Here is a 72,089-nt window from a genome sequence, read left to right as displayed (position 1 = left end):
TTAGATTTTGTCATTTCATTTCACCACAGTGGTAAAGGCACACGTATACTAATGTATCCCAGATTTTTTTTTAAGCCATTTAACTATATTTTAATATAACTAGTTTTAGAGTGGTCCACAGATGTCATGACAATGCCAAAGAGACGGGCAAAAAAATACCCCTGTCCTCAGGGGTAAAGGTCCAGTCACATTAAGAAAGACCAGGATTGAGAAGGGATACTATTTTAGAACTATTTAGGAAGTGAAAACAGTGGAGATTTTTTTTTTAAAAAGATCAAATAACAGATACGAGGAAAGGGAGCAATCTATTCTAGCCATAAAGTTTGGGTGACGTGATAGATGAAGGTGTCATTAACTAAGACTCAGGTAATTCAGGAATTCAGGAAGAGGAGCTGGACTCAGGCAGGAAGATTACAGAAATTGGTTCTAGAAATACTGAACACACACACACACACACACACACACGCTTTATTAAAATGTAATTCATATCCCACACTAATGTATACAACTTAGTAGTTTTTGGCATATTAAAAGAATTGCACAACCATCACCACAATCAGTTTTAGAACAGTTTCATCGTTCCCAAAACTAAACCCTGTAACCATCAGCACTAGCACTCACTTTCCATCTTCCCTGTGATAGGCAGAGTAATGTCCCCTCAAACATGTCTGGAACTTGTATGTTAGGTTACATAACAAAGAAACATTAAGTTTGCAGATAGAATTAAATTGCTTATCAGCTGATCTGAAAGTAAGATTATCCTGGATTATCTAGATGGGCCCAGTATACTCATAAAGAGTCCTTAAAAGTGGAGAGATCACTGGAAGAGGTCACTGGAACCACAGAGGTAACAGATTGAGAGAAACTTGTCCCAACATTGCTGGCTTTGAAGCTAGAGGAAAAGAGCCACAAACCAAGAAAAGTGGCCTCTAGAAACTAGAAAAGGCAAGAAAATAGTCCTTCATTAGCCAACACTTGGAATTTAGCCCAGTGAAACCCATTTTGGACTTCTGACTTCTAGAACTATAAGATAAATTAATAAACACATAGAGTGTGTGTTAAGTCACTGTTCATGGTAATTTGTTACAACAGCAAACAGAAAATTAATACAACCCCCATGTGAAGCTTTCCTCCATTCCCAAACAACTACTGATCTACTTTCAGATCTACAGACTTGCCTATTCTGGGCATTTACTCATATAATGTCCATTAAATCTGGACACGAAACAAAGTCTTTATTGTTGGTAATTTTATTAGTCTTTAGAATAATGGAAACCTATGTGTTTACTGAGGTTTCCATTATTGGAATGGAAGAGCTTGATTTTTTTGCTTGGGGAAGAGGGTTGCTATACTTTTAATCTGCACAAACTCAACAACAACAACAAAAGACTACCCCAATGAGGAGAAATGTCTCAATTATCTCTGGTAAATGACCACTCCAAGCAGAGAGACTGTGATTTGAGTTGTACTCTGAAGTGCTTTGGACAAACTACATATTGCGCCATCTTTCAACCCTGGCCATGAACATTAGCAGATGTGTCCTACCAAGGCTTGAACTTAGGTGCCCTGTTTCTCCATGACATTGTATTGATTTTTATGCAAGTTTTTTCCTTCAAATTATTTAGTAAATTTAACAAGATTACTGTCACAGGTGAATGGCAGGTGAACAATTACTGTCACAGGTGACTTATGGGGGAGAATTAGAACTTAAGCAGTGTTACTTATTTCCTGCATAGTCACATTTTATGAACCAGAGTGCATACTACTCTTGATATTTAGAGAGAAATTCAGTAGGATTTTGCAGTCTGGGTTTCCCTGTCCAAGACTCTAATCCAATGTCCTCAGGATCATTAGAATGGGGAAAAGCTAGCCACCTGAAACCCTTTTTGCTTAAATGATGAGTAATTTCCACTCCCAGCTGCCCACACGGTATTCCAGTTGAGTCTTCAGGATTAATAAATAGCTAACTGGTACTGTTCTATTGTACCACCCACAAGAAAATGTATACTCATACCCAGGTCTATTGTGGTATCTACCATCAAACATAATTATCTTAAAGCCTTGGCCACTCCTCAGATTCCAATAGAGGCCACTTCCTGTCTTGGTCACTTCATGGCCTGAATACCCGGCTCTCCCTCTAACTCCTATGTTATCTAACTTAAATTTAGACTAAGAGCACTGTAAGTCGGGGGACCCAGAATATAGCATATGATCATAGCACATTTGCTGTTATTCCTGACTTTAAAGTGGTGGGGGAAATATCAATTTCTCTCCCAGCTCTCTGAAAAGCCTGGCCACAAATGGACTGAAGTTATAGTGGAACTTAAGTTTCACACACAAAACTTGGCTGCCCAAAAAGGCACTGTTAAAACTCAATGTTTTATTGCAGTGGCTACAAAGACATAGGATTTGGTATGGATTGTTTCCTTGCAGCTGAAAATATACTGAATGGTGATAGAAAGAATGCCTTCCTTCCAAGATTGGGTACAAGGCAGGTATGTCTGCTCTTACCACTACTATTCAACACTGTACTGGGAGTCCTAACAAGTACAAGGAAGGCCAGAAAAGAAAGGGCATACAGATTGGAAAGGAAGAAATAAAACTGTTACTATTTGCAAGAGGACATAACTGTCTACCCAGAAAATCCCAGGGCACCTGGGTGGCTCAGTTGGTTAAGAGTCTGCCTTCAAGGGTTTTAGAGGGGAAAGGGGTGGGTGTGTGGGTCAGACTGGTGGTGGGTATTGAGGGCACCTACTGCATGGAGTCCTGGGTGTGGTACATAAACAATGAATCTTGGAACACTGAAAAAATAAAAAAAAAATAAAAATAAATTTAAAAAAGAATCTGCCTTCGGCTTAGGTCATGATCCCAGGGTCCTGGGATCGAGTCCTATGTGGGGATCACTGCCAGTGCGGAGTCTGTTTCTCCCTCTCCCTCCACCTGCAGTTCCCCCTGCTTGTGTTCTCTCTCTCTCTCTCTGCCAAAGAAAGAAAGAAAGAAAGAAAGAAAGAAAGAAAGAAAAGAAAAGAAAATCCCAAAGAATCTACAAAATTTCCTAGAGCTAACAAATGAGTTTAGCAAGGTCACAGAATTAAAGTCAAGGTACAAAAAAGAAAAAAAATTAATTGTTGGAAACTGAAATTTCTAATAGTAATCTTTTCTATGATACAAATACAATTTTAATAAATTTTCAAAAACAGTACCATTTACAAATAGCACAAAAGAATCACGAAATATTTAGGTATAAATCTAAAAATATACCCAAGATATGCATGCTGAAAGCTATAAAATAATGACAAATGAAAGAATACCTAATACACAGAGATGTAGTATTCACTGACTGAAAAATATTGTTAAGATGTCAATTCTCCCCAATTCATCTATACATTAAAAGCAATCCAATCAAAATCCCAGCAAAACCTTTTGCAGAAGTGAATAAGATGACTTAATTGTATGTCAATCATACAATAAAGCTAAAAAAAGAAACAACAAGCAGTGGAGACAGGAGGGCAATACTGGGTAATGATTAGCACAAGGGCTCTTAAGTCAGACTGCCTGGGTTTGAGTCTCCGCTCTTACACTTATTTGCTGTATCTCTGGGCAACCAATACTTAACCTCTTTGTTCTTCAATTTCCTAACTGAAACAAGGTAACAGTATCTACTTCAAAGGCTGCTGGGAGGATCCAGTTAATGGGAATTACCTAGCATAGGAAAGCACAATGTACTGGTTATTAGTGTTTATTAAAGAACAGCTATAACAATAAAAGGCTAATATTCTGTTGGGAAGGCAACAATTGAAACAAACAAACCTTAACTCAAGTGACTTCAACCATTTCCTTGCTTGAATCACCTTTGGTATCTCTGCACAATTTTAAGTCCATTACTAAAAGATGACCTCCCAATGTCCTCTCCACTGGGGAAATTGCTGTCAAATAAGAAGTTGAGAAAGTTGTCTTCTCAAGGCAAGATTGCAGACAGCAAGGTAATATGGAATTGAGAACTGTCCCGACAACCAGATGATAGTATGGGGAGGTATGGGACAAAACAAGGCACAGATTGACATGCATGCAAAGAACAGGATTTGCTCCTAATTTTACAAAAATATACCTTTATGCTCTCTCTAGATTAGGGGACAAAAATTCGATTTTCATGACCGGGGTCAGGCAGAGTGTTACAAATAGTATCTAGTGGGGAGAGGTCAGTTAAACATCCTGCAATGTACAGGATAGCATCAACAAAAAATCATCAGGTCCCAAATGTTGACAGTGTCAAGTTTGAGGAACCCTGCTGTAGATGGATAACCAAGGCCATTTCCTCGGTTATTAGAGTCCCCTAGCCAAATCAAAGGTCATGGCAGCCATGTTATTCCAGGCATTATAAGGATGAATGTCAAGCTTTTGCATGCAAATGTATGAGTAATAAAAACTCTTCATACAGATTTTGTTGACCAACAGATTTAGGAATGCTAAGGAACATATATTGAAAATATTTTAAAAAATAGGATAGTCTGGGTAAAAGGCAGGGCTAATGATTTGTATATGTCAGTAAGAAATTATAAATTACCAACATTGGTTCAAGAAGAAATAGTGTAATTGGATCAATGCTATAGAAGGAACTGATAAAGTAATCAAAGATCTCTTGTCCTCTACGCTACCCCCAACTAAAGCGACTGGCCCAGCCAGCATTATTAGGTGGACTTTTCTCCAAATTTCCAGGGAACAGATAATTGCTAGGCTTTTGAAACTGTTCTAATGTACAGAAAAAGAAGAGCCTCCTAGCTATTTCTAGCACTCTCATATAACTCAGTTCCCAATCTTGACAAAGATGGAAAAAAATTACAGGGCAATCACACATATGAATATAGATGACAAGATCCTAAATATACTAACAAACACCATCCAGCAAGATATAAAGAAATGTGTACTACCATATCCAACTAGGATTATGAGAATACAAATATGACTAAACATTAGGAAAACACTAGTATAATTAACTATAGATAGGTCAAAAAGGAAACATCCGGTAAGATCTAAAATAAGATTAAAAATTCAGCATCCGCTTCTGTCAGAAACTGAGTAGGAAGTAAACAAGGCTTTCCATTTAATACATACATCTTCCCTACAGAATATTCCTTGATAGAGATTTAGTTTTTTGTTTGGTTTGTTTTGTTTTGTTTTTTAAAGATTTTATTTATTTAACAGAGGGAGGGAGCAAGTGAGGGGGAGCAGCAGAGGGAGAGAGAAGCAGGCTTCCACTGAGCAGGGAGCCTGATGTGGGGCTCGATCCGAGGACCCTGAGATCATAAGCCAAAGGCAGATGTTAAACAGACTGAGCCACCCAGGTGCCCCAAGATTTAGTTTTTGAGTAACTTGAAGGAACACCTGGCTGGCTCATTCAGTAGAACATGTGACTTCTTAGCTCATGAGTTCGAGTCCTATGTTGGGCATGGACCCTACTTAAAACAAAGAAAAGCACTTACAGTAACTTGAAACTTTCATTTCAGTGCTTAAATTGCGGTAACTTTCATTCATTTGGGATACCTGAATGTTAACACGCCTTAACTGAGAGTTAATGGGTCTGCACAAACCATCAGAATCACAGCTACAAGTGTTTCCAACATACCATAGGTATGAAAGGTTTCTGCATACCCTGGACTTAGTGATGCCAAATTAAGTTTATGTTAACTCTGAAGGCTTTGAAACATGGGAGACATTGAAATGGCTCAGTATCACCAAGGAAAGAAAACCCAACTCAAAACTACTTAAGCAAAAACCTGAAATTTATTGATTCATGTCACTGAAACACCCAGAGGTAGATCCAATTCTCTGCATTTCTCTCTTATATGCAGGGCTAGCCTCTTCTCACCCTTTATGATGGATCAAGACTAACACCCGAGTCCAGCAGAATGAAATGTTGCTTCCTGGTAGGTTCAGCACCTGATTAGATGGGCCTCGTCACCTAAACCCAACACTGTGGCAGGGGAAGGAACAGTATAGATGGGTTAGACTAGGCCACACGTTGCACCCCTGCACGAAGTAGTGAGCTTCATCTACATACCACATCAACTGCTGAGTGAGAGCTGAGTGGCTTTCCAAAAATAAATAAATAAATAAAGCAGGCGGGTAATCACCACGAAAAGGGGGTAAAAAATGCTGGCAGACCAAAGGAACCGACGTCCAGGACAGGTCTCTCTCTAGGGTGAACATACGCATGATGATGTAGCTGGGAGGAAGTTCCAAAGGTTTTCCCACATTTGAGACACTCTTATGGTTTCTCTCCACTGTGGATCCTCTGATGCCTACTTAGTGTTGACTTAACAGTGAAAGCTTTTCCACACTCATTAAACTCATAAAGTTTCTCCCCAGTGTGGATACTCTGGTGTATAACCAACTCAGAACTACTGCGGAAGCCATTTCCACACTCCTGGCAGACAATGGGCCTGTCTCCACTGTGGATTCTCTGATGCCTGATCAGATCTGCACTATTATTAAAGGCTCGCCCACATTCCTCACACTGATAGGATTTTTCTCCAGTATGGATTCTCTGGTGCCGAATTAATGAAGAATTGCCATTAAAGGATTTCCCACACTCATTACACTCAAAGGGTTTCTCCCCAGTGTGGATTCTCTGGTGTCTAACATAGTAAGAAAAAAAGGTGAAGCATCTCCCACACTCCTCACATCTGAAGCGATTCCTTGAACAGAGGATACTCTCATCCTTTCTTTTAATATTTTTCACCATGGGGATTTCCTGGTGTTTCTCTGGTTCACATGCCTCTGGAAAGTCACTTTCCGGAGAAACACTCTGTGGCAGCCCATGTGATATCATCACATCTCTTTCTTCAGAAATTCCCTGAGTTGATGTGGACTCACTGTCAATGCTGGTCTCGGCAACATTCCAGACATGAGAAATGGAAGACATATGCCACCTGAGAATTATTCTGGAAATAATAGAGCACTAAAATTATAGAGCCTTTGGAGATTACTATCCCAACCTCCATGTAGCCTGCCAGAGACAGAAACCTATTAAACTGGAAGAGCCAAATATCACAGAGGCAGAAAATGGTAGCTGTGGAAGAGGAAATGAGATTTTGAGTTTGTCCCTTGTTTGTCCCCAATAACTTGTGACTTCATAGTACTTAAATGCTTGAAAATGCTCACAGAGGAAGAAACACAGAATCTAAGAGCAAGAAGCAACACCTGGTGAGCTACAAGAGTTGCGCATATGACATCTAACTGTTAGAAATGGCTGCGTATGTGCTGTTGTGGGACTTGTTGGACTGCTCAACCACTTAGAAAGGGGAGAACACAGTTTGCTTTGAGGCCCAGGAGACCACACAGTGCCTTCCTTTGTATACTGAACAAAAATGTCTCCAGACATTACCAAATGTCCCCTGGGGGAACAAAAGTGGCTGGCCCTAGTGAGAACCACGGATTTGGAGGACTCTCACATATACAGGGTGATCATAAAGTCTGGAAGCAGATGTATTTTTCAATAGATTGAAAATGTCTTTGACACTGTTATGTATGCCTGCCTAGGTTTCCAGACTTTGACACCCTGTATAATCCCAGCCTTGACCTTGTCCCAACATCACAGTTGCATTCTCAAGAGCCTGCTATACCCAGGGAGCTGTATGTTCCAGAGAAACTCAAATTTCATGGGATAATTCTACTGTGCTTGTCACCATATCAAGACTCATTTATGTTTACTGCTAAGCTTTATCAGTGCTACCCTGACACCTCTACAATCCTTTCTCTCCCTGCATCACCCCTGTCCCTACCCTTATGCAGGCCTCTGAAATTACTAACTGCAATATAGTAACAATGTAACAGGATTTTATACCTTAATTTCCCCCATAGTCCAATCAAATTATATATGATGTCCAGCTAATATTTTTAAAACATAGCAATCATGGGCTTATGTCATATGCCGCTAGTGGCAAGGTCACTGTGGCAGGGGTCCCCCCTCCTGCTCCACGTTGTTTTGCCAGCTCTCTCATTTCCTATTTCCATGCAATAAGTTCCCTAGGACAGAAGTCTTCAGGTCTTCAGATCTGCCACAACCTCTATGTTCTAGGCTTTTCTAGACACACCAACGACGTCTATGCATGGCTGGCTAAATAAGAGGGCTTAAGGATATGCTCTGTAGTAGAGCAGGGCTGTTTAAAAGAAATATAATGTGAGCCATAAACAAAAGTTACATATGTAATTTTGTTTTTATGGGAGCCACATTAAAAAAGTAAAAAGAAAATGGTAGAACTAATTTTAATAATGTATTTTATTTAACCCAATAAATCTAAAACATTATTTCAACATGAAGTCAACATAAAAATTATCAATGAGATCATTTACACTTTTTTTTTTTTTTTACTAAGTCTTCAAAATCTGGTATTTTATACTTAGAGGACATTTCAATTTGAATCAGCCCCCCCTTCAAGTGCTTAAGAGTTTAATAAGTACACAAGACCAGTGGCCACCATGTCAACTGCACAGAAGTAGACAAAAGGAAGTCCTGCTCAGGCTTTCAGTCCTAAGCCTATGTTCCTGAACACTTACTTAAAAAGACAGAACAATGAGTGCTCACAGGTTGGCCCCAGAAATGTCCATTTTAAACAGATTTTTATTTATTTATTTGACAGAGAGATCACAAGTAGGCAAAGAGGCAGGCAAAGAGAGAGAGAGAGAGAGAGAGAGAGAGAGAGAGAGGAGGAAGCAGGCTCCCAGCGGAGCAGAGAGCCCGATGCGGGACTCGATCCCAGGACCCTGATATCATGACCCGAGCCGAAGGCAGAGGCTTAACCCACTGAGCCACCCAGGCGCCCGAAATGTCCATTTAAAAATACACTCCCCAGGTAATTCTCCTGCACATCAAACTATGAAGCTCTCCACAATTATATGGTGACATACATGATCAAGGTGTAGTGATATCTCACTGTGGTTTTAAACTGCATTTCCCTGATGGCTAATGATGTCAAGCATGCTTTCATTTGTGTTCCCTTTGGTGAAATGTCTGTTCATACCTTTCGTGCATTTCCTAACTGGGTTGTTTATTGGTTTTTGTTGCTGAGTTTTCAGAGTTGTTTATATATTCCAGACACTAATCCTTTTCCAGATATTATATTGTGCCAGGAATGATACTGGATCTTATATTATTCCTTTCCTCCAGCCAGATTATCTTCTCCCAACCCATCTGCAATGTGTTCTTACCTGCTGCATGCAGGACATGTGGGCTGCCATTGAAGAAGTGTCACCTGATATTCGAGGTGGGAATTCGTCTAACCCTTCCTGCTTGTCCCATAGCCTGCTGCGTATATACCAACAATATACCAACAGTACTTAAAAGTCCTTAACTCTTTTTTAGCTCTCTAACTCTGTCTCCGTAACTGGTATCCTCCAGAGCTTCTCAAACAAGGAAGTGCTATTTTAGCACACAGCAAGTGCTCAAAAACTGGCAAAACACGCCTCTAACAAAGGACTATGGTTGATGGTTCTAAACCTGCCTCACCTACCTTTAGAGACATCACTGGTACCCTCTGCAGGGGGATCGTCCTATGGCTCCAGACCCCAAGGCAAATCCCCTCCTTCCAGAAGTGAGATCAGGGCAAGTCTGCAAACTGGGTATCCTGAAAAGGAATCAGAAAATGGCACTGGAAGGGAGTTTCATGTTAGTGTTCTTGAGATACCACATAAGGCTGTGTATGCAGTCAGAGGAGGAAACCCCAAAGCAGCTCAGTAAGGATAAGGCCCACAGAAGTGGGCTGGAAAATGGGGAACCCATTTTGATTTTTGATCAAAAGGAAACTGAGTATTTGTGACCTCTTTATGAAAAATCAGTTAAAGTTTGTCAGTGAAATCCTGTGAGACACATGCAAGCAAAGAAAAGCAATGAGGGAAGTCTTCTTTAGACCACTGGGAGATAATGTTTTATACTGAAGAAAATACAGAAAACCAGTATTTGCTGGTAGAAATGTAAATTGTTCCATTTTTTCCTCAAAACAAGTATCTACTTAAAAATATTCCTATCTATACTGTTAAGTATAAAATGCCAATTCAGTTGTGTGTGATTTGCTCAAATTTAGAAAATTGTTAGTAGTGGTTACCTCCAGAGAATGGCCCTGTGGGTCCAAATAGAGAGGGAGATTTCTTTTTTACTATACAATCTTAAGTAATCCTTTTTCTTACCACACACATGTAGTACTGTTTAAATTTGCTTAGGTAGTTAATTTTTTAAAATTCCAACTTGAGGAACTTATCTGAGATGTGTTCAAAGACATGTCTACTCATAAGCATTCATCACAGTTACTTCTAATATGAAAAAGATGCAAACTTAAATATCCAAATATCTGGTACAAATCAGAAAGAGAGTAGCCATTAAAAACCATGCTGTAGGACATTTCACAACATAGGAAAATATTCAAATGCTGTGAGAAAATTTCATTATTTCGACCTTCAATTGCGTAAAAATCATGTGTGTGCTGACAAATATCCACAAAACCACTTGATGGATATAAACTTGAAAACTATCTCTGAATGGTAGTCTTACTGATGATTTTTTCCTTTGTGCCACTTTAATTATTTCCCCGGTCTGCTTATTAGAAATATATTACTACTTTTCAAATTAAAAGAAATGTCATAGTGCAACTATTAAATGGCTTATTGGGTCCCAAATCCGTCCTAGCACCTATTTCCCCCTGCCTCTAACAGCCTTTCCCAACTTGCCCACCTGTTAACCGGGTAACGCCTCTTCAGAGCTTCAGAACTCAATCTGAAAGTCATATCCTGGAAGATCCAAATTAAGCTCACTTAATTGGTGGTGGGCATATATCCTTTTCTTATATCAAGTATCTACCTATCTATCTATTTAGGTATATATAACCTTACACTGCAATTACAAATACATCTGCCCTTTCAGTCAATATTTATCGAGGTATACTGTGTGCAGGCAATATGGTTGGCACTAGGGATTCAAACTTCTTCTCGTGTAACTTACACTAAAACTTAAGTGTGAGGTTACAACACTTGTTATGTGCTGGGTATATGGTGGTTTGAAAACCCATGATGAGGTCAACAGTGCCAGTGCAAGCAGGGGATTGCCCCAGTCAAGGGAAGACTTGAGAAGTGTAATTAACCAGGCCAAAAGGTGCATGTTTTACGAGTACCAGGCCAAGAAGCCCGTAGCTGGGGCAAAGGGAGTGTGGGGCAAGACCGAGGAGAAAGAACCTGCGAGACACCAGGCCAAGCAGGGCCCGTGAACATTCAGAGCGTTTTTGTTCAAAATCAATGGGGATATTACGAGCAGGGGCAGAGGCATGATCAGAATTAACAGCCACTTCCCCGTTAGCCTCAAAGTCCCAGCGGCTGTCTCACTTAGTGCTGCATCCCCGAAACCAGAACTACACTGCACTTAACATGCGCTCAGTGGGGGTAGCAGCCTAAACTGCGGCAACGTCGGTCACCCAAGTGGGCCACACCTTCCACCGGCGGCCCACAGCCTCGGCCCCCATTTCCTGAAGTGGCCACCGCGGCGAGTGGAGGAGCGCGGGGGGAAGGGGCGGACAGCCCGCAAACCGCCCCGCTCTCCTCGATAGCGAAGCCGTCGCCCGACCCCTCCTGGGTCGGCCTCCCCGGACGACCTTCCAGAGGCCTCGGGAATCACGGGAACTGCCAGCCTCAGGCTCCACAATGAAGCCTCTCATTCCGCCCTCACCTCAAACGGTGAGCGGCCGGCGGTGGTCTGCCGGCGGACCGCAGGAGGCGCGCCGGAAGTGCGTCACCGCCGGCGCGTCTCCCGGACTCGCCCTTCCTCGACTTTGGGATGGTGGGGCTTCTTCGGATTCCTCCGGGGTCCCCTACGCGGGCCTACCCCAGCGAGGAGGAGGCGACCTGCTCTTTGAAGGGCTTGCGGTGGCACAGACTTTAAACCTTCGCAAGAGACGGAGGAAGCCAAAGGCCATCCCGGATGAGCGCTAGTATTGGGGGATTCTCTTATTTGCTGTACTCGAGCTGGTTCTGCTCTTTGGACCAGGTCTGATTTCGTTGTAGATCTATGAGTTGTAATTGCAGCGTGAAAAATGCATTTAAGATAGGCAAGAGAGCAGTCAGAAGGCTAATAGAACGTCCCCGTCAGCAACGATGAAGAGCTGGATGGTCGCAGTACTATTTGGAACTCTACCATTAGCATCTCTCGCAGGCTGTGCTATAACGGGAAGCAGCTGTAACTGTAGATACACACAAGCATATTTATCTGCACACATTTATTCAGCCTTCTGGATGGTACCTCTCTAGAAATTAATCTTTAAGTGTTCTTACTTTCCCTTTACACATGATCAGCACCCAAACTGCTCCAAAATCGCCAATGTTTATTCTGTCTCAATGCCCTTGGCTTGACAAAAAAACGAAATGTTGGACATGTGCCTTCTTCACCTCAAGATCTATTATTCCACTGAGGGAACTGATCTTAGAAAGATAAGACATCAGAGATCTCACGGGGATGTAGGAAGCTTCTTGGCCATTTAAGCATTATGACCCAGGCTTTTATCTCTGTTCTCATTGCCTCAGCTCAGTCACTGAAGGCCTCAACCTCACTTGGGAATCTGCAAACGCTTCCAGTCCCGTATTTCCATACATTTCCATATCATAAAATTGAAAAACCATAGGCACTATGACCCTGTTCCTATAACCTAAAAAAAACTCTTGCACACATGCACAGGGAGTCATTCTACATAAATAAAAAATTATAAGCCCCAAAAGTTTGATTCAGTCATGGTTAAAACTTTGTTGATACTCTAAGTAACAAGTAACAATGGTATTTAATGAGAAACCTTTAAAGGGATGAATATTCTTATACATGCTTTTGAGAAGTCAATGCCTACATTTCTTTAAAGAAGTATTTTAAAACATTACATACCAGTTACCTAAAGGGATTAAAAAGAGGAGTCTAAGCCAAATGGGACACCAGTGTAGTATGAGTCCAATCAGTGCACACTCTATGTGGTAGTTACCATGGAGTGTTTCATTCAGCATCTTTACCAGCCTTCTGGTGTGCCTTTCTGTACCGCAAGATGGAAAGCTAAATACCAAATGTCCCATATCTGGGCTTCTGAATGGGCTCCACTGGTAGATGTATTCATGCAGGACTAACGTAGAATTTGAGTCTCTGTCTAAGGCCTCCATTAATAAAGAGAAAACATTATCACTGACTACCATAGTTTTATATTTGCCTCCTAGGTAACCTACTCTAAATGGCAAGATTATGATTACTTCAAACTTTTTTATATTTTTTTTGTGGGAAATTGTTCTGGCGTGCTCTACTTGCTATAAAAAAAAACCCCACACTTGTTAGTATATGCTTGTTGTACGAAATTGAGTTTATTCACTTAATATGTAATGAGCATATTACCTCTACTGATTTCTTACTATTTGTGAGTCATTCCCTTCATTCTGTAACCCCTATTATATAAGTAGTATGTACTTACCAACTATTAAACATGAAGACACCTTTGCTTTTGCTTTCTTCTTACAGACCTCTTTGAGTTTGCTTCTTTTTCTAAATAAAGATTTTATTTATTTATTTGACAGATCACAAGTAGGCAGAGAGGCAAGCAGAGACGGGGGTGGGGAAGCAGGCTCCCTGCTAAGCAGAGAGCCCGATGTGGCTCGATCCCAGGACCCTGGGATCATGACCTGAGTTGAAGGCAAAGGCTTAACCTACTGAGCCACCCAGGTGCCCCGAGTTTGTTTCTCTAACACATTTGAGGATATTCACTATGGCACTCCTTGAAATAGTAAAAGTAGATAAGTAGGCTGTAGAAAATTCTATTCATTAGTTAAAATGAACTAGAGCTACAAGCTTCAACATGTAAATCTCATAAAAATCATGCTGAGTTTTAAAACTCAGGGTTTCTCCACAGTGTGGCTTAATGCCAAGTTAGTTTTGTACTCCTATCGAAGGTTTTCCCACATTCCTTACATTGAGATAGCTTCAAAACTCTTCTGTGGACTTCTCTAGTGCTAAGTTGGGAGTTACACCCAAAGGTTTTCTTACACACTATATATTTGAAGAGTATCACCCCCATGTACATTCTTCAGTGCTGAATCAGTTTTGAATTAAAGCTGATACCTTTCCCACATATCCTACATTCATAGGACTTCTCCCTAGTGGGAATGCTTTTAAACTGATAAAATGTCTACACATTGACTAAAATAACCTCTCCAGTGGAGATTCTAATCCTGTCCACCCCTGCTGGAAAAAAAACTTTTATTCCCCTCCCCTTTCCCCACCATGGATATTTCCTATTGTCTCTTCAGTTCGTAGTCTTCTAGAAACATAGTTCCTTGGGGTGCCTGGGTGGCTCAGTTGTTAAGCATTTGCCTTCAGCTCTGGTCATGATCCCAGTGTCCTGTGATCGAGCCCCGCATTGGGCTCCCCGCCCAGTAGGAAGCCTCCTTCTCCCTCTCCTACTCCCCTTGCTCATGTTCCCTCGCTTGCTGTGTCTCTCTCTGTCAAATAAATAAAATCTTTTTTTAAAAAAAGAAAGGTAGTTCCTTGGAAAATGTTTCTTTGGAGTTTACTAGAGAGCATAATCTCTTCCTTTGCTGTATCATTTGTTGTGATGAATTTATTTGCAGTCTTGGTTACATCATCTGTACTTAGAAGTGGAAAACAATATTACACTTAAGAATTGTTCCTGAGGGGCACCTGAGTGGCTCAGTTGTATGAGCGTATGACTCTTGATTTTGGTTCAGGTCATGATCTCAGGGTTGTAGGACCAGCCCTGTGTCAGGCCTCTTGTCAGGCTCTGAACTGGGCATGGGGCCTGCTTGAAATTCTCTCTCTCCCTCTCCATCTGCCTCTTCCCACTCTAAAAAAATTAAAATAGAAAAAAAATTTTTTAATTGCTCCTGAAAAAGAAACAGGATCACAAAATTATAGAACTATTGAATATCATTGCCCAATCATCTCAACTAACCAATGACAAGCTGAGGTTATTATAAAGGAAACACGCAGTATCTCAAAAAAGGGAAATGGTCAAGGTAGAAAAATAAACCAGGCCTTGTTGCCAGTTACACGTTCTTTCCATCACCAGCATTACACTTTCCCTCACCCTACATTTGGACCCAGCAATTATGTCAGAGAAAAATTATTTCACATGTGTGCAAAGAAACATGTTCAACGATGTTCACTGCATCAGTTTTTCAAAAGAAAAAACTCCAAACAACCTTAATGTCCATTATTAAGGCAATGGCTAAATCAACTGAGCTTTAGCTCACAAAATGAAATACTATACTAAACATAAGTAGAAATGAATGAACTTGAACTATAAGTTTAAATCTAAATTACAGGGGTGCCTGGGTGGCTCAGTCAGTTAAGTGATTGCCTTTGTCTTAGGTTATGATCTCAGGATCCTGGCATCGGGCCCCATGTTGGGCTCCCTGTGTTGCACTGGTCATGGAGCCTGCTTGAGATTCTCTCTCTCCCTCTGCTCCTCCTCCCCCTGCCCATGCTCTCTCTCTCTCTCTCAAATAAATAAATGAAATCTTTAAAAAAAATCTCAATCACATCACACTGAATTTAAAAAATAAGCTGCAGAAAGATATACCATTTATGTGATTCAAAATGTGCATCATAATGTGATGATGTTTATGGAAATAATCATATATAACAAGTTTAAAAACATCTATGGGCACAATTAACATCATATCCAGATGGTAAACTGCCTCTGGAGCCACAGAGAGGGAAATGCAATTTAATACAGAGGACTTCAATTACATCTGTGCTGCTTTAGTTCTTAGAAACATGTGAAACAGCCATCACAAAACGTTAACATATGATAAAGCCAAGAAGAGGTACATAGAGGTTTATTATATGCTATTTTTCTACACCTAAAATATTTCTAAGAATGTTTTAAAATCTCAATGGTACCACTAGTAGAATAAAAACAGAAGAAATCTTCCAAAATACCTAAGGATGATAAAAGAGTAAAGAAAGCCAAGTCCACATAGCAAAAGGGACTAAATAGGACAGCAATAATCAGCAAAAATTAAAAGCATTTAAGATGACAGATGTCAGATCAAATTTTATCACATTAAATGTAAACAGGTTAAAATATTCCTAAAAGCATCAATACGCCAAATGGATGAGACATACTCTACCTACATCTAGGTTGTAGTAACTGTACTAGTACTGTAGAAAGTAACTGGATTACTTTCCATAATAAGTACAAGGGTAAATAAGCCTGTGAATAGGGTTATTGCCTTTACCTAGAGAGCCTTGCAAATAGGAAATCTTATATTTCTAATATATGGAGTGCCCTTCCTCTTTTCACTCAGGACAAACCCCAGGTATCCATGAAGTACACTATCCTAAACAGAAATTCCTACATTACTAACTAACTACTCATGCAACAAATTAAATATAAGTAAGCACTCTTCTCCCTTATTACTCTCTTATAGTTCATGTACAATACATTCTTTCTTCATATTTCTTGCCAAAGTCCAGGAATCATTAAAGGCTGGGAACAATAACTTCTGTATATTACATGTGATTTCTTGTACCAAACTGGTAGTTTTGGATGGTCCCAAACAACTGGATAAGAGCCTTGGTTAAAGCTTCAGCTTTTGGTGACAGAACCCAGGAGGCTGTTCAGTTTCCCAGGACCAAGAAGTCTCCCCATTTTAAATGTGTGTCTAGCCCCTTAGGAGGTGGGCTTCTTGTCTCTCCCTTTCTCCCGCCTGGGCAGTGCCACCTGCACACACTTCCCTCATGCTCCCCATCCCTGGGTCGCTCTCTTTCCAGCTCTAGCAGTGGAGCTTGCACCTGTGAGACCTCCAAGGAGATGCAAGCACAGGTCCAAGGCAGAGATAACACAGGAACCCTGCACGTTGCCGTCCTTCACAGGAAGCACTGAGGCTGGCACCCCCCGCCCCTTTGGTGTGTCCCTTAGAGCTTGGCTCCAAGCAGTATCAAGCACGAGAGATGTAGAATGAATCATAAACAAGAGAAGATCAAGGTTAGGGAGTTTTGGTAAAGCCACAGTAATCATATTCCAGCATCAAACGGGGGTGAAAAAATGAGCAATCTTGAAACGCTCGAAAAGCCTGACCCCGTCCTAAATATTAAATAGCACGCCAGACCGCCCGCTATATTTGCACAGCACAGCACAGCACAATGGTGACATCTAGTGTTGGCTGGTTAAATATCAGCTAGCTCGGCCATTTACTTGAAATTTCGAGAAATAGGTTTCTTGGTGCCTCCCTTTCTCTCAGGATTCCTGCAGGGCTAAGAAATTTGTCATTTTTTTTTTCTAGTTTGTAACTTGCCTTTTAATTTGCTTAACAATCGCTCTTATTTTTCACATTATTGAAATAAAATTATATAACAAACTGGATGGTTTTGGTGTTTTTTTTTTTAAAGATTTTATTTATTTATTTGACAGAGGGAGATCACAAGTAGACAGAGAGGCAGGCAGAGAGAGAGATAGAGAGGGAAGCAGGTTCCCTGCTGAGCAGAGAGCCCGATGCTGGACTCGATTCCAGGACCCTGAGATCATGACCTGAGCTGAAGGCAGCGGCTTAACCCACTGAGCCACCCAGGCGCCCTGGTGGTTTTTTTTTTTTTTTTTTTTTTGAGAGAAAGAGCACATAGGAGCAGAGAAGGGGCACATAGACAGAGACAGAGAGAGAATATTAAGCAGGCTCCACAATGGAGCCTGACGTGATCTCACAACCCTGAGATCATGACCTGAGCTGAAATCAAGAGTCGGATTCTTAACCGACTGAGCCACCCAGGTGCCCCTGGATGTTTTTTAAACTGAAATATATTTAACATATAACATCGTGTAAATTTAAGGTATACAACGTGTTAATTTTGTACATTTACATATTGTAATATGATTGCCATTATAGCAACAACCACCACCTCTATCATGTTACATAATTATAATTTATTTTTAGTGGCTGGAATAATTAAATTCTAGTCCTTGGAAATTTGATGACTATAATACAATATTGTTGTTTATATTCACTATATTGTGCATTAGATCTCTAGGACTTATTTACTACCGGTTGCAAGTTTGTACCCCTGAACAACATCTTAGCTTATCCTCTTTAAAGAATTTCTTTAGATGTCTTGTCTTGTTTTGAAGTCTGACCTCTTCAAGGACAAGGACTGGTCATTACTCACACTTGAGTCCCAGCACAGTGTGACTCATGGTAGTTCAGTGTCCATGGATGCATGAATAACCCATTTCAGTGGCCATGAGTTCCAGTAAGTCATGTCCTCCCACTCCCACAATGTTCCTAATCCCCACGCAAACTGGATATTTTTAGAGTGTACGATTTGGTGAGTTTTGACCAGTAGAGAACAAAATAGACAAAAATCCCTGTTCTCATAGAGCTTACATTCTTAGTGGCCAAAATTATATCACATAGCTACTCCCAACAGCAGAGAATCTAGAAGGCATTTTTTTTTTTTTCATTCTGGCTTCCATGGTAGAAAGAGGATGGAAAGAGTGTTGTGTGAGCCAGTCTACACTTCCTGCCACATGGGGCTGAAGAGCATACTCAAAATGTGTAAATATTATGTACATCACTTAGGTTTAAAACATGTTTCAAAAGCTTTTGACATGCCTATTCCTTAAGCCAGCCCTATTTATTAGTAGTACTGTTATTAAATTAGATGTCTTTTTATTTGTTGACATGTAAATAGATGCCCTAGTACAAGACCATGGCCCACATGGGACCTTCAATCAATGGTAGATATTATCTTGGCACTAGTAAGTATACCCTGTGGGTCCTTGAGTGTTGCTTAAACCTTTCATTAGTTCAGTCTCTTTTTTTTTAATGTCTTCAAAACATAGGAGGGCTCATTTAGCAGGGAGCAGAGAAAGAAGATTTGGTATTATAAATTGTAGTTTCAGTCTGCACAGACCCACCAGCCACCCCACTGAGAAGGAAAGTATTTTTTTATTTTTAGTTCTGCACCTCTAGATGGGAGGAGGGTCACTCAGACAAACTCTCAAAGCCTTGAGGTGAGAGCACGATGCTGCTGGAGAACAAAAGAGTACTAGACAAGGCCTTCAGAAACACAACAGCTTATGTCTACAGCCATGGACCATAACACCTTTGCTTGCACACCCCTGAAAATAATTCTGTAAAAACTAGGTAGTCATGGCCAACAAGCACATGAACAGATACTCAACATCATTAGGGAAATGCAAATCAAAACCACAGTGAGATACTACTCTATACCTACCAGGTGAGTCACATTTTTTTTTTTAATGAAAATAACAAGAGTTCTTAAAGAGGCAGAGAAATTGGAACCCATGGTTGCTGGAAAGGTAGGTACAGTGGCTGTGGAAAAGTTTGGCAGTTCCTCAAAATTATCAATAATTTTGCTCCTAAGTAGAGACACAAAAGAGTTGGAAATAAATATTCAAACAAATACTGGTAGGCTGATGTTCATAGCAACACAATCCTATTAGCAAAAGGTGGAAACAAGACAAATGTATATCACCTGATGAATGAATAATCACAATGGGGTATATACAGACAATGGAATGTTTTTCAACCATAAAAGGGAAGGAAGTGCTGGTACATGCTCCCACTTGGATACACCTCAAAAACATTATGCTAAGTAAAATAGGAACCAGACACAGAAAGTCCAATATCACATGATTCCATTTATAGGAAACATCAGAATAGGTAAATCCATAGAGACAGAAAACAGATTAGAGGTTGCCAGGAAACAGGCAGGGAAGGATGGAAGTTACTGCCTAAGGAGTGCAGGGTTTCCTTTTGAGATGATGCAAATGTCTCGAAATAGAGGGGGTGGTTGCACAATATTATAAACATAGTAAATGCCACAAATTGTATGCTTTAATGTGGTTAATGGTTAATTTTATGTTATGTGAACTTAACTCAATAAAAAAATTCCAAAACAAAAGTCTCCCTACATATTTTTGGTTAATATTTAACATTTTTGAACATAAGTATAAAGAATTGCAAAGGATGTAACTTCTGGTAGATCATATGATACTGATGCCCTGCTGGGGGCGTAGAGGGCGGCTCTACAGTATATCATAAATAACACTTCAAAATAAAACGGTTACATCATTCTTCTAAATACATCCATATGAAAAAAAAATAAATACATCCATATGATCTTAATGCTCTAATTTGATACCCCATCGCCTATTTTTTTAAGTTAATTTCTACCCCCAACATGGGCCTCGAACTCACGACCTGAGATCAGGGGTCACGGGCTCTACTGACGGAGTCAGCCAGGCACCCCAAACCCATCACCTATTTTTAAAAGTATATGAACAACCTCTTCTATAACTCTTAAGTTATATCACTCCTTTTTCTTCTTAAAATTATATTTCCATTGCATTTCCCCTTAGATTTTTATCTTTGTGTAATTTTTATTTTGTTTTTTTTTCTAAGATTTATTGATTGACTTGGAGAGGAGAGTGGGGGAGGAGCAGAGGGAGAAGGAGAGAGAGAATCCCAAGCAGGCTCCCCACTGAGTGTGGAGTCCCACACGGGGCTTGATCTCATGACCCAGAGATCATGACCTGAGCTGAGAGCAAGGTTTGGATGCTTAACTGACTGCACGACACAGGTACCCCTTTTGGTATAATTTTTGAAGTTTTTTTTTCCTGATCCCAAAGTCTCCAAATATTAAAAATTTCTTCTGGATTGGGTTGTTATAGTTGGTATTAGTATATAATTGATCAAAACAACAAATATTACTCTGATAAATAATATAAATAACTGGGACACCTGGGTGGCTCAACTGGTTAAGCATCCAACTCTTGATTTAGACTCAGGTCATGATCTCAGGGTTGTGAGATCAAGCCCCAGGTCAGACTCTGCACTGGGCATGAAGCTTGCTTGGGATTCTCTCTCTCCCTCTCCCTCCCCACTCTCTAAAAAGAAGTAACAATATAAGCAACTATTAAACATAAAAAAGAAAAAATTCTTGAAAACACAAGTCTCTTAAAAGACTGGATAGGGCTTTTCTTTTTTTCCTGTTTGCTCATGAATTCATGGATAAATATCACCTCTTGCTAAAACAAGAGTTCAGGGTGCCTGGGTGGCTCAGTCATTAAGCATCTGCCTTTGGCTCAGGTCATGATCCAGGTCCTGGGATAGAGCCCCAAATCGGTCTCCCTGCTCAGTAGGGAGTCTGCTTCTCCCTCTCCCACTCCCCCTGCTTGTGTTCCCTCTCTCTCTGTGTCTCTGTCAAATAAATATATAAAATCTTTAAAAAAATGAAATGAAATGAAAGAGTTCTGCATAAACAATCATTGCTTGTTTTTGTCTCTACACATTTAAGCACTGTCCATATAAACAGGCATACAGGAATGGAGAGTTTTGTTATACCAACATCAGTCACTCAGTCCTTTCAAGGTATATGCCAAAAATCACACAGTGATATATCATCAAAAAATTAGTTTTACTGATCTATTAGCTGAGAGCTAGAGTAGGTACTCCTTCAGTGAGTTTTTTTTTAAGATTTGTTTTTATCTTTTAATTTTTATTATTAAAAAGTTCAAGTCTGGGGCGCCTGGGTGGCTCAGTGGTTGGGTCTCTGCCTTCGGCTCGGGTCATGATCTCAGGGTCCTAGGATCAAGTCCCGCGTCGGGCTCTCTGCTCGGTGGAGAGCCTGCTTCCTCCTCTCTCTCTCTCTCTCTTTCTCTGCCTACTTGTGATCTCTGTCAAATAAATAAATAAAAATAAAATCTTAAAAAAAAAGTTCAAGTCTGTACAAATGTAGAAAAATAATAAAATGAATCTCCACATGACTCCCATCCAGCTTTGACAATTTCACCAACCCATAGTCAACCTTCTTTCATTTCAATCCTTTCCCACTGTCTGTCCTCCACTCCCACCCCTTCACCACCGTTGGATAATTTTGAAGCAAATCCCAAGAATCATCTTGGGATGAGAATAGAAAGAATACCTCTATAAATATCTTTTAAAAATAAAGACACTTTTAAAACAAACCAGTATACCTAAGAAATGTAAATCATCCAATACCCAGCCATTGTCTAAATTTCCCTAGATTATATCATACATGCTTTTGTTTTGATTTGGTTTGGGTTTTAGTGTTGGTTTTTCAACTCAAGAGTCTAACAATGCCCACAAATTACATCTGGCTCTATGCATATTTCTCTTGGTTTTGTTTTGTTTTAAGTAGGCTCCACACCTAGCATGGAACCTAACATGGGGCTTAAACTCACAACCATGATATCAAGCCCTGAGCTGAGATCAAGAGTCAAGAGTCAGATGCTTAGCTGACTGAGCCACCCAGGTGCTCCTCTGAAGTCTTTTTTTTTTTTCCATTTTAATTCTTTAAAAAGATTTTATTTATTTATTTGAAGAGAGAAAGAGTGCACACGTGCACAAGCAGGGGGATGGGGAGAAGCAGACTTCACCAAGCCCCGACACGGGGCATCATCCCAGGACCCTGAGACCATGGCCTGAGCCAAAGGCAGAGGCTTAACCCACTGAGCCACCCAGGTGCCCTAAGTCTTTTTTTTTTAAACCAATAGATTCTTTCTCCTTGTTTTTCTTTCCCCTTGCAATTGATATGTTGAATAACTGGGTCATTTGTCCTGTGGATATGTTTTCCATGTTCTGGATTTTGTTGATTACATCTCTTTGGTCTCTGTATTTCCTGAAAATTGATATTTAGTTCTTGAGCCTTGATTAGATACAGATTTGATACTTTAGCAACAGTTCTTCATAGCTGGTGTGTTTGTACTTTTTATTTCATTGGAGGTATCTAAAGTCTGGGTTTCTTTTGTGTGTGTGTGTGATAGGCTGTATCAGTGGGTTCAGTGTTATTAGCTGTATCCACCCATTACCAAGGTCTCCATCATTTTTTCACCTGATGGTTTAGCAGCCATTAATGATCACTGCCTAGATCCAGCAATTCATTACATGTTCTTCCTTCAGGTTTTTGAAAAAGATTTTATTTATTTATTTGATGCAGAGAGAGACACACACAGCAAGAGAAGGAATAGAAGCAGGGGGAGTGGGAGAGGGAGAAGCAGGCTTCCCTCTGACAAGGGAGTCTGATGCAGGACTCCATCCCAGAATCCTGGGATCATGACCTGAGCTGAAGGCAGTCGCTTAACAACTGAGCCACCCAGGCACCCCTCTTCCTTCAGTTTTAATGAAAATAAATAATTGGGAACCAGAAAATAATTTATTTCCTAATTAGAGTCATTCACTTTCTTAATTTCTGGAAAGTAGTATACTCAAATAGCTTTAAAAATTATTAATTATCAGAGGTGCCTGGGTGGCTCAGTGGGTTAAACCTCGGCTTCGGCTTGGGTCATGATCTCAGGGTTCTGGTATCAAGCCCCACATCGGGCTCTCTGCTCAGCAGGGAGCCTGCTTCCTCCCCGCCCTGCCTGCCTCTCTGCCTGCTTGTGATCGATCTTTCTCTCTCTGTCAAACAAATAAATGAAATCTTTAAAAAAATTATTATTATATAATTGTTAATATTAAGAATTATGCAGTTATGCCTGTTACTCCTTTTTTTTAAGATTTACTTATTTCTTAGAGAGAGAGAGACAGTGCATGTGGGGGTTAGGGGTGAGGTAGAGGGAGAGAATCTTCAAGCAGACTCCCCCATGATCACAGAGACTGAGGTAAGCTCCATCCCATGACCCATGAGATCACGACAAGAGTCAGACGCTCAACCGACTAAGCCACCCAGGTGTCCCTGCCTGTTACTCTTTCATGTAAGAGACATCTTGTTTAATCTGATATGCTCAGAAAATATTCGGGAAAAAAACCCAAAATATTAATTCTAATGCACATAGCCAATTCAATATTTTTTTCTTTTTAAAAAATATTTTATTTATTTATTTGACAGACAGAGATCACAAGTAGGCAGAGAGGCAGGCAGAGAGAGAGAGGGAAGCAGACTCCCTGCCAAGCAGAGAGCCCCATGCAGGGCTCGATCCCAGGACCCCGAGATCATGATCTGAGCCAAAGGCAGAGGCTTAACCCACTGAGCCACCCAAGTACCAATATTTTTTCAATAAAAGTAATTTCCTCATCCCACATTTTAAATATATTTTTTTAAAAAGTCTTGGAGATAAGTCTCATTCCATTTATGAAAAACATGCATCATACTACCTAATTGTAAACTCTGATCCTCATTTTCAAACCAACAAACTACATCAGAGTTAATTTCTGCCTAACTTTTAAAAGTCAAGTAAATGTGTTAATAGGCATTTTTGAGGAATATTATAAGAACTACTGAGAAATAAGTTATGGAACACATCTGGTACAACACATTACTAAAAGCAGGTAAGATTCAAATAATGCAGCTCTTATATAATTATTCACATTTAGAATAATTTATAAAAACAAGGTAATTATGCTATTTGTCATCACTTAATTATGTTTCAATATAAATTCAACACTGTAAGTTATTTACAAAGCAAGAAATACAAGGAAGATACAATATTTCTTTGATATGTGCATGTGCATATATAAATACCAGGTGTTCAGTTTTTGAAAATAAAACGATGTATAAAAATCAGAACTTAACTTTACTATTTTTGCTTGACATCATGACTGAACTTTCCAATGAAAGAGAAAGGCATATTGCGCTAATTAGCCCAACACTCGCATCATTAAACATTTTATAAGTGAAATAAGTTGAGGATTGACTGCTATTGGAATAAATATTTCAAGATATGCTTTGATAAAAGTACCTTATTAAATACTGTATCGATGGGTGCCTGGGTGGCTCAGTGGGTTAAGCCGCTGCCTTCGGCTCAGGTCATGATCTCAGGGTCCTGGGATCGAGTCCCGCATCGGGCTCTTTGCTCAGCAGGGAGCCTGCTTCCCTCTCTCCCTCTCTGCCTGCCTCTTTGTCTACTTGTGATCTCTCTCTGTCAAATAAATAAATAAAATCTTTTAAAAATAAATAAATAAATAAATAAATACTGTATCGATTAATGCACAGAAAATCTGAAAGAAATCACATGGAACTTTTGCTGGCAAATTGATGCAGTGTATCTTGAATAATATGATAGTCCCAGATGAAGTTTCCTTGAAAGGAATCAGCGTTATTAACTGTACCCATTTAGAGGTACCTTTTCTTTCCACAAAAGATGTCCTGGGGTGAGTACTGAATGAAACATACTGAATGGAACAGCTTATCTTAAATATGGGGGGGTAGGCATTCTGAAGATTGGATGTTTGTTTTGATTTTGTGGGGTTGTTGCTAGGAGCAAAGGTTTTTCAACAATGAACCAGAGATGGAAGAAGTGGAGTCACCTGCACCCCACTGCGTCGGTACACAGTATCTGAATTCAGACTGTCATAACACAGGCCAATTCCTCCCAATAAAAAAAAGTACAAGACAATGGAAGACAAAAGGGAGGCAGGATTTTTTCCCCTTTGATTAATTATTAAAGGATCCTTTTCAGAAATCTATATTTCAAAGTGTCTCTTTGTTTGGTGCCCCAGAGGTTTTGACTCCCCCGGGCAGTGCAGGGCAGGTTAGGAGCACGCATTCTTTTTATCAAGCAGAAGGGCAGATTGTAAATCAGTTTTGGGAAGGAGAACCCGAGAGTAGGGTTTTGGGAAGGAGAACCAGGGCGAGCAAGCAGCCATGCTCCCACACAAAGCTGAGGATCTGGAAATAGATGGTGCTATTCCCACTTTGAAGACCACTGACCCAGACAGACCTCCAGCTTCAAGGATATTTTTTGGGCTGGAGAAAGGCAGATAGAGCAGGCTCCACCACTGACTTGCTTTGGAATTTAGCCTTCTTGTTCTAATCTGGCAAGCTGAGCCAATGTTTAGTTTTCGGTTTCCTTCCATAGTGTTCTGAGAATTAAGCATGAGAAATAGTTACTACTACTACTATTACTTAGGTTTCGAATAGTACTTCTAAATTTCCAAAAGGCTTTGAGGTCTGGACCTTATGTTTTCCTCACAACTGTCCCTCAAAGGCAAGTCTTCCCTCTGTGGGACAGACATGGGTCATGGAGATCCGGGGCAAGACTTGGCCAAAGATCTCACAGCAGATAAATGTCTTAGTTGGGAATAGCACCTTCTTTCTCCACATGCATCCACAGAGCATGAAGAAATCACCAATTACATCAAATACCAGCAAATTAACAGAAAGTATAAAACATATCCAGTATGTATACTATATATACAATATATACTCTATCTAAGTTTATGGATTTCTATAAAATATCATTTTCATGAAATAATAGAGGCCCATGAATATTCTCAGTCTGTTCCATCAAACTGTGCCTCGGTTAACTGAAAAGCAGAAAAAAAAAAAAAAAACAACCATAAAGCTCCCCAAAGCAGTTTCCATCCCAAAAGGCACATTCATTTTTCACTGTCCAGTGATCTGTGTTACACTTTGTACTTCTGTAAGCACCCTGCAAGATGAGCATTCCCAGGGTAGAATGATAACTTAATGATAATTTAACAAGGAAGTTATTTCAGGATAAATTAATTTTTTGCTTCATTTGAAACAAAGTTTTAGTTTATTTTTTGGCTAGTAATTCAAAAGGTATTACAAAAGAACGAGTTTCCCTTTCCCGAGTTTCCACCTCTTTACCGCCCCATACATAATCAATGAGAAAGAATTTAAATCATGAAATCTGTTGTAACCCCGTATATCCCTTGGACAACATGAAATAAGGTATTTGGGGCTAATCTGTTGTTCAGGAAGTATTTGGATATTGTAAGACCTTCATTTATGGAAGAGTAAGTATAGAAAGTTGGCAGCAGGGCAGGGCTGGATGGACAGCAGGCGGGATGAAGACGACCTTGGAGCAGCACTTGGAGGACACAACGAAGAATCGAGCCATTGTTGGAGTCCTGGGCACAGATGTGCAAGGACTTAATCTGGGCTGCTGTGGGATGCCATCAGATGAGCACGCTGGGGTGATATCTGTTCTAGTCCAGCAAGCAGCTACGCTAACCTCAGACCTCACCGATATTCCTGTGGTGTGTCTGGAATCCGATAATGGGAACATGGTTCCCTTCTCTTCCTCGGCTCTGCCTGCACAGGTGGCAGCCATCTATTACTGGGCATCATGGCTGCCCTCAGACCTCTGGTGAAGCCCAAGATCATTAAAAAGAAGACCAAGAAGTCCATCCAGCACCAGTCAGACCGATAGGTCAAAATTAAGTGCAACAGGCGGAAGCCCAGAGGCATTGACAATAGGGTGCACTGAAGATTCAAGGGCCAGATCTTGATGCCCAACATTAGTTACCTGAGAAACAAAAAAAAACGTTAACTGCATTAACTACACTCTGCAAGGAAATCCCTTGCGGAGTTCCTAGTCCACAATGTCAAGGAGTTTGAAGTGCTCCTGACGGGCAACAAATCTTACTGTGCGGCGACTGCTCACAATGTCTCCTCCAAGAACCACAAAGCCATTGTGGAAAGAGCAGCCCAACCGGCAGTCAGAGTTACCAATCCCAATGCCAGGCTGTGCCTCGAAGAAAATGAATAGTCAGCTTGTGTACACGTCATATTTGCATTAATAAAACCCTAAAACTACAAAAAAAAAAAAAAAAAATAATGACGGGGCGCCTCGGTGGCGCAGTGGATTAAGCCTCTGCCTTCGGCCCAGGTCATGATCTCATGTCTTGTGATGGAGCCACGTGTTGGGCTCTCTGCTCAGCAGGGAGCCTGCTTCCTCCTCTCTCTCTGCCTGCCTCTCTGCCTACTTGTGATCTCTCTCTGTCAAATAAATAAATAAAAATTTTTAAAAAAAGATAATGGAACGTGATGATCCAGAAATATGCTGGCATCATAGTGGCATTGCACAAAATGATCTCTTGATATCTCATATAAGTTCACCCACAGCCTGTCACAGGGGCTCAATGTTAATTACCTTATAGAACTATTAAAGTTCCAGTAGTGAGGCCATTTCTTTAGTGTGTATTGGGCACTTTCCTATTAATTTTAGAGTAAGTTGCTTTTGGACACTCAATGGACTGACTTATCAAAATATTAGTAAGAAAGGATCATGTTTTGAAGCAGCAGGTCCATGTCACTTTGTACACAGAATTTTCATATGTTCAATAAACCTGGTTGGAAGATAAAATAAAAGTTGGCAGCAGGGTCTAGTCAAGGGTCAAGGTAAACAGTGACACACATCATAGAAGCATTAAAGAGGATAAGGGACAAAGATTAAAATAATGAGTCTTGGAGAACTGAATCATAACTGGGAGTTATGGGTGAGTCCAAAACAGGAACAGGAGTTTCCAGAAGTCCGCAGAGCAATTAAGAGCAGAATAAATCCAGGTGCCCAAGACCAGTGAAACAAAGTGGAACCTTGACACAGAATCCAATCCCAAGATGGCCCCTCTTCCCTGAGCTGCCCCAGAGACTGCCTCGTGACCTGCAGCCCCTGCCCCTGCCTTCCAAAAGTTATGTATGACCTAAACTGCTTCATGAGTAGAGAACCCTGAAATTTTAGAGCTGCTAAGAAACTTAAACATTACCTAGTACATCTAATACTCAAGCAATTTGATCCCTGGGCCCCATAATACTCTTAAAGACGCTGAGGACCCCAAAGAGTTTTTGTTTAAATGTGGGCCACATCTACTGATATTGACCATCTTAGAAATTAACACCAATAAAATTTTTAAGTATTTGTTAATTTATTTTAAAATAACAATAGTAATCACATTACATGCTAACATAAACAATATGTTTTATGAAAAACAACCATATTTTACAAAACATTAAAAAATGAAGTGAAAACATTGGCATTCTTTTACATTTCTGGAAGTCTCTTTAATGTCTGGCTTAACAGATGACAGCGGGATTCTTATCCCTACTTTTGCATTTTTAGGTGTTTGATAGCACATAGGCATGTAGCCTTGAGAAAATCACTGCAGGCACACAAGAGTGGTTTTCAGCGTACAGACCCCTTGAAGGACTTTGGGAACCCCAGTGGCTCCTGGACTACACTCTGAGAACTACTGATCTGGTATAATTTGGGACTGCAGTTTCCTGTCATGTCACTTATTATCAATGTGATCTCCGCCGTGCGACTTAACCTCTCTACGCCTTGCCTTCCTTAACTGTAAAAGTGCAACTAAAAACAAAAGTTCTCTTTTACGACTACTTGCACTCCTATGGATGTTGCAGCCTCACAGTCATTTAGGTAAATAAATGAGGTGATGGATACCTGTAAATGTATAACACAAGGCTTGGCTCAAGAAAATGACTCTCCCTACTCTCGTTGTTAGTGGTTGTCACTAATTACATTCCAAGCAATGTGCCAGGCACCAATGGTCACATCAAAATGAGTAGGAAGATGGCCTGAGTTGCTTAAGAAGAGGGGAGGTAAGATAAATACACGTCTATATAGAACAAAACAGATTATGCCAGGAATGATACAAAAAAAAGGGAAAGGCCACATTCACTCACTTATTCATTCACCAAATATTAATCAATTGCTCCCCACGCACCAGAAGTGACAGCCAGGAGGGGGCTCACGTAGAGGAACCAAGTGAGGGAGAGGGCAAGTGGCAGGAGGAGGGGGGGCCACGAAGAGACGGGGGTGCCCCATGTACACATTGTATAGGCCTTCACAGGCCAATGTGATTGGGGATATAAGGAAATATTTCATGAGAAAGTGGCATTTGAGAAATTGGGAAGAGGTGGGATTTGGAAATAGAGTTGATATACACATTTTTTAATTCACTCGTTCAACAAACGTTTGATTTTCTTGCTGAGTCTGCTCTATGTTGCATGAATAAGAGTCCCTACTTTTGTTTTTAAGTTCTTTTTTAAAAGATTTTATTTTTTTATTTGAGAGACAGAGAGATCATGAGCTGGGGAGGAAGGGCAGAGAGAGAGAGGGAAGCAGATTCCCTGCTTAGCAGGGAGCCCAGCACGGGGCTCAATCCCAGGACCCCAGGATCAGGACCTGAGCTGAAGGCAGATGTTTAACCACTTAACTGACAGCCACTCAGGTGTCCCAGGATCCCTACTTTCAAAGAGGAAAATTTTGCATTTGTTTTTATTATACAAGGAATACACATTCACTTGAAAAATTAGAACATACAGGTCAGCAAAAATGAGAAAATAAAAACCACCTGCAATACCTTTATCCAGAGGGAATCCCTCTAGAGCCAGGATGAGAGTGTGGCCAATGGCACAAAATTTAAAGGGGGCGGGCAATGCTAAAAAATTCAGTCATCAAGATAAATAATATTTTATTTTTTAAAGATTTTATTTATTTATTTGACACAGAGAGATCACAAGTAGGCAGAGAGGCAGGCAGAGAGAGAGGAAGAAGCAGGCTCCCTGCTGAGCAGAGAGCCCGATGTGGGGCTCGATCCCAGGACCCTGAGACCATGACCTGAGCTGAAGGCAGAGGCTAAACCCACTGAGCCACCCAGGTGCCCACTGCTTACATTTCTGTAAGCTGAAATTCCCTACTAAATCGCAACTTTGCGTACCTTCTACTTCTTATGGGAACCTTGACTGTTAATAACCGCTGTTAACATTCCAGGTTTCAGATGTTTGCATTTTTTAAAAAAAGAAATGTTTGTTAATTTCAAGACTCCAGAAAGATTATAATTGTTTTATGTGATTATATTATGTGTTTAGGAAAACTGTTGCTATAGAAGCTTGAAACATCCTTCTTGTGGAGACTTGCTACAGAAAAATACAAGGAAAAATCACCATTCGTGTGTTTTCTATCTCTTTTCTACTTCCTCTCCACAGGGGACTGGTCAATCCTGCTTCCTTCTCTTCTCCTAGGCCAAACTCTCCATTTCCAACAATTTATAGTCTGGGGCCTGGGGTGACTCTCATATAAATTGTTCCCTCAATGAAATGCAGGGATTGGGGTGGGGGGGGGGGCATGGTTGAACAATGACCTGACTGTGCCACCGGGGAAAGTACTTGGAAAAAGACATTAAAGGTAAGAGCAGTGGGGTCACCTGGGCTGTGCTTTGTTACACATTTGAGGAGTTCAAAGGGGTTATCAGCACACTTTTGCCCCGCTGTCCACCCTCAGCCTCTCCTAACTGGTCCCCCACCCAGCCCTTGAAACTTGCCTGCTCATTCCCTGGTTCTTTTGGCACCCTGAGAACCGAGCTGTGTGTGAAGCTTTGTGCCTTGGTTTCCCTAAGACCCACGTGCCAGATTCAGCCCTAAGCCAGTGGTACCAGAGGCTGTAACTGTAGGAAGCTGGAAGGAGCTGGAAGAGCCGGCCTGCCAGTGTAAACTTCTCGCCCCCTAAATAAACCGTGCTCGTTTTCATTCAGTCCTCACTGTCTACTGACTACACTTCATGCCTATCTGATTTCAGATTTGAAAAACTGGAGGAAGGTACATCAAGTAAAAGAAAACACACAAAAGGGCCCAGAAAATGCCTCCTCTTGCCTGCTCTCCTGGGAAGCAGTGGGTGGAGGAGGATATGGTGGGGAAGACGGATCTCCTCCAGAGGAAGAAAACAAAGTTCTTGGATGGAGGAGATGTGAGAAAACCAGGACAAAGCGAGTAGAGTAAGCATCCACACAGAAGACTCAGTGAGCCGGAAAAAGGAACCACACCTGGCGGAGCCCCTGGGAGGGGTCAAGGTGTCGTGGGAAGAGCTCAGCACACAACTTTGGGAGTCCATGGGGGAACCCCTGAGGGGCAGCACTGACATCTCCTTGATGGCTGTAGGAAGGCTGGGAAACTTCCACTCCCAAACATTCTAAAGACGAAAAACATGAATCTAGGTGGAGATGGTTTGGGGTGTTGCCCCTTAATCTTCTGCTTAGATTGTTAGGAGAGTTCAGAATTTTCCTTTTTGATTCTCTCCCTTTGGGTTTGCAACATTGACAGAGTTCCTACTGTGATTCCCAGCCTGGTGCTGGGGACACAAAAGGGAGGAACACCAAGGCTCCTACAGTCCAACAGGAGAGTCAGACATGTAAAGGAATATGCATAATTACAGACGTTCATACAACCCAGAGAATGATCATTTCTATCAGGGAGGTGGGGGGTGAGAGGAGAAAGAACTGGGCATGGGGATAAGGAAAGGTTGCACAGAAAAGGCATTTCTGAACAGGGTTCAAAAAGCTGAATGGGAGTTTTTAAGGTGAAATTGGGAGTGAGGTGGAGAGGAGAACATTCTTTTAAAAAAAAGGGGGTATAAAGGAATGGAGTATGAAAAGACATGCTTCTATCTCTAACATGACAGAAGATTTGGGTAAGATATGTACCTTCCTGACTCTAAGTTCCACTTGAATAAAAAGAAATAGTGACACCCACGTAGCAAATATAATTGGTAGATTAAGAAACATTTTCAAGAACACAATGACACCCTCACACCCAAAAGGTAAATACTACCAAAACTCAGGTGAGATGTGTCTTTGGAAAAGGTGCCTAGAAAAGTTTATCCCAATATTGATTCTGGTTTTAGCTACATGGAGTCCCATTTGATCTTACTTCTGACTTCTACCCCTGGCTGTAACAGTTTTTTATAGAACTGGACAAGCAGAGACAGGGGAGTGTATTAAAATCAGAATAGAAGAAAATGAGACAGCCCAAGAGCCAGAGGGGGAAAGGTAGTAGCTCAAGGACTCCTAACGCACAACAAGCTAAATGACTCTCAGGAAGAGAATAGCATATCTTATGATTTCAAAATAATTCCTTGGGGGCACCTGGGTGGCTCAGTGGGTTAAAGCCTCTGCCTTCGGCCCAGGTCATGATCCCAGGGTCCTGGAATCGAGCCCTGCATCAGGCTCTCTGCTCAGCAGAGAGCCTGCTTCTTCCTCTCTCTCTCTGCCTGCCTCTCTGCCTACTTGTGATCTCTGTCAAATAAATAAATAAAATCTTAAAAAAAAATTCCTTGGTCATTTACATCCAGCATAAATCATAAATTTAATATGACTATTAAATGTGTTCCTGTGAAAACCATCACACACAATACTGCTAGAATCTAGCAGTTAAGATTCACCCAATCTTTTATTATGTCACTCCTTTGCTCAAGAGCTGTTGAACTATCTCTCCTGAGCAAAAGATAATGTCAAAATGTCCCTAACCTTTTATTCAAGGACTTCCACAACTGGAATCCATTCTGCCCTGCCACTTCCAACGTTTTATAAAAAATGTACATGTAACTGACATCTAACATTGTATTTGTTACTCCCAGTCTTGTTTACTAGTTCTCTGCAGAATCTTTCTTCTTTGGTAAAATTACTCAAGAAGTTCCCAAAACATGCCATACCAAGTGATTGCTGACCTTTCACAAATATGATCTTCTCTGGCTTCAATAAAAAATACAACAAACAAGAGTTGGTGAAGAAGCAGAGGAAAAGAAACCCTCAGGGACTGTTGGTGGAAATTCAAACTGGTGCAGCCACTGTGGAAAAGAGTACGGAGGTTCCTAAAAAAATTAAAAACGGGGGCACCTGGGTGGCTCAGTCAGTTAAGCATCTGCCTTCGGCTCAGGTCATGATCTCAGGGTCCAGAGATCAAGCCCTTCATCAGGGTCCCTGCTCAGTGGGAAGCCTGCTTCTCCCTCTCCCTCTGCTGTTACCCCTGCTTGTGCTCTCTCACACTTTCTCTCTGTCAAATAAATAAATAAATATTTTGTAAAAATAAAGTATATTTATGGGATTTAGATTATCTCTAAACTTCCTACACAAGATAATAAACTATGAAACTGAGTCCCCGGTGTTTAAGATATGACCATCTGTGGTAGAAAAGCACTTTAATGTGGGATGAGAGCTTATTTTTTATTGTAGTTTCACAAACCTTATTGAGTCGGGTTTTCTGTGGGTGAGTTCATTCGATCACACTGTTTAGTTATGGGGAATTTGGCACCAGTTGTGCAGCAAGTTCCTTTTTAAAGCTTGAACAAAGGTTCATTCATTCATTCCTTTCACAAGGTTCACGGAGCACTTTCTACGTGCCAGGCACTATGCTAAGTGCTAGTTATACACCAGTAAAATGTGACCCATCCTAAAGGAGTTCCCCAACATTGGTTGGAGAAACAGGACTAAGTCTTGAGCTTGAGCATAGCTTAAGCTATGCTCAAGGGATTCCGCAGCAATGATCCAATGCCACCGTCATGCTGAGTAACAATCAACCACACAATTTCAGTGATATAACCAATGCTGGGGAACTCCTTTAGGATGGGTCACATTTTACTGGTGTATAACTAGCACCTAGCATAGTGCCTGGCACATAGAAAGTGCTCAGTGAACCTGTGAAAGGAATGACCTCTACATCATCAGTGTCAAGCAACAACAAGTGGCCCCTAGACTACCAAGAGTATTCAGTTTGGCCACCTTGAGACCATAGACCAAGTCAATAACCCAATGATGGTCCTCCTTGAAACCATCATGTTACCATGATTCCCTTTATCCAGCTTCATGCCAGTCACACAAGAAGCCCAGGATCCTAGGTTCCTTATCTCCCACATTTCATCCCAAATGGCCCTGTACATCTCGTTCTCTGACCCGCATTTCCCAGCTCCCCCGTGTCCTGAAACCCTTATCAATTCATTGTCAGAATCAGCAAAATCCCCCCCCTTTTTTTTTTCAAAGTCTTTGAATTTTTTCTTCACCTTTTTGCTCTGGAAACTGGGGTCTCCTCTGAGGACACTGCTTCCTCTGCAGCCCTCTCAAGTGGTGGCTGTTTTTCTCCCCTATCCTACGGTGGAATAATCACTGTCCTCTGTTATCTCTAATATTCCCCACTGCTGCTTCCAGAACATTCTACTTCCCTCCTTCTTAACCCTGCCCAGCTTTGACTCTGAGGTTAACCAGACTATGTTACTCTTACTGCAGCCATGTGGCCGCTCTTCCTTTGTAACCCACCTCTGACACAATCTCAACATCCTTACAGACGATCCTTCCAAAATGCTTATTCTAAAATCCTTGACCTCCTCCCCTCGAAAAGCCTGTCCTCCTCCTTAGCTCAGTTATTCCCTTCGTGTCCTTGTTTCACCTCTCATCCCACTTATATTCTGTGACTCTTTATCATAATCACTCTTTTGAATACACCCTTGGCTCCCTTTCTCCTCTCTCATTTCATTACACTTTCTGACAGAACACAAGCCTTAATTAAATCTAACTCTCCACCTATGTCTACACAAGTGCAACAGCTGAACATAGCTCGAAAATTCACACACCTATGACAACTGCTCTCACTTTAAGTTTATGACCATGCACCTGCAGAGGCCTTCAATGTCACTCATCAGTCTTACTTACATTACCCTAGCGTAGTTACTAACCCTGTAGTTACTAACCCTTCCTCATTAATGGCCATTCCATACCTTCTCCTCTTTCTCCAAACTTTCTACAACTTCTTTCCTATCCTCAGACTCAGATGACAACCCTGTCAACTAGTTCACCAAGAAAATAAAAAGAGTAAGAAGAGAATGTTCACGAATTCCCAGAACATCACCTCCCCACCTACCTGCATCTGGGCTCATTCAGTCAACCTTCCCTCCTATTAATAAGGATGAACCATATGTGCTCCTAACTTGGGCCAACTCTCTACTCATGTACACCTTATTCCATCACTCCAACCACTCTCCTCTCTGTCCAGGACCATTTCCACCAATTAGTAAACAAGCTATTATTCCTCCCATCTTAAAACAAAACAAAACAAAAAACTATCTCTTGACCTCACTTCCATCTACTATCCCATTTCTCATCCCCCTTAGACACTGACAGTTGGCTATCTTCCCTACCTCCAATTCCTTTCCTCCCCACAGATTTTCATGCTTAGGATTCCTTGAATGTCTTCTAGTCAAGGTCATTAATAACATCGATCTTGCTACATCCAATGGTCAATATCCAGTCTAACTTTCTTAATATTTCTGAAGCTTTTAACATAACTAATTACTCCTTTCTCCTTGATACACCTTTTTCTCTTGGCTTCCAGGATGCTACACACCCTTGTTTTCCTCTTAACTTGCTAGTGATTCCTTCTTCTGGTTTCTCAGATCATATCTTGATCTAATCCCTGGTAAGGTCTCTCTTGTCCAATAATGTCCAGCTCCTGAACCACCAACAACATACAAGACTGAGCTTTAGGAGGAACTCCTGACTCTTTATTCCCCATTTTCACACCCTCTTTGTCCTATTAAGGGGCCGCAAGAAAGTAAGAATGAACAAGAAACTTAATACCATGTTTACCTTTTCCTTCATCCTGACCTTCCCTAATCCAACTTGTTCTCTCACTATTGAAACAAATACTTTTAACACAGGATAAGGGCCAGGGGATCCCCAGTCAGGTGTCTGCCCCCAAGGCCCAGCTCAGGAAAGCAGATTCTACTGAAGGCAATTGTCCATTTGATAACAGGATTTATAGCAACCAAAATTCCCTTCCTGGCACACTTCTTCAGGAGGTGCTGACTCTCTAGGATGTCGAGGTCCAACCTTTGCAGCCTGCAGATGTTTAACCAAAGTAGAAAGCTGTAGTCCTCTAGAATCCATTCTCCAAACCCAGCCTGTACCCTTGTCAAGCCAGACGCCAGGCCTTGGTAAGTAACACAGGGCTGGTGACCAATGTAGAGAGGGTAATGTTACTCAGGTTTCAAGTCTTGACATTCACACTGCAGGCTGTTTCATATTGACTAAAGATAATTCTGGAGCCCCCATGTGAAAAGGATCTCAAGAAAAGCCTGACTTTTTTTTAAGATTTTATTTATTTATTTGACAGAGACAGAGATAGCCAGAGAGGCAACACAAGCAAGGAAGTGTGAGAGGGAGAAGCAGGCTTCCCGCCGAGATCCTGGACCCGCTCCCAGGACCCTGGGAGCACGACCTGAGCTGAAGGTAGACGCTTAATGGCAGAGACACCCAGGTGCCCCAAGAAAGAGAATCTTAAGCAGATCCCATGCCCAGCACAGAGCCTGACACGGAGCTCGATGTCACAACCCTGAGATCAAGACATGAGCTAAAATCAAGAGTGGGACACTTAACCGACTAAGTCACCCAGGTACCCCTAACTGTTCTTTTAATGTCAGTGATCAGGAAAGACATGTAGCCAAGTGTAGCAATGAAGAAACTCCACTCCTTGTACACAGGAAGCTATGGTCTCCGTAAAGGTAGGAGTGAGTATATAACCAGCAGAAAGATTCCTTTTGACCCCTGAGAAAATCAGACTCTGCCCAGTGGCTGACTCCTTACCATGAGGGATGGTCTCCAGACTCTAAAGATGGCAAAAGTCCAAGGGGGAGGGATGGAGCACAAAGCTCTGCTGAACAGTGGTCCCTGAGAGTCAACCCTCTTGAAATCATGCTTTGAGAAGCACTTAAAGTACATACAGCCCTTTGTCAGGATTCTTCAGTAGGGACCCCTTGCAACTGGATATGATTTTGCATTTGTATGATGATCAAGTGTACATTTTCAGAGAGAGATGGTCTTTATCTTCCATCAAATTTTCTGAGACTCAAAAAGAGACTGGATCTACACAACCTTAACCCAGCTCTCTAATCTGGTACATTAGCCACATTTCAAGTGTCCGACAGCCTCATGTCTTAGTGGCTGTTGTATTAGACAATGCAGATATGTAACAGCTTTTCATCACAGAAAAGTGCTGTGGATGGTGCGGACTTAAAGGAATGGTGTTTTCCCTGTGACTGTTCCACATCCAGAAGGCCTGGATGTCAAACACTGGCGTTCAAATTTCTTCCTGCTGTGAAACACTAGAGAGTCTTGGAAGCCGCGTATCTGAATGTGCCGACTGCCAACCGGAGGCTAGTGACCAAAGGAGGCTTTTCCTTAGCTGCTGGGCACTCTACCAGCACAAATTCCTCTCAAGGAAAAGACAGTAGGTGGCATGAATTATTTAGGGATTTTGGTATATCTGAGTGATCACTATATTTGGGAAGACTTCAGAAAAACATGGAAGGAATGTATAAAGGACTGGGTTAAATTACCGGTGTTCATCAATGACCGACAAAGACCCAGTTTCTCTCTCTTTCTTTTTACATGAGGCTAGTAGAATCCCCCATGAGGTCTGCAAGGCCTGAGGATTCCATGGTGATACAGGGAACTGGGCGAGTTCTTTCTTCTTTATGAATGTTAAATTTCTATTCCTATAACTGTAGAAAGAGTTCTGCCCTGAATGAACCATTAACTACCCTTAGGAGGACAGCAAAAGGGAATAGACTCACTAGTCCTGTCCATGATCACAGAGAGAGGCAGCACTGCCGATGAGTGGAGGTTGGGTCCATAATTTTCCACTATAAGCCATATAATTGTGGATATATTGTTTAGCTTCTACTAGCCTCTATTCTATCATCTGGAAAATACGGAAATTACCTCCTAAGGCAACAGCGAAGAGGACAATGCAATGACTCCAGTAAGCACGCAGTACAGTGCTTGGCTTGTCCCCAGCTCCGAACAAGCAGGAGCTACCCTATGTTCTCTTCTTTTATAGTCTTTGTGCCTCCTAATTCCTTCCTGGGAGTGCCCTCTGTTTGGGATACCCTGGGTTTTTGTTACTGTGAATACCTATTTCCTTATGACTGTTTTCAGCCCAAACTTTCCGAAAGTTCTTCTGAACTAATCTATGAGTCACAAAATAAAGAGGCTAAGATCTGTGGTATTACCTGTAAGGAAAGAGGCGGGGCAGCTACTCGTACTGAGAAGTATGCTAAGTGTTTCATTAATCATTAAGGTCGCCATATTTACCACAGTGTTCTGTGTCACAGGGAAACTGGGAACAATCTCGGTGTCTGACGAGCAAGCACTAGAATGTTGGCATACGACAAATCCTTTCGAAGTAATGTTTTCCATAAATATTTGTTAACGTGGGTAAACGCTTATTACATAGTATGAGGTGAAAAAATCAAAGCCAAACACCCCCCATGTCTCAGCATCCCCTAGAGACACTTGTGTAAATGTGTGCCCGGAGACAGGTCAAGAATATTCAACCACAGCTCCAAACTACAAACACTTCAGATGTCAGTTAATAAGATTGTGGACAAATTGTGGTATATTCACAATATGTTTCAAGGATAACCAGAACAAATTAAAAAGCCCCTATAACTATATGCAGCATCATGATGAGTTTTACAAGTATAATATGAAACCAAAAAAAGCAAAAATCAAAAAAGCACATGTGCTATGATTCTACTTACATAAAGCTCAAATTGGGGAAATTTTAATTGTCTTGATTAAGATGACAGACTGTAGAGTAGAGGGCTCCTCGCTGGCTCAGTTGGTGGAGTGTGCAACTCTTGATCTAGGGGTTGTAAGTTTGAGCCACACGGTGGATGCAGAGATTACTTAAAAATAAAAAAAAATTTTTTTTAAAGATTTTATTTATTTATTTGACATTTAGAGATCACAAGTAGGCAGAGAGGCAGGCAGAGAGAGAGGGGGGAAAGCAGGCTCCCTGCCAAGCAGAGAGCCGGATGCGGGGCTCGATCCCACGACCCTGAGATCATGACCTGAGCTGAAGGCAGAGGCTTAACCCACTGAGCCACCAAGGCACCCCCAAAAATTAAAAAATTTAAAAAAAAAAGATGACAAAGCATAAGGAAAAGCAATGAACCACTTACCACGACAGTGATCACCTCTGAGTAACAAGGACGGGAGGAGGTTGTGGGAGGGGAGGGATATGGTGAAACAGCTCTGATAATGAATGTCCTGGTTTCTTTTTTTAAGAGGCAGTTCCTTTCTGTTACTTGTTACATTGTACCTTCCTGCCCTTATTCTAATTTTGTAATTCTAGATGTTTTAAAATAAAGACAAACGGAAAACAAGTATAAATCTTTATTTTCCAGGGTGTTCTCAATAATACAGATTTCTGCATGTCTGGGAAAAAAGATCAAGAATGGTTTTCTCTGGGCAGCAAAATCTAAAGGGATTTATATTGTCTTCCTTACACATTTTGTAGTTTCCAAGTTTTTAAATAAGGAACAAGTATTCACTTTTATAAAAAGAATAAAAGCAGAACCACCAACTGTTCGGTTCTGGCTCTTCAATGTACAGCATGGAGTCAGTTTGAGGAAGAAAAATCTGTCTCTTCTCCCTGCTGGGGAGAGATTGGGAGAGTGGGAGGGCCACACAGTTGAAATCCCACCACTATAGTTCTGGTCATTTGTGCCAGTGTTGAAGCCTTAGGAGGCTCAGCTGAGGGAAACCAGGAAAGACACTTTACAGATTATCCTAGGACTCCTATAACTCTGCCTGCTCTCTCTTTCAAACCTAGAAAATGGGCCAGCGAGTGAGCAAGAAGAAAGAGGTACTATGATTAACTACCACTTTTTCTCAACATTTATTTTTTTATTTCAGTGATAGCGTAGCGGGGAGGAGCAGAGGAAGAGGGTAAGAGAAACCGGAGCGGGGAGCTGGACTTGGGACGCATCTGACCCTGAGGTCAGACCTGAGCTGAAACCAAGACCTGAAATGTCTAACCGACTGCGCCTCCCAGGCGTCCAACTACCACTTTTTAATTCATTATTGTCATAATATTGTATTAGGGGTATGACATGCATTAATCCTGCCCTAACATTCACAAGAATTTTATAAAGTAGATATATATTTTACAGTGATATTCCAGGGCTAGGAGAGGTGGGAAGGACTTGCTTGCCCAGATGTCTGAATGCAAAGTCAGTGGCTTTTACACTGGGCTGCAATTTAAACTTACTTGAGGATTCTCCTCTGTTGTTTACACTCACAAAGATCATGTGAAGTAGCTCAGAACAGTTGTGTGATATGCCAAAGGCCACGCAGCTAGTAAGAAACTACAAGTTTTAATAACTTGTTTCTTTTTTTCTTGTGGAGGTAATTATGTTTCTTGCACTAAATGCCAATAGATTTTTGCCCTCCCATACATTTAGTTATTTCATCTAGCTAATTATCTAGTTAAAATCTCCTGTAAGAAGGGTCGAAGATGTTGAACATGACACAGAGGCCAAAAAAAAAAAAAAAAAGAAGTTATCTCCCTAAATCCAGTGGAGTGAGCAGGCAGGTACAATCCAGAAATAGCATTCAGCTTTTCTCCTCTTTTTTGCAACAGAGATAAGATTAAGGGAAGAATAAAGTTTAAGATCTTGTGGGTATTTGGTTTGTAATTGTCTCTGATTTCCCTATCGACCTCATCTCCCAGGTCTCCTTTTTCTTTTCTTTGCTTCTCCCGGTCTACCGAGAACAGACTCTCCCAGCACCGGAGTCTCTCTGTGTTAAAGCTGCTAATACCAAGGCTCCTCGGGAGTGAGCGCTTTCTCAACACCGTCTTGGAAGGTGGGTCACTCTTCGGGCAGAAGGGAGAGGGCAGTGGAATTTGTTCTGAGTAAGGACGGTTATGCAGAATGCAAGGAGGAAGAGGAAGCCGATAGGGGAGCTGGTGAGTCAGAGGAGAAAAGCACAACTTGGCTAGCAGTGAGCCTCTCTAAAGCAGTGGAGAAGCCTAAGCTATTATCAAGGTAAGAAGAGAGTTTTCTTTATACCCCACTCCGCAGGGGGGCCATTGTCCCAGGGCTCCTGGGACGGAGTATCAGAAAACCTCCCGCAGCTGACCTAAGGATTTTAAAGGCAATGGAGGAGAAGGGGGGTTGTGGAGGACGGCTAAATCAGAGTCACCTGGAGAATCTTCCTGAAAAAGCACAAGCTGCTTGCCAATAGCTCCCTCGTCCCCACCCAGCCCCATCTCTCACAGGATCTGAAAAAGCAGAGAATGCCAGTAGGGCTATACTGATAGATGTTCTGTAGATGGTCTCCTGGTGCATCTAACTTACTCTGATCCCGGCTTCTGAGTTCAAGTTTCTATACTTCCTGGAGCTTCTCTGCTCGGGTGCTAGAGAATGGCAGATGGGAGGTGGAGGGAGCTGTAGGTTCTCTAGCTCAGGCAGGGTGTGAAGTGATCACTGAATGCTCGCATCCCTGACACTCAACAGACCTGGGGTCTGATTCAGGTAGGGCTGTTTCCACCGCTGAGTCTATCAGTTAGCGTTCAGTTTACTTATTCTGAAAAATGAGTGTGTGGATTATCTGTGTAATTATCAGCTGTCATGGTTGTGGCTGAATGGGCTTTCAAAGTTGCGGAGAGTGCTACTCAGACATAAAAGATTAAGTTATGAGGCAGGCACATCAGCCGAAGCAGAAGAGACTTTTGTCCCGTAGGGCCTCAGACCAGTCTAGAGCTTCTAATTGGAAGTGAAATACAGTTATATGTGCAAAATAAAACTATCTTGCCTACCTTCCTCGCCCGCATCAATGAGCGCACCTCAAGTACTAAAAACTGCTCTACAGATTACGTTACTTGGTCATCATTCGGTAAATGCTGCAGGCGCTGTTTCCGGCACACTGGAGACGGAGCAGTGGTGGTGGCCCAGGTCCAACCCTCCTGGCACTTCCGGTCTAATCAGCGTTTGTTACCACAGGGTCACCTTTACCCAGGTGCTTATCCCTGAGGTTTTTCTGAGTCTGTAGGTGTATGTCTGGATTTCGGTTTCTCCAATCCGACTCTGAATTCTCGGTTTGTGAAAATATCTTCTGCCATCTGTAACTTGGGGTTATGGGAGCATAATCTCCCTGGGGGATCTAAGTTAGGAATGTGCCAGGGGCTGGAATCCAGGGCTCTTTAAATTGCCTGTTATTTTTTCCCTCAGAATTCCTCATTTTCTTTTTCTTTCTTTCTTTCTTTCTCTCTCTCTTTTTTTTTAAAGATTTGATTTGACAGAGACAGCACACAAGCAGGGAGAGTGGCAGGCAGAGGGAGAGGGAGAAGAAGGCTCCCCGCTGAGCAGGGAGCCCAATGCAGGGCTGGATCCCAGGACCCTGAGATCATGACCTGAGCTGAAGGCAGAGGCTTAAACGACTGAGTCATCCAGGCACGCCCCGCGCCCCCACTCATTTTGTTTCTAAAAGAACTACACAGTACCCATTTGGGGGTCATCCAGGCTCCCGGGTGAGGTCATATTGATGATAGTGTTTTTTAAGAATATGCCACTCACCCCTCATTGGCACAACCTGTTTTTAAAGTATTGGCTGGGGTGGGGGGCAATGGTGACAGGATGTGGTGAGGGTTTTCTCTGTTTTTTTTTTTTCTTTTCCTAACTTAGCTAGTTAGACAAGAGAAGTAGTCTGAGTGGTCTTGTGCCTTGCAATACACTTTTATTTCTTTTCTTTTTTCTTTTTTAAGATTTAGTTCTTTTTTAAGATTAATTATTTAGGAAGAGGGATGAGAGAGGGAGAGAAGCAGACTCCCCGCTGAGCAAGGCTGATCTCATAACCCTGTGATCACAACCTGAGCCGAAATCAAGAGTCAGATGCTCAACCAACTGAGCACCCAGATGGCCTGCTTCTCTTTCTTATTAGTTTTAAAAAAATAGTGTTCATGGCTTTTTATTTGTAGCCTTCCTTAATACATACTCACTGTAGAACGCCCCCCCCTCTTTTTTTTTGGAGTAAGGTTAACTGTGCCGTACCATCAAATCTCTGCCTTTAACTTTAATATTTCGCTCCATACACTTGAGATAGTTTTGGTTCTGTGCTCAATATTCAACAGAATCACCTAAATTTTAGTAACTGAGGGGCGCCTGGGTGGCTCAGTGGGTTAAGCCGCTGCCTTCGGCTCAGGTCATGATCTCAGGGTCCTGGGATCGAGTCCCGCATCGGGCTCTCTGCTCAGCAAGAAGCCTGCTTCCTCCTCTCTCTCTCTCTGCCTGCCTCTCCGTCTACTTGTGATCTCTCTCTGTCAAATAAATAAATAAAATCTTTAAAAAAAAAAATTTTAGTAACTGATACTACAGAGACACCCCTGTGCATTTTAAAAAGTTTCCGTTTCTCAAAGGATCTCATTCGGTTATCTGCTTTCCAGCCATTATTCCTCTTCCCCTATTCAACTACTGATTTAATCAACAAGTATTTAAAGAGCCTTAATCACTTACAAGATAAGACATAGTATTTACCCTTAAGCAGACCAGTGGTAGAAATAAATTCTTCTATGGCTATTTACTCTAGAGTGAGAGATGGATGCTACTTGAAAGTTTAGAGAACTCGATCTTGGGAGGAAGGGCTTCTAAATAACAGGAAAGAACTAAAAGTAAAGTCTGGTGCCTAAAGTGCTGAAAAGCAGGAGACTGACAGGGGATCAAAGACCAGACCATGAAGGCCCCAGGCTACAAGTCTTGGGGATTTTGATTTAATCCTGTGTGTGCTGTAAAGTTACAGAAGGATGTCAAGGAGAGGACTGATAGACTTGTGCTTTAGGAAAGACAGGTTTGGGCAGCAGTGGTTGATGGGGAATTTGAGAGACAGAAGAAAAAGGCTACTTACTGTCAAAGGCCAGGCCAGAGATGAGCACAGTGGGGATTCTGACAACAGGGCGGGAGGGGTTCAAGCTTGCAACGCAACAGCCAGGAAAGAACACTTGGGAAGGTGGATCAGGGACTCGGAAATGGAGTCGTGACACACACTTCTCACAAACGCTTACCAACTCCAAGGACTATAGAGGAGGTTAGTGCAGGACAAGGGGAGAGGTGGAACTTAGATTAGAGGAGACTGCCATAAAAAACCCAATTTGCCCTTTCTTCATGGAGCCACATTTGCTTGCTTCTCCCAGGCCCTCAAGAGTATCCATCTCTACTGCTGATTACGATCTCTGCAGACCTGAGCTTTGCCTGTGGTATTTCTTGGCTGTCCTGGCTAGCCCCATCATGGGTTGCCTAGATCCAGGAAGTACCTAGATCCCAGTGACAAGAGATGGGACTCACTTTTCAAAAGCATATTTTCTTCCTGGCCAGCATGAATGCTATGGTAAGAAAAAGCAGAGAAAGAAATCAAAGGGTTTCCATGGGAATTCCTGAGAACTGTGAACAACTGAAGCCTGAGGATAACTGGGGACAGGTCAGGAGGCGTGGCTCCAGCTCTGGGAGAGAACGGGCATGAAGCCAGGAGCTACTTGTATGCAGGGAGGACTTAGAGCCATTGATCCTGCTCAGGACACTGAGTTGGTCCAAAGCCAGGATTAGGGAGAGAGTATAACTCTGAAAGATCTATATTCCCAATCCTTAAGAAATGTTAGTTTCTTTTTGAGTTGATTACAGGCCCTGCATATAAAATTCTACCATGCTTTCCTTATAAATGTGCACAGTTCAAGGCTTTCTCTTCTTTACTTTTCTCTCTCTTTTGCTTTGTTGTTTCCTATCTTTGTTCCAAAATTTTCCAGATACTCACATTACCTTTGGGAGAGGATCTCTTGCTAAAGGCATTTCCTAAGTCTTTGGGAGGTAGGGGTAGAGGAGGCCAATCTTGGGCTGTTATTAATAATGTCCTAGTTTCTAATAATTTCCTCTTGGGCTTGAGTCTGAAAGACCTAAGAGCATATCTTAGCTTCTCCTGTTCTAACCTTCAGGGCAAAGGAAGGAATTACCACTCACTGACATTTCCCTGGCACATAGCAAAGTAACCTTGGCCATGAAGGAGAGATGACCCTCACTGGATCCTTTTGGCAATAAGGAGGAAATACATTGTTGTAATGAATGCAAGAGAAGAGTTTCTATGGCACAAGGTTTGGCTTGGGTCAGTACATACTTCCCAGAAGGTTCAGGGGACTTCCAAGGGAAGCATGCTGCATCTCTTCAGGAAGCAACCTATAAACTTGCTTTTATATTTATATATTCCTCCTTGAAAATCTATACCCTAGAATTTCTGCAGCTCTGGATAAAATGAATGGTTTGTGACAAGTATGAAGACCATCCGGGTGACAGATGGCAAAGCTACACGCACGTGTATTTTTTGACTCTGCAGTTCCCCTTCTGGGGATTTAGTTTACATAAACGTGTAATGATGTATAAGCATCAGGTCATTACCGATGTTTCTGAAATGGCAAAAGAGCTGGAAATAAGCCAGAAGCCAAGCAATGAGGCAACTAAATAAATTGTGGTGTATCTGCATGATAGAACTCTATGTGGTGGTAAAATGGAGTGAGGAAGTGCTTTATGTGCTACCATGGAAAGCTCGCCAAGACACACTATAAAGTTAAAAAAAAGCAAGGTGTGTATAGTTTGCTATGTTTTCTGTTATAAAGAGGGGGAAAATTAAGACTACACATACATTTGAATTTTCTTGGGTGTGTAGAAAGCAAATGAAAAGACACATAAGAAATCCAGTTGCTATCTGGGGGCAAGGTGGGAAACAGGCAGATGGGGGATATGGACTGGAGTAGACTTTCTCTGTACAGTAACAACCAAACATCAGCAAGCAGATTTATCCTAGCTGTGAGTACAGTGGAAGTTACTGATTCAACAGCTGGTAAAATTCTTAGGTGTTCTTTCCCCCAGAAAAATACTGTGACCCGTCATTAAGGTATATCATTAACACTGTTTACAAAGAGCTCTAGAAGTTTTCTAATTTAACTATAATCTTCATCCACAGACAGAACTGCTTGTCATAGTACTCCACCCCCCACCCCGCCGACACCTGTTAAAGACTTGCAGTGTGACAGGCTAGAGACTCAGGCTGGTACGTGTTCCCGTTAAGTCCTGTGTGCATGCAGGATTGTAGGAAGCCTTATTTTATTTATTTTTTTAAAAGATTTTATTTATTCGACACAGAGAGAGAACACAAGCAGGGGGAGTGGCAGGCAGAGGGAGAGGGAGAAGCAGGCTCACTAAGCCCAAGGCAGATGCTTAACCGACTGAGTTGCCCAGGCACCCCTAATGTATTTTGTTTTTTAAAGCTGGAAGGAAGAATATCTTGGGTGTATAATAATTAGCACCCTGTGGGTGCCTGGCTGGCTCAGTCGTGGACGTCGGAGCATGGGACTTTTTGATTGCAGGATTGTGAGTTTGAGCCCCATATTGGGTATGCAGATTATGCCAAAATAAGATGTTTTTTTAAAAAACCAGCACCTTGCTACTATTAATATTTTACACTGTGTGAAACAGCTATTCTGTTCTATCTCTCAGTAGTTGTTTGTGCTACGAAGTCACCCCAAATGATCCAGATTCATCTTAACCCTTAAAGAACCATTAACCTTAAACCATTAAAAAAACCCTCAGAATAACATTCTAGCATGGCAGTGGGAACCATGGTCTTTTCAGCCTTGATTATAAAGGGAGTAAGTTGAGGGCTGCCACCAGTCTGTATGAGTCTTAGTGTGAAATATTAAGTAGAATTCATTTCTCTAGATATTTTTTAAAAGATTTTATGTATTTATATATTTATTTATTTATTTAATTGATTTATTTCAAGGGACTGCACAAGCAGCGGGGAGAGGGAGAAAGAGAATCCCAAGCAGACTCCCTACTAAGCATGGAACCCAAAATGGGGCTCAATCAAGAGTTGGCCGCTTAACTGACTGAGCACCCAGGCACCCATCTCTAGATGTTTAACATCTAACAACTGGAAAATCATCCTAATGTTCTTATTCTGTTGGACCAAAATACTTTACTGTCACCTACGAGAACATTTTTTAATAAAAAATATCTTAAAATTTTGAGGAGATGGCATTCTCTAGGGTTGTGCAGTACATAACCTGGCCATCTGTACTGAGATGCCCTGATTGGATTGTGTCAAGCAGTTAAGCATTCCCCCAAGCAGCAGCACAGTGGCTAACAGGTCGCAGGTAACTGTAGCTCTTAGCTTGGTTTGCCACACTGCCACCGAGTCAGCTGTTAAGGAGACAACAATTAAAGCTAAATAGATTCAGACAGTTTCCGAGCTATACAGATGTCAGGTCAGCACTGGGCCAGTTCCTCCTAAACCCACAGGATGATGCCAAACCAGAGGGGACCAGATGACAGGTGCCATGGGCAACTGGCTCTGCCACTGAGGAGACAACTCCAAACTCGAGCCAAACAGTTTTACAGCCTGCAGCCATATCCTTTAGGGGACTGAAGCCTGTGCTTGGTTGAGATGAAGGAAGGTAATGAGAAATGGCCTATGGCAATTTCCCTCAAGACAGGAGAGGTAGGTGAACGGTGGCCTTGAGGTCATTCCTCCCAAGTCAGCTTATTTCCCTTAGTTTCAGAAGGAATCACAGAGCATTCAGCCAAAATTTGGTGAGACTGTGGTTAAGCTTTGCCTAAATGGCCTGTGTGGAGGCATGCATGTCACCAAGGTGTCAGAGTGGAGCTATTCCTCTAAGTCGATGAAATATGGCTATGTTCAGGCACTTTTGGTAACTCACTGGACAAGAAAGACCAGGAAGAAGGAAGTAAAGAGCCTAAAATAAATAGAACTTAATGACACACTAACTGCAAGGGATGGGAATTGATTAAAAGGATTTACATAGTTGGCTGCCAGAAGTTTCTGGCGCTCTAGGTTGCTCCTTGCTGGGGGTCAGGGGAAAAAAATGGCTTTGTCAAGAAAGGGGATGGAAGGCAGACACCAAAACGGAAGCCTAACACAGCCCTTCTGCTTGTTCCTTAAAGTTCTTCCACTTCGCCATGATGATACTGCCCAAAAAAATGAGGCCACTGCTGTTTCTGATTTCCCAGGTGGCCATCTTTGCCCTGTTCTTCCACCTATATGGCCACAACTTCAACTCCCTGTCCACCAAGGCGGAGCCCAAGCCCATGCACGTGCTGGTCCTGTCTTCCTGGCGCTCCGGCTCTTCTTTTGTGGGACAGCTTTTTGCACAGCACCCGGACGTCTTCTACCTGATGGAGCCCGCCTGGCACATCTGGATGACCTTCACACACAGCACCGCCTGGAGGCTGCAGATGGCAGTGAGGGACCTGATCCGTGCTGTTTTTCTGTGTGACATGAGTGTCTTTGATGCCTACATGAAACCCGGTCCTCGAAGACAGTCCAGCCTCTTCCAGTGGGAGAACAGCAGGGCCCTGTGCTCCCCGCCTGCCTGCAACGTCTTCTCCCGGGATATGATCATCCCCCAGACTCACTGCAAGCTTCTGTGCAGTCAGCAGCCTTTTGAGGTGGTAGAGAAGGCCTGTCGCTCCTACAGCCACGTGGTGCTCAAGGAGGTGCGCTTCTTTAACCTGAAGGTGCTCTACCCACTGCTGAGAGACCCCTCCCTCAATCTGCACATTGTGCACCTGGTACGGGACCCCCGGGCGGTGTTCCGTTCTCGAGAACGCACCACTGGAGAACTCAGTCTTGACAGCCGCACTGTGTTGGGGGAGCATTGGGAGAAACTCAAGGAGGAGGATCAGCCTTACTCTGTGATGCAGGTCATCTGCCAAAGCCAGCTGGAGATCTATAAGGCTGTGCAGTCCTTGCCCAAAGCCCTGAGGCAACGCTACATGCTCATACGCTATGAGGACCTGGTCCGGGACCCCACTGGCCAGACTGCCCAAATGTATAAATATGTGGGACTGAAATTCTTGCCTCACCTCCAGACCTGGGTGTACAACATCACTAGAGGCAAGGGCACGGGTAGTCACGCCTTCCACACTAATGCCAGGAATGCCCTCAATATCTCCCAGGCCTGGCGCTGGACCTTGCCTTACAAGAAGGTTTCTCGACTTCAGAAAGTCTGCAGTGATACCATGACTTTGCTGGGCTACCACCTTGTCAGATCAGAGCAAGAGCAGAAAAACCTGTCCCTGGACCTTCTGTCTGCATGGACTCCCTCCAAGTAAGTCCACCAAGAGGACGGAAGAGGCTCTGTTCCCAGCGGGCACCAGCCTCAGGCGAGTTAACTGAAGGCTTCTGAGCCTTAATGACATCTCTGTCGGTGTACGTGGGAGCTTGAGTCTCACCCACATGTGCTCAGGCTGAGAAATGTTCGTGTCTCTACTCAGGCCTAGAAGAGATTCAGCAGCATATCCCGCCCCTGACAAAGGAGTATTGCCTTCCTTCTCTTTTTGGCCTTCCTCTCCATGTATACCTCAAAGACCTGGTGGCCTGGAGTCCTATTCGGCACCACACAGATCAGTGGAGTAGATCCATAAACTTTTCTGTCCCCATCTCACCCAGTGGGAAAGGGAAGAGACAGGAAAACCAGGGAAATGGGTCTCCTGCCAAAGAGCCCACCAGCACATTCCACAGGGATGTGAACTCAGCCCACGGAACTCCTGGTGGATTCAAAAAGGGAACAGAGAACAGTACTGGCAGCTTACGGCGAGCCAGGCCGTCACAGCTATCCGTTACTGCAAATACAAAATAAGATCCCTGCACAACAGAGCGAGCTCTTAAATTCACGGGGGTGACTGGGCCTGACGTAGACATTTCCCCTCAGGGTTTGCCTAACACGTGGAAGAGTTTGACTCGTGAAGCTGCCATCCGTTAACGCTAAAATTCCAAACAGGATTCTGTTAGGAGTTCCCCCTGTTGTGCTTTCTAATCATTTAGTAGTAAATGCTAACTAATTCTTACAGGATCCTAACCTGATAGCATAAGCATCTTTACAGATGTTTTACACTTTTGCTATTAGATATTACCTACACATAAAAAATTGCTAAGACAATATTTGGTGTTAGATGTTAGACTGAGTCTAAACTGATCAATACTGACCATCACACTGTGCGTTTAAGAATCTGTAGAAATTAGGCAACTAGCAACTAAGCCCTTTCTTGTGTGAGGTGTGAGTTGTGATAATAACTGTATATATCACCCTAGAGTCTGGGCAAAGGGTTCTTTTTTTTTTTTTTAGCTTTTTTATTTATTTATTTGACAGACTGAGATGACAAGTAGGCAGAGAGGCAGGCAGAGAGAGAGGAGGAAGCAGGCTCCCAGCCGAGCAGAGAGCCCGATGCGGGGTTCGATCCCAGGACCCTGAGACCATGACCTGACCCGAAGGCAGAGGCTTTAACCCACTGAGCTACCCAGGCGCCCCGCAAAGGGTTCTTTTAATGTGATCCTAGGCCAGAGGACCTCAGGTCTAGTACGGCTGGCACTGTGCAGCCCTTCCAGGTCACCTCTCCAAATGTCTTTGCAGCACTCTGGGTCTAGTGATGCATCTGAATCTACGGTTAGAAATTCATTTCGCCATGCCCCACCTCAAGTCAGCTGGAGTTGGAGTCCACCACGGTGGGAGCTGGGCTTCTTTGTATTGATCAAGCGACCCTGGTGATCCTTTCACGGCCAGCCTGGCAATACCACACCCTCCACCGGGAAGCAGCACTGTCTGCCTTCCTTCTCCGAGACAGATGCCTTTTCGGCACATGCCAAGTACCCACTCGGCTGACCCCTGACACTAGCACTGTCCTCAGGGTAGAAGGAATAGGAAGACAGTCTATATTTGTCTGCAACTCCAGGGACCTTTGAGTCCAGGCTCGCTTAATATTTTACTTTGTCCAAACTTGAAGGATACCACCCCTTCCTCTTCCCTTTTGTGCCTACTCCCACTTTGGACGTGGTCCTCACCTCATAAAGTGCCCTCGGTGGCAGATGGGAATGCTCACGCTTGATTCTGTAGAGGAGCTCCTGGGCTCTGGCGCTACCTGAGATGCGTGGGTAGCTACCTTTGCCAGCTGGATCTAGCAAAGTTCATTTATATGTGGCTCTAAAGGAGTGAATTTATTCTAACATACAAACCTAAGCCACTCTAGATACACCTCAAGAGCCTAGCTGGGATCTCCCAAACAAATGATTTTTTGCCTCTGTGAACCTTCCAAAACCAAGAAAAGTTTCCCCAACATTGAAAATAAGGCCGGGGCAGTAGGTGATGGTGCAGAAAGAGTGAAGAAGGCCAGTGAGGGGACAGAGAGTGACAGACTCAACTTCTTCCAATTTTCCCTCTGAAATTCCAGCCTCCACCTGAACTGTCTTCATGTTAGCAACTTCCTTAGGAAGCATCTCTGCGGGATGCTGGAGTGCAGAGCTGCTTGCTTCTCCTTCTCCAAAGGAGTCATTACATGCTCATGAGCACATGGGCTCCAGAACCATGCCGCCTGGGTGACGCTACTATTACCAGCTGGGTGACCTCCAGCAAGTCCCCTAACATTTCCATGTCTCAGTTCCCTCAACTGCAGGGTGGGCAGAATAATGGCGGCACTGACTTCCTGGAGTTACTGGGAGGGCTGATGAGTTAATAAATGGAACACGTGTAGCAAGCATTTGGCACGCGAGCTAGCACTCACTAAGTGGTAGCTGTGACTATCTTGGTAACAAGGCTGGTTTTAGTGCTCTCGGGGACCATCTTCCATCGTTTCTGGTAACATCCTCATCAAGGCGATGTCCAACAGCGGATCACAAGCCCTTTTTGGCGTTTCTGATCACACTGATAGGATCCGATTTATAGCTTTCTGATAGTCTGTATTATCTATATCAATTGTTCATAACCCAAAGTGATTTTGTTCCCCAGGAGACACTGGTCAATGGCTAGAGACATTTTTGGTTGTCAAAACTGGTGGAGTGCGTGTTACTGGCATGTAGCGGGGAGTGGCCTGGGATGCTGCTAACCCTTCTGCGATGTACAGGAAAGCCCCCACCCCGCCCCCAACCCAAATTCTCTGGTCCAAAATGTCAGTAGCACAGCTGTTAAGAAACCCTACTCTATAAATGAAACAAGATGGGATTGGGAGGGAGACAAACCATAAGTGACTCTTAATCTCACAAAACAAACTGAGGGTTGATGGGGGGGGGGGGGTGGGGGGGGTGGGGTTATGGATATTGGGGAGGGTATGTGCTATGGTGAGTGCTGTGAAGTGTGTAAACCTGGCGATTCACAGACCTGTACCCCTGGGGATAAAAATATATGTTTATAAAAAATAAAATTTAAAAAAAATAATAAAAAATTTTTAAATTAAAAAAAAAAAAAAGAAAAGAAACCCTACTCTGTGCTCGTCAGATACTGAATACGTGCAAGATGAAGAGCCCGTGATTCAAACAGATTTCTCTTCTCTCCTCATTCAGTCACATCCAGTCTTACTCAAACAGTACACCCCTAGGCCAAGCGTCCTGACTGGGGAGATATCGCAACCCCCCAGGGCTCTTCTGGCACTCACTCAAGTCATCTCAGAGGGAGTAAGTAGTGCAGCGGATGTTTTAAAAACACAGAGCAGCATCACAGGGGTCTGATGGGAGGAAGTGAGCAAAGCCAGGCTTTCTGGGACCAGTTATGCAGTGGCCATAACTGGTCTTGGCTTATATCCACCCTAATTCCGTCAGCTGTGGCCAGAAGACAATAGCTTAATGGGGGCAAAACATGGTCATTTAGGGCCTGGGGGAAGATGGGCAGGACAAACGAAGCCAGAAGCAGACACTGTGCTAGACAAATGAGCTGTCTAACATGTCTGGGAAAGAAGAATCATTCACAAACGTCAAAAATTCCACAGGCACTACAGGATTTAAATCATGGCTCCCCAATCTTTTTTCCATTATCACCCCCGCCAGCAAGCCTACCGTAGACATTTTTGTTCCTCTACCATGAAATGTTAGTACCACAAATATATTGCATATTTTATACAGTTTTTGTGGCCCTCTAAAAGGCCACAAATCATTGTAATACCTACATTTGTTGTCCCCCCACAAACGACTTTTACCCCCTTGGTGGCAACAGCGGTTCCACTGAGAATGCATGACCCAGACCAATGTCTCTGACTCTTAGCTCCCTCCCCAGCTCCTCTCTATTTTCCTCAGCATGTCTTTTGTCGCCCCCTGCTAAACTATGTTCCTTGCTCTCACCAATAAGATTTGTACCTTGCTCAACTGGAATTAAATGTGATTATGCAAAATAACACACATGAGAGCAACTTGTAAGGACCTATGAAAATGTTGCTTCTTATTATTAGAATAATGATAATTATACAGGTAACTCGCACTGCCACCCTCCCTGCCAGCACTAATCTTAACTATTTGGGATGGCTGCTGGCCCTGTTTTTGTCTTGCCACATTTCAAGATGGCATCTTACGGTCCTGAAGAACATACTGATTGTTTTTTAAGTTTATGACAAGAATGGAGAACAAGTGCAACAGGCACATCACGTTGCTGTTCATGAAGAATGAGGTGTGTTTCAGGAAAAGTAAGCTATTGTTCCACCCTAAATCAATATGGATTTAAATGGCTAATGACATAATGTAAACATGTTGGACGAATGGGATAAAGGCCCCCCCTGGAGGGGTGAGGTGAACTCCTGATTAGCTGATGAAATGATGAGATAAACCAAACAGGAGATTTTAACAAATGCAGTACGTGAGCCCAGGTGAGAGCGCGCGCGTGGGCGCACACACACACATACAGCATTCCGAGAGCAAATAAGCTTGAAAAAGTTGACAAAACTAAATTTAACCAGGTTTTCAAATGCAAGGCCCTCAGAACTTCAAATATGTCCATGTGCATATTAAAAATGGAAAAGAGCATTTAGTGGTTCTCCCAAACTTCTTTGACCAAGGAAGCTTTTTTCCCCTCAGTATACCTAGTAACACCTGTCACGGGAATGTTTCGAGAAAGGCCAGCCTGAGAAATGCTGAGCTGTCTTCAGCAATCCTAACCCTGGCTGACCCCAACACTCTGGCTTCTTTTTGCCTCCTCCTGAGCCTGGGGCTGGCAAATGCTGAACAGAGGAGATCACATGGGGTTAATTCACGGGGGCTTTATGATCGCCCACGTCAGTGTAGGATTACTTCAGCACTCACATACAACTCTTTCCCCCTCAACGTTAAGAACTTTCCCTAGTCCTATCCTGGCTGCATACCTCCCCCTCCTCCCCAGAGAAAAGAAAAGCCATCTGATACCTGACTTCTCCACTCCTCACTGCCAATGTCTGAAGCTCCCTAACGTTCTGTCTCGCTCCTGATACTGTGTTACAAGATGGAGACTGTTCTGTCTCCTGGGGAAGGCTGGCCTCCCCACTACCAGAGCTTTGGATTCTATCTTCTCACCTTTTCAAGCACTGTGTATTTTCAGTATTCACTCCCTCTCGACTCAACTTCTCTTCAACTGAATCCTCCTCTTTTTAACTCTGTACATACTCACATCTTGAAAAAAATTTTCTGTCCTTCCCATATCCTTATCGATCTACAGATCTTCTTCCATTTACACTGGGGTTAAACTCATCCTAGATCAAAACTATCACAAGTCAAAAATGCAAGTAATACCCTTAACTGAGTATCACAGCTTAGCCTGGCCTACCTTAAACATTCTCAGAACATGTACATTAGCCTACAGTTGGGCAAAATCATCTCCCAGAAAACCCATTTTATAATAAGGAATTGAATATCTCCTCCAATTCACTGAACACTGTATTAAAGTGAAAACTGGAACAGTTGTATGGGTACAGAATGGCTGTCAGCGTATCAGCTCTTTACCCCCGTGACGGTGTGGCTGACTAGGAGCCACAGCTCGCCCCCCATCCAAGCTCACGACAGAACTGAACCACTTATCCCCAGCTTGGGAAACGGTAAGAATTCAAACTCTGATGTATGGTTTCTATTGTATGCATATTGTTTTCACACCATGATAAAGTCATCAAGTCATTAGCCTGAGCCATCAGAAGTCAGGGACCAGTGCTACTAGCCTCTCCTCACCTCACAGCCAGACTGCTTTGACTAGTTTATAGTTAGTGGCTTTTTATTTTCTCACCTTTTACTTCCTCCTCTACCCGCTTCAATCTGGATTTTGCCCCCTTCTCTAAACTCTAGATAGTAAAATTCCATATTATTCATCCACTCAATGGACATTTTCAATTCTCATTTCACCTGAACTCTCAGCAACAAACTTGACCAAGAACTTCCTCCTTCTTGAGACACTGTATCCTAGTTTTCCTCCTATTTCTCTAGCCACTTCTCAATTTTTTATAGAATTATTCTCTTCTACCTAGCTATTAAATGTTGGCATTACTTAAGGCACAACATAGATCCTCTTCTTTTCCCACTCTATGCTTTCTCTCTAGACTATCTCATTTATGCCCACATACGTTTTCAAAACCACCTACATGTAGATGATCCACAAATCTGTATCTTTTTTTCTAAGATTTTATTTATTTATTTGATAGAGACACAGCAAGAGAGGGAACACAAGCAGGGGGAGGGGGAGAGGGAAAAGCAGGCTTCCTGCCAAGCAGGAAGCCCGATGCGGGGCTCAATCCCAGGACCCTGGGATCATGACCTGAGCCGAAGGCAGATGCTTAATGACTGAGCCACCCAAGACCCCCCAAAATCTGTATCTTTGATGTATATCTTCTTTGAGCTCCAGATCTGTAAATCCAATCACTGACTGACATCCCTTGAACATCTCAAAAGATACATCAGACTCAATTATGTCCAAACAGCACATCATGATTTTCCCCTCCTCCACCCTAGACCACGCCAAACATCTTCATCCCTTCTGGGTTTCTTCCCCACCTTTTCAACCTGTTGCCACATAAAAAAACTGGACTTTGCCCTTGACTTTTCCACCCATCAATCACCAACAACTGTCGATTCTATCCCATCAACATTTCTTAAGTACATTTTTTCCCTATTCCTTGTCCCTCCAAATCTTCACCCTGTTTTGTTCATGCCATCACCTTCTCCTGAAGCATTGACTGGTCTTCCTGCCTCCAAGCTTCCCACTTCAATACAATCTACACTGTACTGAAAATTCAGAAAGTCCAAATTCCTTAATACAGTTTAAGATTTTTATTTATTTGACAGACAGATCACAAGTAGTCAGAGAGGCAGGCAGAGAGAGAGAGGAGGAAGCAGGCTCCCTGCTGAGCAGAGAGCCCAATGCGGGGCTCGATCCCAGGACCCTGAGACCATGAGCTGAGCCGAAGGCAGAGGCTTTAACCCACTGAGCCACCCAGGCACACCACCCCCCAAATTTCTTAATACAGTTTAGATAGCCTTTCATGATCGGGCTCTCGCATCCTTCCCTTGTCACTCCCTCTTAGACTGTACCTTCCTACCATCTCAAATTTGTAGTTCTGCCAATGTGCCACATACAAGTCTGGATCTTAGATCATCCTATTTCTCCCACCTAGAATATGCTATTCTGTCCCATCCCCCAACTTCTCTGCTCATTTTTTTTTAATTCCTTCTCAACTAAAACATCTCCTCTGGGAGTTTTTCCCAGCTTGACCCTTAGGTCTCTGTTCAGTGTCACCTGTACTGGCTTTCTAGTATCACAGCACTTAATACTATATAATAAAACCATCCAACGTTTGCATCTTTGAGCTCTTTGAAGGCAGAAGCTATCTTGTTCACTGTGTTATAACTGATGTCTAGCACAGTCCCTGCCTCAGTTCCTGACACTCATTAAATGTTTAACAAATGAAATCTTGACCTTATTTGTATTATATGTAAAGAGCTCATTCTTTATGTAATACTAAAAAAAAAAAAAGGCTAATCACAGAACTGTCTACTATGAGAAACACAGTGACATGTTTAAAGATTCAGATAAGGGGCACCTGGGTGGCTCAGTCAGTTAAATGTCTGCATTCAGCTCAGGTCGTGATCCCAGAGTCCTGGGATTAAGCCCTGCACTGGGTTCTCTGCCTGTGGAGAGCCTGCTTCTCCTCCTCCTCCTGCCTGCCACTCTGCCTACTTGTGCTCTCCCTCTCCATGTGTCAAATAAATAAAATCATAAAAAAAGAAAAAGATGCAGATAAAAAAGAATTCAACATTTAAAAGTTTCCTGTTTGAGAGAAATAAGGGAAGTTGAATCTCAAAGCCAATAGCTCAGAAGTGCTGGGTCAAGTGGGGTGGCAGATGGGAGGTAGGGGATAAAGCAGAGATTCATAAATTAAGTTGACATATATTTCTAATAGTGATATCACTGTGGAAAGAGGAGCTACAAATTATGCTGGTTTCTGAAGAGTTGCATGAGCTCACAGGGGGTAGCATATGAACGAATCAAGTGCCACCTGGAAGCATATGGCAAAAACTTGCTTAGTGATTGCCTTCCAACTGGCTTTTAGCCAAATCTCCAAGCAGAAATTATAAAAAATTATTAAAATTATTTAAAAAAGGAATTATTTAAAAAGAAGCTAAAATTACTAAAATCGAATAAACTATGACAGAATTTTAAAAAAGAAGGGATACAATTACAGAAAATCAGAGACTTGAAAAATAGGAACCTATCTTGAACAAATATATGATACTTGAACATTTAGAGAAAATGGACTTTTCAGTTTATTTAGGTAGGGAGGGGCACAAGGAAAAGGAGAGAAAGAATCTTAAGCAGGCTCCACATCCAGCCCAGAGCCCCACACAGGCTCTCACCCTTGGCATCATGACCTGAGCCAAAAGCAAGAGTTGGACACTTAACCTTCTGAGCCACACAGCTGCCCTGAGAAAATGGATATTTTAAAGAAAGATGTAATTTATTAAATTGACTATGGAAGAAACAGAAAATATAAGTAGGCTTGTAATTTATAACCATGAAAGAAATTGAATCAGTGGCTTAAAATCTACCACCTACTGTGGTTTGATTTCTCATGCAGCTTGACTTCTGAAAAAGAATAAATGCTGATTACACTTGCGTTACCATTTCCAATCAGTGACAGTTCAGTTTTTCATCAGAAATGAATAAACTGACATTCTGATATCTAAATTGAATAAGAAGCAAAAAATCCTGACTCATGTGAGTTGAATCCCTACTGAGTCCCACAGGTGGTCATGGTTCTCTTTGTGTTTAAGTCTTACATCCTTTATTAAGGGAAGTTCCTTAGAAAAAGAAAAAAAAAGTTCTTTCAAAAATTTTCCTGAGAGGATGTGCAAAAAAAAAAAAAATTAAATAAGCTGAACAGATATCTAAGGAAAATGGAAATGAATAAGAAAATATCAAGACTTAAACCTTATTGCACTTAAATGTGCATTTAAATTTGTGAATTTTCAAAAAAATGATGCATAGAAGGAAACACCTTGAAACTTTTAAACCTAAGTTCTCATGAAGCTTATTTATCAAAATCTCAATTATAACTGAAGAGTCAAATTAATGCATAAAAGAGTGATTCTTAAACCTAACTAGATGGTTCACTTTAATTCCATATGTGAATTAGAAATAACTGAAAATTATTAATAATTTTACTATGTATTAAATTGAACCATGTAAAATTGTATGCAAACTGATATTTTACCATTTGAAGATACAAAAAAACGGCAATTCTATATGACCCAATGTGTTTATTAAAGGAGGGGGGAAAAAAGGTGTCCAGACCATGCTGAACTATTTTTAGTTGTTTGGTTAAAATTTATTTGTTACTAATTATTATTTATATTCTGTTTTAATACTCCCTGCAAACAAGCAAGAATTGGTGGAAATGGTTTATGAGAACATTGCAGGAGACATTTAAAGTGGACAGAATTCTATTTACTGAAATTTGGTTTATTTAAAATTGAGACAAAGATCACCATTATTCAAATCTTGCATTATTCAAACGTTATTCAAGACTGCAGCTGCAGAACACTGTACTGGGCAGGAATGTAGTTTGGTACCCAAAATTAAAGAACATATAATCAAGTAATATGAACTTCTACGAAATCAAAGAAATGTCAATAATTAGAACTGGTTTTATGGAAGTAGATGAATTGACATTGGTATTGAAGGTCACCTAAGCTTTGGCAGATAGGTGAAAGCCATTAGCAAACATAACACAGGGGAATAAATATGGCCAGTTTGAGATCAAAGAGCATCTATCTAAGACAAATTGCTGGAGAATATTGATAGAAAAGAGTTGCCGCTTCCAGTCGGCGACGGGAGAAGAATTAGGCACAAACAAGTCAGCCGCAAGAGATTGGGAGCAGGGGACCACAGTTGAAAAGGACCGCTGCCCGGAGCAACTCCACAGTCTCACTTTTATTGGATAGAAACAACAGCCAACAGAAGGACCGATGAAGGTCAAACATCAGTCACATGTCTTATAGACAAAAGCGAGGAGGAGGATAAAGTTTATAGTTAACCAAGCATATTCAAAGGACACACCTAACTAACAACAGACGTTTCTGGGATGAGAAAGGAGCGATAACAGAAAAGGGAAGCAGGCGGTTTTCGTTCCACCCTGAGCTGACCAGGCGTTCCCGGGTGCCCAGCTTCACGGTCGTATATCGTCCTTCTCCCCAAAAACCCGTTGCCAGTATATGTATTTCTTAAGGCCATATCTAAATGTGCTTAGTAACTAGTAAAATCCTCCATGGGTTACAGTTTAAGTAACAAATTGTTCCGAGGGGCAGCAGCAAGAGTGACCATGAAAGGAGGGGCCAGGTGATTTCTTTCCAGTGCCTGTCTAAAGATCTCTAGGAAGGTAATTGTACCAAGAAAGTAACGTTTTAGGGAGACTAATCTGGTAATGGCAAGCAGGATAGCTTTCAACAGAAGAAGATAGGAGCCAGTGAGATCAGTTAGAACAGTCCTGCCATGCTCTGCATAAGAAGATAAAAAGTCCAGGACTAGGGTGATAGATGGTAGTGTAAATAAAGGGGAAAAATGAAGCCAATAGACATTTTGAAAAGAAACCTGGCAGTGTTGGTGGCATAAGGGGTACAAATCAACATTGCAGGCTTCTCCCTTAGCGGATGCCTTCACTAAAAAGTGATACCTAATGTAAACATTTTTTGTTTTTAAACAGCGCTATATGTATATTTGGTCCTCAGTACATAAATAAGTTCTCATCTTTATATCAGAGGCCAATCATTTGTGTTTTCAAGGCTTCAATACTTTTAGTACGTTCTATTAATGTCTGTTTTGGAATAAAACCCAAACTAGTCTTAAAAACATTAATAAATAAAATAAATAACTAAAATCGAGAATGAAAGCAGGGATATTACTACTGACTTTACAAAAATAAAAAAGATGATAAAGGAGTGCTATGAACAGCTACATGCTAACAAATTAGATAACAGACAAAATGAACAAAATCCTAGAAAGACACAAACTACCAAAAACAACTCAAAAAGAAATAAAGTCTAGAAAGACTGATTAACAAGTAAAGAGAATGAATTAGGGGTGCCTGGGTGGCTCAGTGGGTTAAGCCTCTGCCTTCGGCTCGGGTCATGATCTCAGGGTCCTGGAATCAAGCCCCATATTGGGCTCTCTGCTCTACAGGGAGCCTCCTTCACCCTCTCTCTCTGCCTGCCTCTCTGCCTACTTGTAATCTCTGTCTGTCAAATACATAAATAAAATCTTTTTTTAAAAAAAGAGATTGAATTAATAATTTAAAACTTTCCATAAAGAAAACCCCAAGCCCAAATAGCTTTACTGGTAGATTTCACCAAAAATTTAAAGAATTAATATGAATCCTCTTGAACTCTTCCAAAATAAAGAGGAGGAGGAAATACCTCTCAACCTGTTATACAAGGCCAGTGTTACTCTGAGACAAAAACCAAAAAACATGTTACAAGAACCCCTACTTAACAATATCTCTTACAAATATAGGTGCAAAAGCCTCAACAAATACTAGTCAACTCAATCTATCAACATGGTACACCCGAGTAAGTAGGAATTATCCCAGGAATATGATGTTGACTTTACATCAGAAAATCAAATAATGCAATATATCATACTAATAGAATATAAAAACAAAAACCAGGGCACCTAGGTGGCTCAGCTGGTTAAGCATTTGACTCTTGATTGTGGCTCAGGCCACGATCTCAGGGATGTAAGACTAAGTCCCAAGTTGGGCTCCATGCTGAGCATGGAACCTGCTTAAGATTTTCTCTCTCCCTTTCCCTCTGCCCCTTCCTGCCAGCTTGTGTGCACACTGGTGCATGCTCTCTCTCTAAAAAACCAAAAACACCCACAAAAAACAAAAAACCTTTTGATAATCTCAATATATGTAAAAAAAAAAAGTACTTGATAAAATCCAAAAACCTTTCATAATTAAAATACTCAATAAACTAAAAATAGTAGGGAACTCCTCAAACTGCAAAAAGGGCATCTGTTAAAAACCCACAGATAACAATATACTTAATGGTAAAAGAATGAATGCTCCCTCCACCCCCAAGATCAAGAACAAGACAAAATTCATTTTCATCCTTTTATTTTGTAAGGTATTAAAGGTTCTATGAAGGTCAAGTGGGCAAGATATAAAAGGTATCCAGATTGGAAAGAAGACATAAAATGATCTCTATTTGCAGACAACATGATTATATATATATAGAGAGAGAGAGAGAGAGAAAATCCTAAGGAATCTACTAAAAAATATTAGAATAAAGGAGTTTAGCAAGGTGGCAGGATACAAGATCAATAAACAAATACCAATTCTATTTCTGTATACTAGCAAACAATCCAAAACATCATCTGGCTTCTTTGCAGAAATTGACAAGCTGATCCGAAAATACTGTGGGAAAGAAGTTCCAATTTCACAACTTATTACAAAGCTCCAGTAATTAAGACAATATGGATGGCTCAGTCAGTTGAGCATGCAACTCTTGATCTCAGGGTTATGAGTTTATTTAAAAATAAAAAAATAAAATAAAATAAAAAAATGAAATAAAAAAATAAATAAAAATTTTAAAAAAGAGATTATTTAAAAATAAACTCTTAGAGATGCCTTGGTGGCTCAGTTGGTTAAGCATCCAGCTCTCAATTTTGGCTTAGATCATGATCTCAGGGTCATGAGATTGAGCCCTGTGGAGGGCTTTGCATTGGGCATGGAGCCTGCTTAAGATTCTCTCCCTCTCTCCCTCTGCCGCCCCTCACCACTCCACTCACACACATGTGCACTCTCTCTAAAATAAATAAATAGATAGATAATAAAACCTTAAAAAATGACAATATAGTACTGGTGTAAAGATAGACAAACAGATCAGTGGAATAGAATAGAGAGTTCAAAAATGAACCTTTGCATATATTGTCAAGTAATCTTTGACAATACTTTGACAAGTAATCTTTGACAATCCAAGACCACTCAATAGGGAAAGAATAATCTTTTCAACAAATGGCACTGGGACAATTAGATCCCCATATGTAAAAAAATGAAGTTAGACCCCCTACCTCACACCATATACAAAAATTAACTCAAATAAATCATAGGCCCATATGTAAGAGTTAAGACTAAGATGTGGTGCATATACACTATGAAGTATTATGCCTCCATCAGAAAGGATAAATACCCAACTTTTATAGCAACTTGGACAGGACTGGCAGAGAGAGTCAATTATCATACGGTTTCACTTATTTATGGAGCATAACAAATAACATGGAGGACATGGGGAGATGGAGAGGAGAAGGAAGTTGAGGGAAATTGGAAGGGGAGGTGAACCATGAGAGACTATGGACTCTGAAAAACAACCTGAGGGTTTTGAAGGGGCGGGGGGTGGGAGGTTGGGGAGCCAGGTGGTGGGTATTAAGGAGGGCACATATTGCATGGAGCACTGGGTGTGGTGCAAAAACAATGAATACTGTTACGCTGAAAAGATATTTAAAAAAAAAAAGACTATATAGCCTTTAGAAGAAATCATAAATCTTCATGATCTTTGGTTAGGCAGTGGCTTCTTAGATATGACACCAAAAGCATAAGCAACTAAAGGAAAAAGAGATAAGTTGCACTTCATCAAAATGAAAAACTTTTTTGTTTCAAAGGACACCATCAAGAAAGTGAAAAGATAACCCATAGGATGGGAGAAAATATTTGCAAAGCATACATTTTTGATAAGGAACTTGTGTCTGGAATATACAAAGAACTGTTACACTTCAACAATAAAAAGAAAAATAATCCAATTTAAAAATGGGTAAAGGATGCAAACAGACATATCTCCAAAGAAAATATACAAATGGCTAATATATACATGAAAAGATACGCAAAATCATTAGTCATTAAGGAAACACAAAACCACAATTAGATACCTACTATGATGGCTGACATAAAAAAGGCAAATAATGTTTTGCAGTTCCTCAAAAGGTTAAACATATGACCTAGCAATTCCACTTACAGTTATGTGCTCAAGAAAAAGGAAAACATATACCTACACAAAAATTTGTACCTGAATGTTTATAACAACATTATTTTTTAAAAGAATTTGTCAGAGAGAACGAAAGAGAGCACAAACCAGGGGAGCAGCAGGCAGAGGGAGAGGGAGAAGCACACCCCCTGCTGAGCAGGGAGCCTGATGCAGGACTTAATCCCAGAACCCTGGGATCATGACCTGAGAGGAAGGCAAATGCCCCACAGACTGAGCCACCCAAGCATCCCTATAGCAACATTATTGATCATATCCAAAAAGGGGAAACAACCCAGATATTCATCAACCCATGAATGGATAGAGAAAGTAGTATAATTTATATAGTGTAATATTCTGCCATAAAAAAGAATGAAGTACTGACATGAGCTACAACATGGATGAACCTTGAAAACACCATGCTATAGACATGAAAAAAGACCACAAAAGACCATAAATTGTATGATTCTGTTTACATGAAATGTCCAGAATAAAAAAATTCATACAGACAGAAAACAGATTAGTGGTTGCCTAAAACTGGGGGTGAGAATGGGATATAGAAGTAGAAAGTGAATATTAATGGGTATAGGATTTCTTTTAGGGGTGATAAAAAGTGTTCTAAAATTGACGGTGGCAATGGCTGCATCATGTTTTGAATATACTAAAAACTACTAAATTGTATACTTTATCTTTTTAAAGACTATTTATTTGAGAAAAAGCGCTCACAGGAGTGGGGGACAGAGGGAGTCAGGGAGAGGGAGACGTATACTCCCTGCCTAGCAGGAAGCCCAACAAGGACAATAACACAGGCCGATCCCAGGATTCTGAGATCATGATCTGAGCCAAGGCAGATGCTTAATACTTAACCGACTGAGCCACACAGGCACCTCTGAACTGTATACTTTAAAAGCATGAATCATTTAGGAATTACATCTCAATCAAGAAAGCCACTGAAACAAAGAGAAGAGAAACTTCCAGGGGTTTCCCAGACCACACAGTCCTTCTCTCTCCATTCACTCACTTCTATTCATGCTCTCTTCTTTCTACCAATTTTCTGGCCTTTGCACCTGTGGTTTCTGTATCTCAGGCCCATCTCCTTCTCATTATTTAGTCTCAATTCAAATGCATCCTCCTCAGAGACAATTTCCCACAAGTCTCTCTCCCTTCAAATGATGTCTTCTTTATTTTGGCAAGGGAAAAAAATTAGTTGAAGTGACTCAGAGGTTAATGTGACTCAGGTGTTTAGCTGATGTGTATCAGGCAATCCCTCAAAATGACAAAGCTCCCTGAGCTAAAGCAGGATGCGAGTTTTTATAAATAGGGCACAGAAGAGAGTGGCCTATTATTAGGATCTCATCCCAGCTGCAATTTTCTTTATCTATAACTGCTGCAAAACTTTGCAGCTAGAATGGAAGGGTTATGTTGGGATTTTCATGACTCTTTCTCATGATTGTTGGTGCAATCTTAACTTTGGTAGCTGTTGAAACAGTTCTTTTTTTTTTTTAAGATTTTATTTATTTATTTGACAGAGAGAGATCACAAGCAGGCAGAGAGGCAGGCAGAGAGAGAGGGGGAAGCAGGCTCCCCGCTGAGCAGAGATCCTGATGTGGGGCTCAATCCCAGGACCCTGAGATCATGACCTGAGCTGAAGGCAGAGGCTTAACCCACTGAGCCACCCAGGCACCCCGAAACAGTTCTTTTGAGAGCTATCTTTGTAAGCCCTGTGAGTCACGCTAGTTAAGGGCCAAGGAAAGGGAATATGGTAGAAAGGGAAAACAGGAAGGAGAGGAGAAAGAAAAAGGAAAGGAGGTAACAATTAAAACAAGGAAAACCAGGGTCTGTTTTAATTCTTTCATAATTCTTTATAATGCTTCTGAGTACGGTAATGGTGTCTTAGTTATTTGCATGTTTATCTTACATCGTCCATCCTCTGACAGGATGTTTCCACCCCTTGTTTGTCCACATAGTAGATGCTCAATAAACGTCTGATGGCTGACTGGACAAATTCCACATCCACATGGTAAAACCAGAATGAAAGCATGAGCAAACTCTTTGAGGCTTTCTAACCATGCATCTCATTTCTCAGGGCATAACTAACTTCTAAGGCAGCTATGGGCTGAGTCTCAACTACCTGCGTGCTTATCAAAGTTAGGAATTCTTGGGCTGCACCCTCCACAGACTGGTTCATCTGTGCTTTTAACTACACATCTGCTTTGCCTAGAGAAACAAATGTATATAACAAAAGGTAAAAATCAAAGTCTGGTAACAGTCTGTGTAGTGCTTCCACTTGGGGACGTCTGTGTTAAGAAAAAGAAGAGAGGCTCAAAAAATAAAACTCAAGGGCGCCTGGGTGGCTCAGTTGGTTGAGCAACTGCCTTCAGCTCAGGTCATGATCCCAGACTTCTGGGATCGAGTCCCACATCGGGCTCCCAGCTCCTTGGGGAGTCTGCTTCTCCCTCTGACCTTCTCCTCTCTCATGCTCTCTCTCACTTATTCTTTCTCAAATAAATAAATAAAATCTTAAAAAAAAATAAAATAAAACTCAAAAGTAATTCCAGAGCTCTGAATATGGTTTGTTTTTAGGTAACATTAAGGGATTATTTTTCATTTCGTTAGATGCTACAGTGTATCATGGTTGTGTGGGATGTCTGTGTAAATCTATGTATGCATACATGTAAATACGTGCATACATACATAGTCTCTGTTGCTGATGTACTGTACTTCAGTACTTACGGATGAATTTATGTATCTTGGATTTGCTTTAAAATGTACCAGAAAAGAAAAGGAGGAAACAAATTGGGAAAATGAAGATTATTTAGAGAACTGGATGGTGAATACACTGAGATTCATTATACTACCCTCCCCACTTCTCTTTATGTTTGGAAGTTTCATAATATAATATTCTTTTAAAAATAGTCTCAACTTAGTGAAAGCTACAGTCCCCCCAAGAGTACTTGTGGTGATAAAGTACAGTCAGAAATGTGTATTTGCCCCAAAGCCATCCAAAGTTGAAAGGGAATGGGCAAGAGGTAAGGTTTATGGGCCAGACCTTTTGGGTACATTTCTTCATATAACCCCCCCCCCCCAGTTCTGTTAGGTAATGCCACCTTAACAGTGTGACTGAATTTAGCATCCCTAATCATGTGACACACTGGTATTGCATGTCTCCTAGTGGAGTGTATGGGGATCTACAAATCATCATTGAAGTGGTCCTCCTGCCCAAAACTGTTCAACCTGAATCTAATCACGAAGCACCAGTTAAGTGCTGAACATGGATGTTCTACCAGACAATGGGCCTGGACACTTCAAAATTGCCAATATCAAAAAAGACAAACTTTTTTTTTTTAAAGATTTTTATTTATTTATTTGACAGAGGGAGAGAGAGATGACAAGCAGGCAGAGAAGCAGGCAGAGAGAGAGGGGGAAGCAGGCTCCCCGCCGAGCAGAGAACCCGACTCGGGGCTCAATCCCAGGACCCTGGGATCATGACCTGAGCCGAAGGCAGAGGCTTAACCCACTGAGCCACCCAGGCACCCCAAGACAAACTTTTTTAAAGAAAAGTGTCTTGAGGGTGCCTGGGTGGTTCAGTGGGTTAAGCGAGTGCCTTCGGCTCAGGTCATGATCTTGGAGTCCCAGGATGAGTACCGCATCGGGCTCCCTGCTGAGCAGGGCATTCTACTTCTCCCTCTGACTTTCCCCCTCTCATGTCCTCTCTCTCTCTCTCTCTCTCTCTCTCTCTCTCAAATAAATAAATAAATAAATAAAGTCTTAAAAAGACAAGTGTATTGCTTTGAATTAAAGAAGACTAAAGAGATAGAACATCAAAATGCAATGGCTGAACTTTGATTGGATCTTAGATTCAACAAAGGCAGGCTGAAAAAAGACACTATGGGGACAATCAAAAACTTTCAAAAATGGACAGTGTATTAGATAATATTTTTAGCTACTGTAAATAGTGCTGCCACTATAAACAAGGTTTTATTTACATTCCTTTTTGCAATTATTTTGGGTATATATAAATCTCGAAGTAGAATTGCTAGTAGTTGTATGTTTATCTTTTCAAGGAATTAACAAATTGTTTTCCACAGCAACCACACCATTTTACATTCCCACCACCAGCATACAAGAGTGGCTATTTCTCCATGGCCTTGCCAACACTTACTACTTTATTGTTTATTTTTGTTCGGGTCATCTCAGTGGATGAGAAGTGATTTTAATTTGCATTTCCTTAATGACCAGTAATGATGTTGGACATCTTTTTATAAGCTTGCTGGCCCCTGCATGGTTTTTTTGGAGAAAAGTCTCTTCAAGGGTATATGATTCTTTTTTCAAGATTTTATTTTTAAGTAAACTATACCCAACATGGGAACTAACAACTGTGAGATCAAGAGTCACATGCTCTACTGACTGAGCCAGCCATGCTCCAAGGGTGGATGATTTTTTTTTTCTTTTCAGCGTAACAGTATGCATTGTTTTTGCACCACACCCAGTGCTCCATGCAATCCGTGCCCTCTCTAATATCCACCACCTGGTTCCCCCAACCTCCCACCCCCCACCCCTTCAAAACCCTCAGATTGTTTTTCAGAGTCCATAGTCTCTCATGGTTCACCTCCCCTTCCAATTAGGGTGGATGATTTTTAACTGTATCATTAATGATGCATTTTAAACTAAAATAAAGGGATTAAATTTTGTGTTACTGTTTCTGAATAGAATTTTCTCTAATTACTGATGAAAATTAAAATATCAAAATGGGGGGGGCACCTGGATGGCTCAGTCAGTTAAGTGTTGGACTCTTGATTTCAGCTCAGGTCGAGATCTTGGGGTGATGAGATTGAGCCCCATGTCAGGCTCCATGCTGAGCATAGATGGAACCTGCTTGAGATTCTCCCTTCCTCTGCCCCTCCCCCCATTCACGTGCTCGCGCTCGCTCTCAAATAAATAAAATCTTTAATAAAAAATTTCAAAATGCTATTTTATTGCATTGATTAAGCTAACTGTAGCTGCCTTAACAAATGAATCCCCAAATGTTTGATGACTCAGACACAAGTGAAGTTTCTTTCTTGTTCAAATAAAGCCCAACATGTTCAGTAAATGGCTTTCTCAAGCAGCAACACAGACACTCAAGCTCCTTTTATATGTGCTCTGCCATCTTCAGCTGAAGGCTTCCAAGGAGTCATTGGTCCAGTATTTGTAAAAGGGTTGCTGACACAGGGCTGAGGGCCCAGTTAGGCTGGAGACCATGCACCAATGGCACCAATTTACCATATTTTTATTTTAAGTATAGAGATGGAGAAGGCTCACAGTTAGATTAATCCCAGGTAGAGACTTTGCGTGTAAATGCTATAGAAAATAAGAAGGGGAGAGGCTGAACTGGCTGGCAAGAATGTGAGTGAGTGTTGCACTGTGGGGTACACACAAAAAGAAACAGAAGAGTAACAGTGCAAGAGAGTGAATGGACTGAGGGGGAAGGTATGGAGAGATCAGAGGGCTGAACAAAGTCAAGGTGTAAACTCATGAGGGAGTTGGAGGGCAAGCAGATTGAGAGGAGTATACAATGCATCAAGGTTGAAGATTCTTAAAATTGTCCACTTCAGGATGACAATGAAAAAACAAAGGTGTGGCTATGGGAGTGGGCGGCCAAAAGGGAGTAGGATTTATAGCAGGCTCAAGGCCAGCAGGAGGCTTTGAGGTTAGGGTGTTGGTTAGTCAGTCATCTGCAGAAATGTGGACGTGTCCCACAGGTTAAGGCCCTAAGTAAACAAAGGAGAGTGCACAGAAAAGGTATAAAGTAATGAAGCCTATATTTTAAAGAAATATAGTTATCGTAGGACTCTCTCTGAGAAAGAGTTCGAACTGGCTCTAGGCATGACAGTGTCTCTGGGGGAACAGCCAAGTTACAGATAAGACAAAGAGGTAAAGGAATATTCTAAAGAATTTGGGAATGACAGGAATTTTATCTGCACTGGAACTCAGATTCCTGGGGGAAAGAATCAGATTGGAGGGAGCTAGAAGCACAGGAATTTCTATCAGCATATCAGAAACTAGATAATGTGAAACTGTTAGGCCTTCAAAACACCGAGATATGCCAAGATATGCCCCAGATAAAATCTAACAAACATTCTCAGATTCAGAGCTAAACTTGCAAGACAATAAGGCAATCTCCCAAGAAACACAAGAAAAGAGGGACTGAAAACTAGGACAGTAATAGTACACTTAAGCTGGGCCTACCTCAGCAGTCCAAGAGTTTGGATTTTAACACTAGGAGGGGAGCCCATAGGCCCATGTAAGGCAGGGAGTTAAAATTTAGACTCTTCATGAAGTCAGGGCCCTCCCAAATGTTAAGCTTGAATGAAAAGATGGATTTTTAAAAATCCTTTGTCTGGCTTCTGAAGAGAAAAAAAAAAAAAAAACCCTCTCCCTGAGAATCTGTAACCATGGGCATTCCTTCACAGGGGTTTGGTGTTCAAATGTATTCCCAGACTATCTCAATAGTCTGGGACCTCAAGTGGAGTAATTACATGAAAAGGAGTTTCTGTCCAGGCATTCCAACACTGGAAAAGAGGGCACAATGGATGTTAGAATACTTAGCAATCTGCCACTCCTGTCTGTATTTTTGTTGAAGAGAAATATAATCAACACAACACTTTCAAGGATAATAAAGGATTACATTAACATAAAATTGGGGGGAAACATGGACTTGAAATACAAGATCAAGAGAGAAAAGGAATAATGTAAAATTTCTAATATCTTCCCCATTGAAATGCATGTTATACAGCTAAATTCCACTTAATGGACATTTGGGGTTTAGAGGAACCAGTTAAATGACACCACAAGGAAGCAAACACATTTAGAGCATGGGACAGTTCACAGGACAAAAATTTCTGCAACACATCAATGGCATGAAAAGATTAAGAGAGATTTAAGAGCCCTAAAACTAAAAGTAAGGGGCACCTGGGTGGCTCAGTTGGTTAAAGGTCTGCCTTTGGCTCAGGTCATGATCCTGGGGTCGTGGGATAGAGTCCCACATCAGGCTCCCTGCTCCGTGGGAAGCCTGCTTCTTCCTCTCCCTTTGCCCCTCCACAACTGCTCCTTCTCACTCACTCTCTCTCTCTCTCCTTTTCTCCCTCTCTCTCAAATAAATAAAATCTTCTTTTAAATTTTTAAAAAATAAAAAAAATTTTTTTAAAGTAGTATTTGAACCTTGTTTGGATCCTAATTTTGAATATAACTGAAGAAATCTGATTATTTGGTTCAATGTGGCACCATGATTAAGCAATCAGGTTTTTAGACATGTATATTGGGTATATAGGGAAAATGACACATGCCTAGGATTTACTTTATAATCCAAAAAGGAAACAAGCAGGAAAGAAAAAAATATAGCAAAGCCTTGATAATGAACGATGGGTATATGGGTGTTAATTGTACTCTTGTTTCTACTTTATGTATGTTTAAAAATTTCAAGGTCAAAATTCAAAATTATTTAGAGAACACATGAACAAAAATGCTTAAAGAGCACTAGTGTAGCATGTAAGTTACACTAGAAATTTCTTATTCTTCTCAATGTGGAAGCCCAACCGATGTTTTTCTGCTTCTATTATAAAATGCCAGAATGAACACAACCTAACCCTACACCTAAAGGAGCTGGAGAAAGAAAAACAATAAAGCCTAAACCCAGCAGGAGAAGAGAAATAATAAAGATCAGAGCAGAAATCAATGAAATAGAAACCAAAAAAACAGTAGAACAAATAAACGAAACTGGGAGTTGGTCCTTTGAAAGAATTAATAAGATTGATAAACCCCTGGCCAGACTTATCAAAAAGAAAAGAGAAAGGACCCAAGTAAATAAAATCATGAAGGAAAGAGGAGAGATCACAACCAACACCAAAGAAATACAATTATAAGAACATATTATGAGCAACTCTACGCCAGCAAATTTGACAATCTGGAAGAAATGGATGCATTTCTAGAGACATATAAACTACCACAACTGAACCAGGAAGAAATAGAAAACCTGAACAGACCCATAACCGTAGGGGATTGAAATAGTCATCAAAAATCTCCCAACAAACAAGAGCCCAGGGCCAGACAGCTTCCCAGGGGAATTCTACCAAACATTTAAAGAAGAATAAATTCCTATTCTCCTGAAACTGTTCCAAAAAAAAGAAATGGAAGGAAAACTTCCAAACTCATTTTATGAGGCCAGCATCACCTTGATCCCAAAACCAGACAAGGATCCCATCAAAAAAGAGAATTACAGACCAATATCCTTGATGAACACAGATGTGGAAATTCTCACCAAAATACTAGCCAATAGGATCCAACAGTACATTAAAAGGATTATTCACCACAACCAAGTGGGATTTATTCCAGGGCTGCAAGGTTGG

At 41.6% G+C, this 72,089-nt stretch overlaps 1 protein-coding gene and 1 pseudogene across 1 annotated transcript; both read left to right on the top strand.

Annotated features, from left to right (window-relative positions):
• The first annotated feature begins 27,095 nt into the window (after positions 1–27,095).
• On the top strand, positions 27,096–27,518 carry LOC111153018 (annotated as a pseudogene).
• A 20,832-nt stretch (positions 27,519–48,350) lies between these two features.
• Positions 48,351–49,544, top strand: LOC111153039 (carbohydrate sulfotransferase 4). The gene has a single exon (XM_022511847.1). It carries the CDS (start codon positions 48,390–48,392, stop codon positions 49,542–49,544), a length of 1,155 nt encoding a protein of 384 aa, XP_022367555.1. The 5' UTR covers positions 48,351–48,389.
• Positions 49,545–72,089: the final 22,545 nt, after the last annotated feature.

The sequence above is a fragment of the Enhydra lutris genome, unplaced genomic scaffold (genome assembly GCF_002288905.1).
Source record: "Enhydra lutris kenyoni isolate GAN:26980312 unplaced genomic scaffold, ASM228890v2 scaffoldscaffold30, whole genome shotgun sequence".
In the NCBI taxonomy this organism is placed as follows: domain Eukaryota; kingdom Metazoa; phylum Chordata; class Mammalia; order Carnivora; family Mustelidae; genus Enhydra; species Enhydra lutris.
This window is presented reverse-complemented; position numbering and strand designations above follow the sequence as displayed.

What these genes read in the sequence shown, in the direction of transcription:
- LOC111153039 (XM_022511847.1), top strand. Translation starts at nt 48,390, where the DNA reads ATGATGATACTGCCCAAAAAAATGAGGCCACTGCTGTTTCTGATTTCC.